This window comes from Pyrgilauda ruficollis, unplaced genomic scaffold, assembly GCF_017590135.1.
Source record: "Pyrgilauda ruficollis isolate IOZ18807 unplaced genomic scaffold, ASM1759013v1 scaffold119, whole genome shotgun sequence".
Classification (NCBI taxonomy): Eukaryota; Metazoa; Chordata; class Aves; order Passeriformes; family Passeridae; genus Pyrgilauda; species Pyrgilauda ruficollis.
In genome coordinates, this window is record NW_024510210.1 from 1,777,996 (window position 1) to 1,846,455 (window position 68,460).

At 41.9% G+C, this 68,460-nt stretch overlaps 1 long non-coding RNA gene across 1 annotated transcript; it reads left to right on the plus strand.

Annotated features, from left to right (window-relative positions):
* The first annotated feature begins 14,690 nt into the window (after positions 1-14,690).
* LOC121363311 lies at positions 14,691-18,116 on the plus strand. Its single transcript, XR_005956682.1, has 3 exons — positions 14,691-16,204; positions 16,310-16,466; positions 17,370-18,116. It is a non-coding gene; the product is annotated as an uncharacterized LOC121363311 (long non-coding RNA).
* The last annotated feature ends 50,344 nt before the right edge of the window (positions 18,117-68,460 follow it).

The following is a 68,460-nucleotide window of genomic DNA, read 5'->3' on the forward strand; positions in this document are numbered from 1 at the left end:
CCTGCTGGATGGGCTTCATGGCTTTTCATGGTTTGGAGGAACAGCAGTGTGTACACACCATCCTTGCAAACGTGTCCTCTGTATTCCACAGGTCTAATGCATCTGGTTTGTTGGGGTTTTTAAATTTATTTTGTTTTAATAGGTTCAAACCAGCAAAGTAAGTTCAGGAGTAGGAGAGGCGAAATACCTGAGGGTAGACCGACATTCTGAGGTGAGATACAGAGATAAATCACATCAAAACCAAAGCCCCTTAGCTTTGAAGGGACACTTGAATGCTGGCAGTGTAAGGTTGCTTTCCAAGTGAAGTAGGTGCATCTCCTGAGTCCATTTTTCAAAGAGTTCTCAGACTCCAGCAAATTGAAAAGCTCCATTTGTCAGCTGGGTAACCAGTTCCAGGAAATACAGTGAGAAGGTTTTTTTTTTGTAAATGTGGGTCACATCACCCTGTCCCCTTACCTGCTCCTCTCTCAGGCCAGAAACATTCGTATTTACAGGAATTGACATAGGCATGTGGAGCACCACAGCATTCAGAGGCTGTTGCCCACAAGTCCACAACAGTTCTGCAGATGGAGGAGAAGAACAACATATTCTAATCTCTGATTAACACAGTTTATTTTAGGCCGTGATTTCAAATTAAATAACTGAATATAGGGTTTGAAGACTCCAGATTCACTAAGATATATTGAATTAAAAATAAAATTTCGGGTCATTGTTGTAGTGAATAAAAGCAATGTGTTTTACAGAGGAAGCAGTAGCATATATCTCTTGATTCAGTGCTCTTCCAAGTAATTACAAAGAGCAGATCTTGCTGTTAAGTCAAGCAACAAAAACATTTCATAATTATGTAGGGCCAGATTGTCTGGTTTACAGTTTCCCAGTGAAGAACTGTTCTTTGGAAAGCCTGGGGTAGCCAGGCAAAGAGAAAAAGGTGTTCTTGGCTCACCCCCTGCATGCTGGGGTGGTGATGCAAGCTAATGAATACATTACACATAGTTTGCAGCTGGTTAGTGCCAAAATGTCTGATAATTGAGGCTGTAGTCTTTCTTGCAGAGACACCAAAACATTTTACTTCTGAGTGAATAGCTGTGCTGTTCAAAGACAGGGCACGATGGTGGCTTATACTCTTTTTCCAAAGGAATAAATGAAGACCCAGAGCTATAACAGACTGTGTCAGAGCAAGAATAAAATCGAACTGCAGTGGTGGGCACTGTCTCCTCACCAGCTGCTCCAACTGCAAAGTAACAGATTCATTTCAGTAACACCTGTGAGGGATTATTAAAATAACTTCTTGTAACATAACAAATTTGCATGTTGGGAGAGCAGAGAGGTCACTGCTTATGCCTACAACTCCAAAGCCAAATAGCAGGAAGCTGTTTCTGTTTTGAGGGGCTTGCATGGAGACATGGATTTTGCAGCCAGGAAGAGCAGGTGATTTTTTTTTTTTTTTTTTCTAGCAACAGTAGACCTTTAGGCGTGCTAATAAAATTAATTTTAGGACATTTCTCTGTACTCCCATGTGAAAACTGAATGTACATAAACTGTGGTGTATGGTCTCTAGAATATCATACATTTTCTAGTTGCTTTCCAGAAATGAAACGTTATAAAATTGTATTTTCTGCATTACATATTATAAGTGTGGAAATAGAAGATTTAAATACTCCATTCACAAATACGGAGTCAGAATATTTTGATCATACTGAAGCTACTTTATTTCTTTTTAAAAATAGATTCATGCCGAGTGCATGCAACACTTAAAAGGGGCATTTTCAGCTGTAAAAGCATTGTTGGAAAATTTCACTCTAGATTTAATAGCTGTCAGTGTTTCTTTAGCCCATGCCATGAAATTCTGTCCAACTGTAGGTGCTCCCGGTTCTTGTCTTGAAATCTGGTGTGTGTGCATTTGGATGAGAGTATGGAGAATTAGAATACAGAGACTTAGAAAAATGTAAGACATTATATTAGAATTAGAATAACAATGGTGTGTTATTTGGTGAGAAACTCAAGAAATTACTTTGTTCACTTTAGCTGTTCTTGATCCCTAATGTCAAGGACTGGTGAATGGATGGAATATCTGCCCATGCAAAAGGCATTTTTAAAAATTTGCTTGGGTTTCCCAATCTTGGAATTTAGAAGAAAGGAAATGGAGTTCAGCAACTTTTAGCATGAGCTGCCTGTGGTTCCTTTGTTTTCATTTCCACCTGAAATGCAAGTTCCCTTAGGTTGGAATGTCCCCCTGCAATTTAAATATTCTGCTCCAGCAGGGGTGAGCTTGCTTTGACGAATTCTCAATTCCTGGACAGTGTTGCCTGTCCTCTCCACTCTGTGTCCAAAGAGCTGGTTTTGGGGAGGGAGAGCAAATGTCCAGCTTCCATCCCTGGCAGTTCCTGACCTGCGTGCCCCAGATCTCCAGTCACTGTGGGTACGTCCCAGGAATGAAAATAAAAGTGGATTTAAGCCTTTCCCTCACAAGATGGCAGCATCACTTCAGGGAATAACATCACCTGCACCAGTCAGGAGGCCCTGGAGGTTTGAATATTTCCATTTTATCCATGATGTGAAAGAAACTCTGATAGCTGTGCTCACTTGTGTTACCTGAACTTGTAGATCAGCATCAGGCACGGGACTGGATGTGTTTCATTCATTTGCTGCCGTGTTTATGGTGAAAATCATGAATTGTGTTGAAACGATGTCATTATTATTGTGACTCTAGTTAATACTGCAGTTGCATTCCTGAGATTTCAGCAGCAACATTTGATTGTTTCAAATGCACTAAGCAGAATTATCTTACAGAAATTTAGTTTCGGATTCACACATATTTCCCTCCATGTCCACTGAGTATTTTTATTAATTCAAGGCTTGATCCTACTTTCCCTGAAGTCAATAGCTGAGTCAGAACATAAAAACAGGAGAAAAGAAAGGTCATTAAAGTTGGGGTTTTAATGGGGTTTTTAATATTTTTTTCCCTCTCTATATAAATAATCAGGAATGATGAAAGAGCTGCTGTTTGAGCCATTAGAAGCATTGACCTTCAGTTAACTCTGGGCAACTCCTTTATTTTATTTCAGGGCAGCGTTGATCAACTTCTAAAAGAATTAGGTCGAGTTTGTTTCTGATTCTAAAAATGGGTTTACCAATCTGGCCTTATCCATTAGTAATAAAAAGCTTGGAAATACAGGAATCCTCACTGTGTTTTTTTGATGAAGTTGAGCTTCCCAAGATTATAGATACTTCTTTGTTTGTTTGTTTGTTTGTTTTTATGTAACCATTTTGATTTTGATTTTACAGCATGAGTTGTGAGCTGTAGAATAGTACTTTCTAATTCATATGGTTGTTTTATAACTTTCTTCAGATATTCCACTAACAAGACCATTTTCATTTTTAAATCAGGAAAGCATTTTTCATGACAGCCTGGAAAAATGCCTCTTTTATAGTAATGCAGGTGTTCTTTTCTGTCCTGGATAGCAACTGTTATTATTTCAAGGAAATATTGGCTGCTGTGCAATAATACTTTTAACAAGAAAATATTTAAATTCTTGTATTTTCATTTTCTTGAAAGCTTTTATGCTGAGCACAAAAGAAAATTCTTGCCTTTTCTTTCAATTTCTCAAAATCCACCATGCTTAAGATACATGGTTTTACTGACAGATTTGCACTTCTAGGATTAAGGCAGGTTTAGACTGCAAGTATAACTTTCTAACAGCTCAAGGTGTTGGACTTACTGTTCAGAGATGTCAAAATTCATGTGTTTAAACTTTACCAAACTGGAACGCATGACCTGAGTCTTTAATTTGTTCTTTAATGTACCTAGGGATTTTTATTGGTGCAGTTCTCCTCATCTTCAGCAATTCACAGTGCGGCCTCCCAAAAACAAACTTACCATCAAGATTGTTTACCTTTTTGGCTTTGAACACATTTTCTAAAATTGCTGAAGGAAGGAAGCTGTGGATATAAATGATATTGGGAAAATGAAGTCAGGCCCGTGGGTGATAATGATTGCTGAATTCTGCTCTCTCCTCCCTACCCATCATGGATTGTAGGGAAACAAAAGAAATGCACCTGATATCTTCATTTATAGAGCCTGGTGTCTCCACTCTAACATACATTCTGGGATGTGTAAGGACTGAGCTGCAGCACACAGGAGCAGTGTGGGAGAGCTCCAGAAAGGCAGCTTCAAACGCTGGAGGTTGTTTTGGCTGCCGCAGGTCAGCACACCCCCATCGTTCCCCCTCTCCTTGCTTAAAAAAGAGACAGAGCACGGGTCTAACCTCCTGGTCACACAAAGCCTGTGATATTCTCCAGGAGCCTCCTCCCTCACTCATCCTGGCAGCAGGACAAGTCTGGCTTTTAAAGAAAATGGAAAAGCATCCTGCTTTAAAGAGGAAGATAATTCTAGCTGCTAACTGTAGCAGAAAATTAAGAGATTGTTTAAGGAAGTGAAATAATTGAGGTTATTGGTGATGAAATGCACTATTGATCACATTCACATCCCACCCGTGCTGGTAGAAGTCAGAAGGTATTTTTTACTAGGCTGCATGAAATTAATTTCTCCTCTTCCTAGTGGATGAGAATTCTGGTTATAAGTGGGCCTCACTGGTTTAATCAGCAGTGATCCTCTTTGTGGGTCGCTATCTTTTAACCTAGAAGTGTTAATGCTCGTGTTTAAGTCAATTTATTTTTCCAGAAAGCATTTAAGAAGGGTTTGGCTTTAACTGTGTTTTCAGGGCTAGCTGGAAACACACTTGAAAGACCCAGGGCACTGAGGTGTTTCCAACCTTGGCACTTGTAAAACAAGTACAAAACTTCCATGATGCAGCTTTTGTCACATGTTAATTCCAGAAGCATTTGTGTCTACCTGACCCACAAACAAATAGATTTCATTTTTAAGGACTTGAAAGTCAGTACTTTCCACACTTGCTAAGTACAAAGCACTAAAAGAAAGTACAGGTAACATTTTTCTCTCTGGTTATTCAGAGGATGTAATACAAAAGCAGGTAAAGAGGACAATACAGATCTCAGATGATTTAAGGAAATGCTGAATTTTTGCTTTATACTTGTTTTTAGTATGGCCTATTTATTTTCATTGCTAGAAGAATACTAATCCAAGTTTATATTATGATCCATGTGTGCAATTTTCATAGGATACCTTGGTAGTTGCTTGACTCTTGAAAGCCATGTTGATTGACTAGAAATTTTCAGAAGAAACAGAAATAGGAGCATTTCCTTTTTCAATACCTCACTTCAGTCATGAAAGAATTTGCAAAGACACTGTTAACTATGACCAGATTACAAAATTTACTTCTCTCTCAAAACCAGTAGAATTTTCTGTTTCAAATTCCCATCCCATTTTACTTCTCCGTGCTTTAAGGATTTATGTTGGAATTACAAGGATAGACAGAGGTGAACATTAAAAATTCCGTTAGTTCATATCCTGATAAAGGTGCACCATTGGAAAATAAATTCTTCAAAAGTCTACGTAATGTTAGAATGTTGGAAAAGCATAAAAATTATTTTGGGTAGCTGAGTACTGCTCAAAATCATTGGATGGGTCTGCATTCGGCTTCTATTTTACTGCAAATAAGAGGTACTGAAATCCCAAACTTTTAATTAAAGTTTCTGACCATTTTATAATGCAAATGTGTCAAAAATCCCCAGATTCACTCTGAGATAACTAGACATATGGCCAAAATGTCATTAATACTTTTGCTCAAAAAGATAATTAGAGGAACATATGCTGTATGGTGAATTACATTGTTTCAACTAATAAAGGAAAGGATTTATTAGAAGTAGTCCTTGGGCCAGATTCCACTTTCTGCTGTGACAGATGTGGAATAAACTTAAAGCTGAAAAATACCAGGAAAGCACAAGCTATTGTTTGCAGAGATTTTATACTGGCATGTTTGAGATGAGTGTCTGTTCTGTTTGCTGTATATGAATTTTTAAGTGGCAATATGTGTGGTAACTACAATACATATTACTTAGTCCCAAGCATTGTCTATTATATTGGCTTGCCTGGAAAGTAGCACAATAAATTAATAAATGTTATGCTTTACACAGTGTTGCTAAGAAGAATTTTGGTAATATACTGCCATTTGTAGATGGGGGAGAGTTAAATAAAGCCCAAAAGCAGTGGTATTAAAGTAAAATGCTCAGCTGTTATTGTAGAAGAATATGTAAGTTAATCCTCTTTATGAGTCCTCAGCTCTTTGGGGTGCTTACTCCAGGAATAACTTGTAACAGATTAAGCAAAACAGAGGTTTTTGGGCTATGCAAGACCTTTTCAGGAAATGTGAGCTGTTACGTGGTACAGCAGCTCCAAGCCTTGCTAACAGACCAACTTCTTTATGGTACAAGCCTTGCTATATCAGAGCTGTAAAAACAGACATCATTTAAGCTTAGAAATTATATATTTGATATAAAATTATATATTAAATATTTATTTAGAATTCATCATACCTGGAAGATGAAACATTGTAGGTGCACGCATTCCACTGAATAGTGGAATAAGAAGTTGAAGAAGATGTAGGAAAGAGAAAATAAAAAACTGATTATGAACTACAGTAAGTTCAGAGATGTTGGAGAAGAAGCTGAAGGGTCTTAGAATAAAAAGGAAGGTAGATTAAAAGTTGTAAAAGAGTTTGCAGATAAAAATGAAGCCAGGAGAAAGGCTGAGTGAAGACAGGAGCTTCTGCAGAAATCCCGAGTAATGGAAAGAGTGGACAGAATATATGGGAATATGGGAAATGCAGGAAGCTTTCAGTCTTTAAAATGGGAATTTACCTGGGAGAAGTGTTAACATCCCCTAATCCATCCAGGTTGTTGAGGACTCCTTACAGTCCTGGGGAAGAGCAGATTATTTGGTTCCATTTGCGGGCAGGCCTCTGTGGGAGCTGTGCAGTGAGGAATGCAGGAAGGCTCTCAGCAGGCTTGGAGCAGCAATAGGAGCTGCACATTTGAATGCAATGGTTTCAGTGCTATGGCTGGGCTGTTACAGAAATCCAGGATTATGAATATACCTGCCAGGGAAAGATACTTGTAATGAATTTTCTCACAGGTAACAAAATGGAGATAAAACACCTGACAGTATCCTAACACTTCATATAAGTAGGTGTCCTGGGGTGAGGTTATGATGCTGGTATCCCCAGTCGTGTGTTCTGTTGGTGCTGGATGTTATGTTCTGTGCCTTCAAGACTGGCTCTGAGAGCAAGGTTTGTTTTGGTTTGTTATCAGCCTGTTCCCCCACGGCTGGGGGACAGAGAGACGGGGCAGTACATAGTGCGGCTTTTGCTTTTTTCTTGGCTTTTTGCTGCTTTGCTTTGCTCCCGCTCTGCTTTTGCTTTTTGCTTCTGTTAGTTTAGCTAAGCGGTCCAGATTTTTCCCTGGACTGTTTTTCCCTTCCCTTTTGGGAACCATCCAAACCTGCTCCGGACTGGGACCTGGGAAACACTGAGAGTTTGCGCCCAGATTTGCCCTAATCCAGGACAGTAGGCTGAAAAAAGAATGTGCATTTCAATGCTCTGGAGGCAGTTGTTTCTTTGTTTCCCTGTGAAAGCCCTGTGCAAGAGTAAAAGCTGAAAAGCAGAACTGTCTCGGAGCGTTTGCAGCCGGAGGAGCAGCCAGAAGAGGAAAGGATGCTTCTGTCCTGCACTGAGTATGGAAAGCTGTGTTATTTCCACTACTACCAACAGCAAGCTTGTGTGGTGAAAATTATTGAAGCCAAAATGAGGCGTGGGCTCTGAGAACTTCTCTGCAAGACACAGAGCTGTGCTACATATGCAGGAAGAGCTTTTGTAATTCCAGTCTCAGAGGGGAAGAGAGATGTGTACAAGTGATGTATATTGATGGCACTGCCAGCAGCAAAACTTAGCAGGCAGCAGGTTTTGTGGAGAATATTTGGGGTAAGATTGGAAGAACAATCTACTGAGAAACAGAAACTTTGACTGTGTTTTAAAAACAAGCACTAACAGCTGCTGCAAGCCTCAAGCCTTTAACTGAGTTTTTCTGAAAACTGAAAACTCCCCAAACCATGCAGTGTCTGAAATGACTTCCAAGTAAGCAGATACCTCTCACTTACAAATTGCCTTCAGGGCTTTGGGCAACGCTGCTGGAGAGCTTTTGGGTGCATGGTACAATGCAGGCTTGTAACAACCTCTGTGACATGCTAATCCCGTGCTAAAAAATGAATGGGTGTGAGACTGCAGCATGTTTAGGATTTCTCTTGAGTGAGTAATGTGCATCGGTGAAAGGCATGGATGGCATTAGCTCAGACACTGCTCAAGGAAATCCCCAATACCTTTTGCAATATAATAACCTGAAATTCTGTCTTAATGCTAACATGCTGAGTTAAGATTTACTAGCAGGGTCCTGACAAAAGGCACTGATATTTATATGGAGCACAGAGTGGTGCTTTTAACCATTCATTGCTCCTGAAAATTATTTCCATGTGTTTCCCATGTTAGTTCCATTCTGAGATGTGCTGCTCAGTGGCAGTGGATTATGTTGTGATTTATTCCTTTGCAGGTGAAATACACCTTCAAACTAACCAGAAATGCTGTGGTCGAACCAAAAACTCGACTTGGCTCTTTTAAATTTGTTCCAAGGTCTTTGAAGACTGTGTTCTGCCATCATAGCAAATCTTCCTTTTTGCAAATCTTGTGGTCTAACTTTAGCTGAGTAAGACAGTATTTATTATGCATTTGAAATGAGCAAGGAAGGGGTTTTGAAGGAAATGCCATGTGTGTTACAGAGTTTATGTTTCTAACTGTGGAGACAGTAGCTTATCAAATATTGTGTATTTCTGGTTTGGTTGAGACCAGCTGCAGATGGGACACCATCAAATATATTGTTTGAACAGGCTATAAAAACAGCCTTGCTAAATCTGAGTAGTGTGATGATTCCAGCGAGCTTGCTGAAATGAGTTATTTTTGGCAGGAAAGAAAGAAGATAGGATTTGGGATGTGCACTGAGAACCTAATTTTCTCTTCATTTAAGGAACAGGAAATGAGAAGCAGCACTACAGCTGAAGGTAAAGCTACAATAAAACAATGAGAATGAAAAACTAAGATAAAACTGACCACTTCAGGGGAAGAAGTCAGGCTGAGAGCTGTCTCTGGCTGGCCTGGTAGAGAAGACATGATGGGAAAGTTTGGGGTTATTTGGGTTGGACTGATGTCTGAAAAAGGCAGCCACTGAGGTTCTTGAGAAGGAAGGGGGGAGTTTTGTTTAACTCTTACATATATTTCCTATATAACACTCTGTGCTTTCTGAGGTGCCTTTTTGGAGTCTTTTTCCAGATAACATTTTTGGTCCTGTCACCTTGTGTTTGGAAGCCATGTGTGAAATCCTGATGGTAATGAAATGCCTCTAGTTAATTTGAAAAACGATGATAATAAAGTTTATAGATTTCCACTATTCTGTGCCATTGAATGTTCTTAAACGAAGCCATTAGTAAGGATGAGAGAGCTGGGATTCTGTGCTCTGCCCAGTGTTTTCATGGCTAGCTCACCACTGCAACTGAATTTGTAAATTGTAAATCAGGACAACTGAAGTTATGAAATTAACTTTGAAGTAGAGCAAAAGGCTGAAGAGCACAGGGTTTGAAAACAGATCTTGATGAATTCAAGGAAGGAGCTATATGATTCCCTAGGAGGTTCTTGAATATTTAAATGGATTAGGAAGAGTTGTTAAACTTTTGGTTTTAATCAATTATCTTAGTTGAGGATTGTCACCAATTACCTGAAGGATTGAATAATAATTTTTTTTCCTGTCTTTCCACTATACATTCTTTTTTGGTTTTTTTCATCATTACATTTGTTGGGTTTGTTTGTTTGTTTCTTTGCTAGGAACTAAAGATGGGAGTCTGAACATGCCATACTGTTATTCCTATGGGAAATCTTAATGGTCCTGTTTATGTTTTCCACCCATGCTTGGCAATGCCACCTGCAGTTGGCAGATTTGGGGGGAGTAAGGAATTGTCTCCTCTCTCCCACCCTCTCATCCTTGTTTACACTGGCAGAGGCTGTTGGGATCTTAATTTTTCCGTGCTCTTCTGTTTTATGGAGTAAAGTTCAGTTCCTGGACTTAGTTCAACTGCTTGCCTGTGGCTGCCTGACTGTGTGAGACCTACAGTGCTGCTAAATGTATTTGTTCTTTATTTCTGTGGGATGTCTGAAGGCGTTTTTATCTTTTGTGTTGAAGATATACATTACAGGCTATGAGTGTATTTCAGCTGCTGCGTGTGTATGTGTGGATAGAATGGGTGTTGTTCTCCAGTTTAACAAATACTACATAGTTTAGCACTCCAGGGTGATCAAGGTAGTCCCCTCCCATCATTTACACCCCTACTCTGCTAGGAAATGTCTCTGCTACAATCACACAAGCAGCAAAATCAACGTTATGCTTTAACCCTGAGTGTATTTAAAGTCTTGCTTTGAAAACTCGATCATTTTAGACTGTTTCTTTGCTATGTAGCACTCTAGGCTGTACACCATCAATCTAGTTCCTAGGACTGCACCAGGAATAGAATCAAACTGTTTCAAGTCCCAGTTCTCACTGAAGGATCTAGAGTTTTCATGGGGGAAAAAGAAAGAGGATCTGTGATCTTAGAACCATTGGCCAAAAGGTGTTGAAAATCTAATAATTCTAACACTTTTATTTTTCAACAGGATCAGAGCCCAGCCTTTCAAATACTTTTCCATGTGACTTAGAAAGCAAATATTAATATGCAAATTTAAAGCTTTGAGCTACTTGAATATTCATTACTTCTGAAATCTGCTTCTATTGAGATGCTTAAACATTAAGGACAGTGAACATTACATAAATGGTAAGAATGGCTCATTAATTAAAGCAGAGATTGTGTGACTGTTGATGAATGGCTTGAAGTCCTATTAATTTGTTAATGGTCTGTGTCAGTACAGAGTTAATTTTTGAGGTGTGAAGTGGTACTTGAATGTTGGATAGGAGATTGCAGAACACTGATAGGGCAATATCAGCCCTGCCAGTGTTGCTACCTTCAAGCATGGTGTAATTTAGGCAGATGGGGGAAAGCAATGGTTTTTTGTGCTCTCCATTCAGCAGTTCTATATCTGTTTCTGTACTTTGCATTCATTATCTTTATAAAAATCATAAATGGTATGGTGTGAGAAACTTCTGAAGTGCAGCTGTGCCTGCTTGGGGAGCATGCTGAGACCATGAATGGGAGACACCAGCAGTGCCATGGAGCTCTGGACAGGACACAAAGCTGGATTTGTTCATGCATGACCTGAAATCCTAATGCTGCTCTGGCTCCCTGCAGCCACCCTGTGAGACCTGGAGCCTGAGGAGAACCTGTGCTGCAGCAGCAGCAGCAGCAGCAAAAATGTCTCCGTTCCAAAACTTAAGTCAGAGCAATTGCTGTTGGAAGGAGTGCCTGGAATGCGAGGATTAGCAAGCTCCTCTCTAAAGAGCTGTCAGATGTAGGGGGGGAGCTAAAAATGCGGCTGATGGCAGAGTGAGGAGGTGACTGCTGCCACTGGCAGGCAGGGAAGTGGCCCAGAGGGGCCATCTTAATGTGAAATAGATGTACACAGGGTACTTCTGAGCAGCAATGCATTTGGAAGAGAAAACTATTAAATCACAAATCCATTAGGTGAGTCAGATCCATTGGTGGGCACCAGCAGGGAATAAAGGAACTAGGGATAGCCAGGACCTGAGGAACTGATGAGCAGCCACAAGGGCAGAGCCCACTGTGCGTGAAGCAGCTGCATAAACTAAAACCTGCACTGTCAGAAGTTTGGGATCAAATTACTGGATGCTGTGGGAGTGCACAGGTGTGGGGTGTGAGAGCACAGACAGCAGAAAATTTCTGCTGTATTCAGTGTGGAATACCTGTTGAAGTGGTGGAAGGGCAAAGCAGCAGCAAAGCCCACCTGAGAGAGATCACAGGGAGACAGAAGTTGCTTCCTTCAGTGCCATCAGAAGACATGGATTATAGGCAGGAAAGAAGCAAATGTTTCTCAGCCAGTTCCCTGGCAAACCAGAGAAGTTGTTTTATTTCACTTGCCAACCAAACCCCCATACCTGAGAATGAATAGATTGTTACTTTAAACATGTTTGAACTGCATCACTGCAATTCATTTTGAATGTGCAGTTTGCAGCAATCTCTGTAGAGATGCAGGAAAGGATTCAATTCTTGAGCCTGTTTATTGCTTTTATCTGAGGTGTTCCATTAGAAAGAAATAGGATAGCGTAGAAATGCGTTTGCAATAAATGACTACATCAGGAGTATAAGGTAAAGCTGGGAGATAACATGAGGATTCAGAGCAGGAAGACTCAGAAAAATGCATAGCAGATGTGTAGTGCATACGTGATGGGACTCAGATGTTTTCCTTGCTTCCTATTTCAAACTAAATGAACTAAAAATCATACTCTGAATCAGGTAAGAACAAAGTGCTAATGCTGTGCAGCTGTCCTTGCCGAATGATGGCCTTTGTCTCACATAATTACACTCACAGCTGTATGAAATAGAGCTGTGAGCTAACAGGATGCTTTAGCCATAAACCCAAAAGCCATACTGAGGCCACTGGAATGTTGGGGGTGTCCTGTGTGAGCCTCCCTGTGCACTTCCTGGTCACTGGAAGGAAGCCAGCTAGAGGCACATCACCTTGTGTGGGAAAATAAGAGCCTAACCTGTAAGGGTCACACTGTAATGTAAAATATGCATGGATTTATCCTGGGGAGTCATTACCAACACACCTTAGTGCTGCTCTTTGCCTCAGTGTGTACATCAGCTCAAGTGGAAAATCAAATGACAGGTTAATGCTATGCCTCTGCAAAACCCCTCTGAGAGGAGCAGACACTGTTGCCCATAAATATAAACCTTTTAAGAGGTTAACATGGGTGAAGGTGAAACAAATATTACTGTGCTTAACAACAAACTGCTCTTCTCCCTGGAAGTCAATTGCAAGGCTTCTGTTGGCATTAATGGGAGCAGGCTTGGCCTGCAGAGGGGCTGCATAAAGAGCTCTTCAGTGTTTTGGTTAGGTACAGAAATAAAAATTAAAAATTTCAAAAAAAAATTAAAAACCCAAACCAACCAACCAACAAACAAACAAAAAACAAAAAAATCACACCACAAAAACAAAACCAACCAACCAAAAATCCACCACCCCCCAAAAAACCCAACAAAAACCCAACAACAAAATACCACAAATTACCTCCACACCGTTTCCAAAGCATGGTAATGACATCTGTATTAGACTCAAAAGGGAGCTGGGGAAGGGGTTGTTGATACTCTGTTTATTCCTGCAGGAGAAATCATTTAGTGGAGAGGGGTGAATTTTGATAGCTGGCCTTGGTGCGCTGTTACCATGGTGAGTTGCAAACAATTCCCCTCTGGATTCTGGTGGATTTGAGCATTTGCTGAAGTTAAAATTGTTACTGAGTGAATTACTGAGTTCAGAATTCCTGGCTTATACTTCGTTGGTAGCAGAATTCTGGGACTAAAGTCTCAGTCTCTGAACGGTTGGCTCCTGATAAAGCAGTTTGAGGTGATGTCTTATGCTTAAATAAGCATCCTCTGGAAGGTGTGAAATGTACCAAATACAGGAAATGGAAATGAGCCTCTGGCATTCCATGAGATTTTTGAGTGGTCCTGACTGTTTGCCAAGGCTCATTCAAAGTAAATTGCCAGGGTTACTTCCTAATAGTTCATGGGCAGTGACCCATATAAGAAAAACTTCTGCAACTTCACTTGCTTTATTTATCGAAAAGAATTTTTGGAAAAGGGCCTGCTAGAAACAGATTATGCACATTGTATTTATATTTGCTGCCTTCTTGCTATCAGATAACTCTTTCAGGTGGGAGTGACTGACCAGATAAGGTTTGGTCCTCTGTTGCTGGAGAGAGGAACCAGGAGGGCTGAGCTGGAGAGCATTAATCCACAAAGATGCAATTAAAGGTAGAAAACAGGAGTTGTCCATACAGGGAAGAGAAAAAAATGGAAGCAATGAACTATAATGTTGATCTGTTCTAGGACTGGAATGAGGCTGACAGATGAAAATCCAATTTGGAAAACAGCTGGACACATTTCAGACTCTGGGTAAGGGCACAAACTTTAATCCCTGGGAGAAATATAACTTCCTTCACGAAGTTAGTCCTGAAGGCAGCTGTCCAGACTGGCTGGACATCCAGTCTGTAAATGCAATGGAACTGCAAATAATGGTGAACTTCACAGAGCTGTTCAGTTTGGGTTTATTGTGGGGGGATCTTCTGCTGTCCTTACAGATGCAAGAACAGTTCGTATGCCCTTCTGCTCCTTACACAGGATATTGTGTCACTTGGACTTGGAGAAGCACTGCATTTATGACAGATCTTTGGAAGGATGTGCTGTGCTCCTGTTGCCCGGTACTGTGGAAAAAATGAGTTCTGACTCAGATGTTTGTGTGGCACAGGTTGGAAATGAATTAATAACATGCTGCAGTAATTGGCTCTTTAGGGCTTGAAAGTGGGAAGAAAAGAGGAGGCTTTGGCTAAGTATGATCTTGATATGGTGAGGAAGCAGATATGTAAGGGAAAGAATAGCTCCTTGATGTATAGAACTTTGTCTGGACACATAGCTCTTTAATTGTGTGTTCTACATGATTGTAGGCGAGGAAGTCCTGAATTCAGCTTTTCATTTCTTTACACAGTGGTGTTGGGCTTTTTCTTACCTTTTTCCTAGGCAAAAGGGCACATTTCTTTCATAGTAAAATATTTAGGATATTACAAATAACTTCTCAGCAATGCATAGTTGTCTGCATGAAAATGGAATTTTGTCAGTAATGAATGTTGACTTGGAATTACAGCCAGTATGGTAATGAAACATAGCCCCATTGGATTTAAGTAATTTGCAAATTGAGGTTATTATCAGTTAATAATGATACCCCTGGCTGATGTGAGAAAAGGGTCGTGCTACTCAATTGAATAGGAAGTAGGGCTTGTAAACAGATGCAAACTAGCATAAATGTTAAGTTATGGATTAATTCCATGCATACACTGCAGTAAATCCCCACTAGCAGACAGCTGTCAAGACTGCCTAGAAAACTTGACTACATTTGTTTTCAATGTGATCATTCTCCTGCTCTTGTTCTACTTCTAGGAAAGCTCTAAGCAATTATTTTTGTGTGAATTCCAACAGTACATCCATTTATCACAGTGCTTGTGTTAGTTATACATATTTTTAATTAACCACAAGTTATTCAGGTGCTAAACAGGTGCATCAGCTTCTAGGTCACTTTTGACTGTCTTAACTAGAACCTTTCAAAAGAGTAGGCATAATAAATCATATTTGAAAGAAGATTCATCCAGGGTATCTCTGGAGTTTTTAGTAAATGTGTGTTTTTACCTGAAGGATCTGCCAGGGAATCAAACTGCATCTCAGACCCCAGTGAACCCAGAGTGTTTCAACCCCTCTGTATAATTCTGATTGTGTGCTGCTCAACTTGAGGCCAATGTTTTGTTGCCACAGGCTTTACTCTGACACAAGATTTGACCAGGGACCTGTGTGACTACAGAGCATCTGGGCTGTTTATTTACCTCCCTTAATTAAAATCAGATCTATTTGTTAGGAAACATTGTGGAAAGCCTAGAGGCCCCAAGAGGGAGCCTCCAATAGAGAAACCCACTGCAACCCTCTGGAAACTTCGATGCTCAGAACGGTGAAAAACTCTGCAGCTGTGGCAAAGCAGAGTGTGAAAGAACAACAAAGTCACCCTGACTGGTCAGTAATTTGCAAGTAGATACAAATAAAACCTGAATTCTCTTATTGTGTCAACTGGAGTCCAGTGAAGCATTTTATTTTCCTGATAGAAATTGATCCTATAGAGTGATTAAATATACCAGTCAAATAGCTTCTCAAATAAGAAATAGTTAACTATTTTTTGTCTCTTTCAGTAGCTGTGAAAAGTTTAGAAAAGTTTTTTGGCTCTGTCTACATTTTCCCCGAAGACCTACATGCTATTAATGGTAAAAGGTTTGGTTGAATGAGAGTGCTACAATCTGTCTGAGGATATGGTATGGGTGACACAAAGGCTTCCTGCTGCTCTACCAGTCTCTGTAACGCAGAAATGCTTACAGGAGTTTGCTACCCTCGACTTTTCACTGCCTCCCTGTTGGTGGACTCACTTAGGCCTCCAAGCAGAGTGTTGAAAATGCTGCTAAATCAGAACACCTCTTCCTGAGTGTCTTTAAGGTGTGACAATGGGCTGTAATCCTTTCATTCGGTAAGGATGAACCCTTGTAGAATTGCCCATGAGTTACTGGGATGTGGTTTAACATTCTCTCTTCTTGTCTGAAGTCAGATACCTGGCACTGACTGGCTGAAAAGAGGACGTGGTGTTTCTTCAGTCACACACCTTTTCCCCTGGCACTGAACACTGTAGCCGGGAAGTGCAGGCAGAAGAGGAATTTGCTTATTGCCAGAGGAAGCTGCAAAGTGGAAAAGGCTGAGCCAGGTGATTCACAGAGGGTTTGGTTTGGTTAGCTTGTTTCCCCTAAAGGGCTGTCATTGTCATCTGAGGGCACAGGGTGTCCCCTGTCCTGGGGGACACCAGTTCTGCTTCAAACTATTTTTTCTCTCTGCATATGAATGTACATATTATTTAAATATTAACTGCATGCTCCATATTATAATAGTCAAGAATGACTGCTGCTAACCATTCATCTTATGCTTCCTTTCATATAGTATGAGAAAAACTTGCTAAAACTCTATTTTAAATTATTAATATGAGATTAGATGGCCAAGCAGTTCCTCCTTTTCTCTCATGCCTGAGCTTCCCAACCTGACAGCAAGACAGGTGGCCTAGAACTACTGTGATGAAGGAAACTTGATCAGGGGCAGGGGGTCAGCTGGAGTAAAATTAGACAAAGAACCAGGGTTCAAGGATATCCTGAAATGAACAGCATAGTTTGCACTACTTGTTGGCAGCTATTTTAAGAGTCGTAAAGCATGGAGTCCACAATGTCCTAATTTTGCAGGGATAGGCTGTAAAGATCATAAATTCTGTGAAAGGGGTCAGACTCTAATTTACAGGTCTGATTCAAAGCTTGCTGAGGTCAATGAAAACCTCTTCTATTAAGTATAGTATGGTTTGGATCATATGTTAAGGAAAAAAAGGTGTATTGAGAGAGTGCTAAGATTAAATGAGGGTAGTAAAAGTTTTCCCAGGATAAATGCACTTTTCATCTATCATTGAAACAGGAAAGAGCTGTTTATAAGACTGATAGATTCTCACAGTTCCATTTAAATTTATTTCAAAATACAAAATTATTTCAAAATACGTGAGCCTAATGAGTGAAGAGGGAGATCATTCCTTCCCTGCTGTTACACAGTAAATGGAAATGCACCTTTGCCTCAGGGATCCAGGTGAAGAGTGGATTTGGGAAGATGTCTCCTGCAAGAATGTCCTTTTCAGTACAGAATGAACCAGAAATACTGTTGGAATTATTTAGCCCATTGAAGACACAATCCTGGAGCTATCCTGTGGCTAAAAGCATTTTCAGCTGATGGAAATGAGAGCTGCTCCACTGGCACTTGGAGCCACATCGCCCCGTTCTGTGAAGAACTTGGTCTGGTTTTCTCTCTGCTGCTGTTTGGTTGTAAAGGTCCCGCTCAGGGCTTGGGCTGTTTGTCACACAGAGCCGCTGGTGACATGGCTGAGAGGAAAGGCACTGTACCAGTCCTTAATGCTGCTCTGCACCAGCTGCCTTGCAGCAGAGGAGTGGGCCCTAAATCAAGCACCAAGATCTTTTTAAAAAGAAGGAAAAAATAGTCAATTTTGAGTTTGTTTTTTTTTTTCAGCAAAATAGAAATTTCAATGCTCCTACAATCTTAGGCCAGGCCAGGCTTTGGTGAGGATAATGGGACATAAGTGCCTTTTGTCTTCTGTTAGGGAGGGTAAATTGTATAGCTGTCAAGTGGTGGCATGTCTGTAAGTGCTGAGTGAAATCTTTGCTGGGAGTGATAAAATCTGTGCCAAAGGAGAGGGAAGGATGCACATGCATCGAGGGAACCTGTTAGAATCCAGTTTAAATCAGTAGAGATGCCATATCTGCTGAGGATATGTGTGGGCCTAATTGCACAGAACAACTGTGTCTTGGTTTGAAAAGCCAGGTGTCTGCTAAGGAAGGCAGGAGCCTCCCCTGAAATGAAAAAATGTAAACCCCCTCCCTCCAAATTGTTATAAATTTGAAATTAAGGGGCTCTCAGGCAAAAATATGGGAGCAGGAACAACAGTTCTTTATTAGGGAAGAAAATAAAAAGATAAAATAAACAATGAAGTAAACTAAAACAACACTGACAGAGTCAGAACACACCTGACACCCTGCTCCTCAGGGTGCTGGTAGCAATCCAATTGGAATGGTGGCTGCAGTCCTCCTGGAGTGTCAGGGGTGGTTCTGCTGGAGCAGGGATCCTGGAGAAAAGGGTGTAGTCTTCCTCTGAAGATCCAGTGAAAGGGGCAGCTGTTCCTCTGGGAAATCCAGTTTAGAAGCTGTGCTGCTGTTCCAGAAACTCCAGATTATATCCAGGCAGGAATGCTTGGCTCCTCCCTCTGGGCTCACATCTCCCAGTGGGATGCTGTAGTTCTTATCAGCCATGCAGGGACATTCCATAGCCTGTTATCAGCAGATGTGTCATCAGCCACGCAGGGACATTCCATAGCCTGTTATCAGCAGGTGTCCCCCCGGAGGGAGGAGTGGTTATGCAAGAGATAAGGAAAACTGCCCACTGAACAGGAGACAGCTGCCACACAGATGGCAAATAGAATTCAATTTGCTTGGCGATCCAGGGCAAACTGTCATTTCATTTTTTATAAAAACACCTGAGTTTGCAGGATGTTTGTGGCCGAAGCGAGCAGCTTCTCACTCCCTCCAAAGGAGCAGCTTCTCCCTCCAAAGCCCGTGTTCTTGAAAAAGCTCTCTGTTCTTTTTTAATGCTCAGATTCAAGCAGCCTGGCTTATTTGGGGCTCTCCCATGGTGTAGTAAGTTCCATCCAGCCTGTCCTGCAGAGGAAGCTAGAACCCCTTGCAGTTTGTCATTGCTGATGTACCTCAGAGTTTGTCATACAAGTGCCAAGATACTCTGAGCTGTGAGGATGTTCCCAGAGCTTTGTTTTTGTGGTTTATATCACTGGAAGCTATGGGAGGAAAATATCTCCATTTTCTGGCTGCCTGTCCATTATTTTTATTACAGAGAAAGGGAGTGTGATCTCAGCTCATGGGAGTGTTGCTGCCCCTGCTAGTGCATGTCGGGGCTGCAGAAGCCACAGAGATGCATGTGCAAATAGATAAGATTTAATAGAGCCTAATGAAGGACATTTTTGTCTGCTCAAATATACCTTAATGGACAATTTAAAGTATTTAAATGCACAAGTGGCAGCAGTAAATTTCATTCATCATTTTAAAGCAGGGATCTTTTTACTCCAGCTTCCTAAGCACAGACACAGTTTTAGGTAAAACTCAGTTTCATCTGGTAGGAATAAAAAGTAAATATCCTATGCCTGGTCTCTGTCAAATGATTGGCTGTTCCTGAGCATGGAGTATTTGGAAATTGTTCCCAGTTGCTGGTTTTGTCACAGTGTCTTTGCTTGTTTGTGATTTGTATAATGAGAAAACAAACTGGAGAGGCGAGGGTAAACAAGTATGGTTTATCTCACACACTTTTACATCTACATTTCACATTTCTGTTACTTGGGTGATGAGATTTAGTCTCCATTTTTCTTTCTTTTGGAGTAGAATACATATCTGCAGAGGTGGAGGTTTTTCAAAAGCAGATCCATTGTAACCACAGGAAATCTATAAAAAAATACTTATAGGAAAAAAAAGATATGGCTGGAGAAAATGTCTGGGATCACTCTGAGATAAATGTTATGAGGTTTTCTATTTTACTGTCTTAGCAGGTTTTGTTAGTGTTACTTTATCTTTAAGTCATATGATTATATCAATTTAGCTTGCTAAAATGGTAATAATAGATGCATAAATTCTAAATTCATCAAACCATTTCTCCCAAGACTCAAAAGTGAGTCAAGAAGGCAATGACCTAAGACTCCCTTTTTTTTTTTTTTGATAGGTTTCTTTTTGTTTTCCTGACATTTTTGTTTGAGATTTCACTAGAAGCAGTTCTCCCAGTTCTTGAAGAGCTCCAAATAACACATTTGTACTTCACAACATACCTGGGTTATAGGGAAATGTGTTTCATGCTTGTCATACTCTTTGTCACTGCGTGCAGAGTCCCTGTCAGAATGGGAAAATACATCCCCACATCTGGATCCTCTGCTGTGAGCACAGGCTGTGCTTGATGGGAAGGAGAGGGTGGAAAGTTTGCCTGGAATTCCCTTTGGTGAGACCCTGCCTGATTGTATTGCTCAGTCATGGCCAGGTTGGAGACACATTTATGACCTCCAGACTGCATCTTGTTTTTTTAAATACTCAGGCAGTTCATATTTTATAGCTTTTCTTTTTCATTAACTTTCTTTCTGGAAACCCTTCCAGCTGTAAAAATGAACCAAATTCGGATTCCAGTCCTATTCTTTAGGTTCCCAGGATACCATCTTTACTAAAATCCAGGAAATACACTCTGGAAAGGTTTGCCCTGATTCTTAGGGGCAAAGATCTCTTATGTAGACTGATTGTCAACTGCTTAGTAAGGACCTCTTTCTTCTACCACCTCCAGAATATTATTTGCTGTTTGCCCTTGGAGATGCTGCACCACTTGACAATTCAATTCAATACAACAATTCAAGTGTTGTACACAGGCTGGTTTCTCCTTCCAATACACACTTGCTAATTGTTCTATTCTTGGTATAGAAACAGGGAGGAAGCCTTTTAGTGTGACCCAACCTGATTTAAATATAAAAATAAAAGTATTTCACTAGTCACTGTCTAGAATTATTTCAGGTTTCTTCGCCCTGCTGACAGTGACCAAAATCTTTGTCAAGACTTGCTTTTCTTTTCCATTCTGATTAAAGCTGTATTTAAAACCCATGTTTAACACACCAGCATGTTCTGTATTTATAGCTATTAACTATGGCATCATTCCAAGTTCTATTTTAAGACAGCTTTTGTTCAGTGTTTGTGTGATGCTCCAATTTCTGTATCCTCCCAGTGCAATGGGAGCTTCTGTTCCTCTGCTATATCGCAAGTTTTATTTTAAGCTCCTTGTTAAAGCTCAGCAGATGTATATTTATCATCTGGGTGATTATCTGACATTGTTGAATAATTGCATCTTTTAATGTTTAGAAGTAAAGCTGCTCATCAGGCTTTTTGGTATTACCCTCCCTCTTGTTGGTCCTTTAAGAAACAATGCCTTGCTTCTCCAAGCAATTGTTTCTAGTACTTTGGTATTTGGGTTCTTTTATTTTTCATCTCAGGTTTCCCAGGAGATAAAGATGGCATATTTTTATCTAAAATATATTCCAGAAACTTGCTGATGAGGTTGTGGTATGTATGTTTGTGCCTTCACACAGGGACTATTTTTGAGCTAGAGGTTTCCAGATCAGCTTACAGAATAGACTCCAGATGGTCTGGAATCCTTCTTTAGTGATCTATAGCTAATCAAACATTCAGCACAAACAATTCTGTTTTTAAAGCTGAGCACAGTCTTTCAGAAAAGCAGCATATTGATCTCTAGCTTTACTTTTCATAATTTCTTTTGTTTCATTACTTAGTGTTTTTCATTGCTGGTCCTCGCACTTATTTTGCTGTGTAGCTCAGGAGCTGTGAGGCACCTTGTGTCTTACATTTCAATCAATAAAGGAAATTAATAAGGCCTTTGTGGGCCATAGCTTTTTTATTTTTTGAATTACTGTGAAGGGAAGAAAATAAGGTTGTGCTCTGGTCTGTATTTGTAGCAGCCCCTACTTGCCAATTGATCTCATGGAACAAGGCAAAGGGAGGTGAAGTGGGTTGGGAGAACAGCTTTCCTTTGTTTTTGTGGGGCTGATTTGAGGTAAAATATAAATGAGCTGCATGCTGGCTTGGACTGAGCAGTGTTATTTTTGTGTCTGAGTGCAAACAGCACAGCACAGTTAGTGCAGAGACTATTCCTGGCCACCTGTAGTCAGAGAGACACATCAAGGAACAAACCCACCTCTAAGGAGAGCAGATTCTGCTCCTTCATGAACAGGATCAAACTGGGGCTCCCATGAGATTTTTCTGTCATGCATTCAAACCAGGATTAAGAGTTATCCATTGTTTATTAAATGGTGGGAATTATTGAATGCTGAGCATTATTCATTCCATTCTGGAAGCATTGTTGCAGGAACGTTTCCTTACCATTCTAGAGCTGAGGGGCCATGACACTGCATATTTTTATAGAGCAAATATAGGCAAATATCAGTTAAAGGTAACAAAAATGTTTTCTGCTTATATACCCAAAGATTATCATTATTGTAAATCCCTGAACAAAGTTTGGCTCAGATTAATACTAGATTTGATTCATTAAAACAGTTTCAGGCTTATTGGACAAAGTTAGGACCATGCTTATTAAATATTTTGCTGATTAAAGCCATCATATGTTATTGTTACATGTATATCTACTCAGTATTCAAGGTGATATAAATTGTATTTTGAAAGATACATACAAATTATCTTTAAAAAGCCTTAATATATGAAAAAATATATCCCTTATGAATGTGAAAATTAAATCATGGGGGGTTTTATGTTTGTTTAATAAAACATTGGTTCTAGAGGCCTGTGGGCCACTCTAGTGACAAATGAAGTTATCTATCAACACAGGCTCTCCTGGGATCTGATGCAAAAAGTCTTAAAGGCAGAGGGAGGCCCCTGGCCCTGGGAGTTCAGAGGTTGTGTGCTCTTCTGGCACTTCTTTCAGGTTTGAATGGGAGAGTGAATTTACTTAACTGGAAGAAAAGAGAAGTCTGAGAGTAACTGGAGGCAAATTCAGACAAATATAGAGATATGTAGTGCTCTGGTTTTAGTATAAAAATAGTATACATATTATGTTTTTAGAATAAGTGAATGCAAGCTGGACTTCATCAGGTTTCTGGACTTTTCAAGTTATGACATTGCAGTTGAGTTACTTTTCAATTAAAAATTTAATGTACTTAACATCTTAACACTCATTGGATGAGATCTGAAAATTTATGACCTTAGCCTACAGCATATTTAAGTCACTAGTCTCTGGAACAAATTCTGCTGTAAATAAAGCAATAAAGTGTTATATTATGAAGGCAGAAAAAATTTTTGCTGTGGCACTGCATTACTGAAACTTAAATAATCCTTTTTTTATTATTATTATTATTGAAATGGGTTTTCTGTCTGCTCAGGAAATGTGTGAAGAACTTCCCACTGGATCACAGATACAGTCAGTAAAGGATCCTCTGGGGTATCAAGTGCTGGAAAAACACTGTGTACAGACAAGCAAGGCAGAGTTCTCAGTTGACCTCTGTGGGTGTCAGGAGCCAGTGCCCAGGATTTACTGCATCAAATACGTGGTAAACACAGAGGAACAGCAGCACAATGTATTGGCTCAGGTGTAGTTGTCCAACTGCTTTGGGTTTAGGAACCAGAAAGGGGATCTGAGGGCAGGCAGAAAGGGGACATTTCTCTTTCTTTCCATAATGTCCACACATGTTAAGAAAAATGCAGTATTTTGTGGGACAGGAAAAAAAAAAAAAAAAAAAAAGTTTTTTGGGGGAAAAAAAAAAAAAAAAAAAAAAAAAAAAAAAAAATTGAAGCATGTCTCCATCTCCAGGACCCAGAAAGGCCAGAGATGAAGTTAGGAGAGCTAGAACAACAGTTTTAAAATGAAATGGGGACAGATAAGATTCTCAGATTGCCTCAGAGAAGTCTGCTTCAATGTGCTGCATTGCATTTCCAGTCCAGACCTAATTTATTGTTCATATTGCTTGCAGAAATCAATCAGCATCCTGTATGTCTATGTTCAGGTAATAAGTAGTTCCTAAATGAAGGCTTGCTTTTTGTGTACATCTGCAGGTACACAAATATACTTTAGGTGTATGGTGAAAGCTGATGTCTCAACTCACAAATGGGATGCCTCCAGGGTTTATTTTTCACTTTTATGTGGAAAGGAGAATTACAAGAGATGTGGACAAGTGAATTAGGTAAATGCCTTCAAAAAGAAAGCAGCAGTAAAGCAAGCTCTTCCATGAGTGCCTAAATTAATTTGGCTTTCCAGAAGCCTGTACTTGCACTGGACTTTAGTATCAGGTGGTCCACTTCTGCATCACGTTCATATTTCTACTATGTCTGTGTGCAAGGAAAAAGCCTTAGTATTAGACATATTAGACATGCAATGTGTAATGCTGATGAGTCTCATGAGGAAAAATGTTATAAGTTTACATCATATTGGTTAACGTGGTGGGTCTCAGGAGTTACTGGTGAGAATTGCAGACTGGGATATTTGTTAGTAAAACTTCCCTGCCTGTGGGTGCTGCACTATTGGTGTGTGGGTTGGGGTATTCCAGTAAACCTTAGTGAGTCTGAAAATCAGCAGCTCAGTGTGGTGTGATGTGTTTGCAATGAATCTTGTCATCTGTAAATCCCAGATCCCTCTCCTAAAGGTCACAACTGCCTGGACTTGCTGGTGCACCTGCTATTACCATTCATTATTTCCATTGGCATTGAAAGAGGATACAAATCATGAAGGGTTTCCAAAATTAGACACAGCATTACAATTTCTCCCAGGTCCTTGAGTCTCTCCTATGAGTCATTTCTTTAGAGTACGTTTCAGTTCACGTTAGTACAAATAGAGCCTGTGCTTGTGTCCCCTTTCTGATGAGATTTACAAACTGAATTAGGCACAAAGGGTGTATTTTCAGTCTAGGCACCTTCATCCCCTCAGGCCTGTTGTTGGGGGAGCAGTGGCTCTGCAGAACTCCCTCTGACAGAGCATCAAATACGTGCTTCTCACCCACAGTGGGGCTGAGCTGTAACTTCATCCCAGTGATTAGAATTATGTCCTCCTCACTTAGCAGAAAAAGGCTTAATCACCAGGAAATTCCACTCTTATGAAGTTGAATTGCCACCGAAAATCCCAACTTCTTCCCTACTTCAGTAGCCTTCAACTTTTAATATTGTTTCTGTAATTCTTCAAAACCTAAAGACAAAGTTGGCCTCCTCATGTAAATCCTGAGGTACTGCCTGGTGTGGCACTTGTGAAAGCACCACTGCTGTCATTCGTGTGTGGCTAGCAACTCAGGGATAACAAATGCATTGTTTCAGTTGATGTGTTCATTTCAATGATTATCAGCTTAAAGCTTGGTGATTATATAAAAAGTAAAAGGAGCATCACCAGTGCTGCTTTCCAGGTTAATATAGCTTGGTTCTACAGAAAGTTTTTAAGAAGTTTTTTCCTTTGCACACCACCCACAGGATTTTGTGGTATTATTCTGATTTGATTGTGGGATTTTTTGGAGCATTTTTGGGGCAAAATAAGATGTACACAATGGTCTCTATAATGTTGCTGATCGGGCGAGGCAAAAGCACTGTCACTGATGCATGGAAACACATTGCTGTTCTGCACTTGTAGTTGATACTTAAAGGATCACAGAGCTGTTTCATGGAATGATTTGGGTTGGAAGGGACTTTAAAGGTCATCTAACACACTGCCCCCTTTCACTAGCTCCACCCAAACTGGCCATGAATACTTCCAGAGATGGGGCATCCACGACTTCTCTAGACAACCTGTGCCAGTGTCTCACCACCCACACAGGGAAGAATTTCTTCCTAGTATCCAATCCACCCCTGCCCTCTTTCAGTTTGAAGCCATCCCTCCTAGTTCTGCCACCACCTGCCCTTTTCAGAAGTCCCTCTCCAGCTCCCCTGTAGCCCCTTGAAGTACCAGAAGGCATTACAAGGTTTCCCTGGAGCATTTTCTTGACCAGGCTGAACACCCCCAGCTCCTGGTGATGGTGTGGATGGGCTGCCAAGTCTCTCAGGGCCAGCAGTGAACATCAGGGAAATACTACTGTAGGGATATAAAAAGTGGCTTGTACATGTAGCACCTGTGACCACATGATCCTGAAGGAAGCATAAAACACCCTTCTGAGGTTTTTAGGGCAGGAGGCTGATCAGGATTTGAAGTATTTACATAACCATTGGAAATAGGACAGTTTTCTCTGGGTGTCTTAAAAGCTGAAGCAGTATCTCTGATGTTCTAGGAAGTGCAACTCTACCCTCTATGCCCAGAACAATGAGGCAGTGAAAGAACAGAGGGCCCCAAAGGCTGTCCTGTAAATGGATGTGGATGTGGGTGTTACAACCAGAGCATAGCTGGGGCTGCTCAGGATCTCTGATGCAAAAGTTCTCCACTGAGTGTTCTTACCCTGCTGTGCCCACTTGTCCAGAAACTTAGCAAAAATACAGCAATTTCACTCTGGTGAAGACTGAGAAGCATATGGCTGCTTTTCCCAACAATATCCCTTCTGCAGTTGTTAGGGGGAAAACCCAACAAATCCCAATGCTGTCTCTTTATGGTAGTTTCATATAACTTTATATTAATAATTCCTGTTCTTCCCTAGGCATTAACACCTATTTGGCTTTTATGAGCCAAATAATTGAACATAAAAATGAGCTCAAGTTGCTGAACTTTGCTTGCCCTGGGCCTGACTTCACTGATTATCATTAGGCTGAATGTTTTCTGCTTCTGAGAATGTTAAATTACTTCTGAGCTTGCCCAAGCGACGCTCACTGGGTTGACCCTGAGACTGCATTGTATGAAAAGAACAGAACAAACAGCTTTAGCTGGTTCTTTTCCAGGTCTTGAGGAACCCCAAACTTTCAATAGTGCAGAGGTGCATTGATGGAGCACCCTGTTACAGATGCCCCAGTCTGAAATGGTAACACATCAATTACCTTACATCTTTTTGTATGGTCTGAAGTGCACACTAAGTCACATTTCTTTTAAGAATGTGTTCCAGCAAATTACCTTGAAAATGTAAAACCTTGACCATGCAAAACCTCAGAGTTCCAGCATTTTTGGGGTGTTCGTTTGCTGATGGTTTTGTGGTGTTTTTTTCTAAATCTGGATTACCTTTCCCTTCCCTGCAGTTTAGAGCATAAATCAATCCCCAGTATTGGTGATAATCCTACAGTGAGGGGGGAGTTTTTGGAGGCAGCTCTAATCTTAAAAGCTAAACAAAGTAGGAAAGAGTTGTAATGAAAAAAATTACCCTTTAGCTGAGACCTTTTTATACTGGGCTTTAGCCTGGAGCACATTTTTATAGGCAAGTTATAAACCTGTTAAACAATGTCTCTTGTGAAGCAGAGCCAATGATCTATGACAGTTGAAAGCAGACTTTATGGTCTAAAACATCCCAGAAATTGTTTGAAATACTTAATGCATCCTTCAAACACAAAAATTCTAGAGCTATGTGAAGTTTTGCTGGCTGTTTGATTCCCTGGGGGATGTGTTTTGGGTGACTGATGACTATTTGTTAAGGTCAGCAAAAATTAATTCAGCTCATAAGAAACACATTTTTGGTGAGAGACTCTGGAATCACCTTTAAAGAAGCATTGCTCTTTAAAACAAAAGAGGAATCTTTTATTGAAAATACGCGCTAGTCACAAACCTTCTTACTATCACATCACAGAAATTTTGGACTTGGAGAGGTCCTTGTCTGCCATGCAGCTCATATTCTTCCTTGTTCATCTGTCAGTTATATTTATTAGTGTTAATATAATTGTGTTTTTTATTTAAAAGCTTCTGATATTTCAATCACTGTTAATTTTTAATCACCATTAATTAAAAAGTAGCTTGAACTAAATTGAATGTGTAAACCAAGGCCTCATTCTACTTTAGCTTAGACAGCTTCTTCCCTTGGGCAGATATCCCACCAAAAATCAGCTCAGATGTGCCGTGCTCAGCTCAAAATCAGGTCAGCTTGAGCAGTGAGGGCAAACCTGTCACATTCACATTTTCTGAAAAATCCCTTCACCCAGGATTTTTCTCCTGGGAAGCTGAGAAGCCTCAAAGAAAAGGAAAACAATAATTATCTCATTTGCTTCTCCTGTGTTTTGCTCCTTTGGAATGTGTTTGGAGATTGTTTACCCACAGGTGATTGTTTCATTGGATTCTGGTGTGAGCTGTTTTCACTCTTTGGCCAATTGGGGCCGAGCTGTGTCAGGACTCTGGAGAGGGTCACGAGTTTCATTATTATCTTTTTAGTCTTCTGTAAGTATCCTTTCTGCATTCTTTAGTATAGTATAGTTTAGTATTCTTTAACATAATATAGTATCATAAAATAACAAATTAGCCTTCTGAGAACATGGAGTCAGATTCATCATTCCTCCCTTCGTCTGGGAGCCCGGCAAATACAACACAAACCCATGTTCTGCCCTAGGAAAGAGCTTTCCTGCTCCATAATGACCTTGACTGGCAAAGACTGGGAAGCCAAAATCTCATTTGTCTTTTAGCTGGGAAAAAAGAAAGGGCAGGGAACCTTTCCTGCCACTTGCCTACCCAAGACAGGAAGGAACATCGAGGACACGATTCTCCACTGAATTTCTTAGATTTGTGACATGAGGACAGGAGGGGATAGGACAGCTCCATACCAAAATCCATCTGGGTGCTGCCAGCCAGTGCCACCGTGGTCCTGCTGAAGGAGAGGAGCATTCCCTTTTGGAGTGTGGCTGGGAGTAGGGAGGGTGCAAGCCTGAGCCAGCCCTTGGGCTATGACCCCTCACTGGGGTGATTTCAGCATGGGGTGATCAGGCCTGAAATTGTACATTTTGGCTAGATGCTGTTGTTCCTGTAAGGGGTTGCTCAGAGGCAGTGAGGGGAAGCAGGAGGAGGAGAGGTGTGGGCAGCACTGGTCAGCTCTCTTCCTTGGAAAATGCTGTCCCAAGAGATGGTGTCAGTGTGTTTGTAACAGACACGGATTCAGGCTGAGGTGGTGACAAGGAAGGGAATGATGCTGTCAGCTACTTTTAATAAAGCTTTTCTTCAGTGTTAGATTAGAGCTATGAAGCCACAAATGAGACTGCTGACTGACAGGGCTTTGCCTCCAAATGCAAGATTATTGAGGTGAGTTTTCAGTGGCATTCCCTACCTCAGGCTACTGGCAGATTAAGCAAGCCGTCTCTATTGCTGTTGACACTGATGCAGTATTGCTTCTTCCTCACATCTTCTCTGTGCCTTGTCAGTAAAAGCTGTGATAATTCCCTTCCCAGTCACCAGACAAGGCATCAGAGGATGCTGAGTCACTTTTCCTGCTCTCAGGGACCAGGGTGTCACTCATGTACTGCTCTGGTGCCATGCAGGGCTGTCACAGGCTGTGCCTGGGTGCACACAGCTGAAACAGCAGAGGATAGCGGGCAAAAATCCATCTTCCCATCTGTACTCTTTACACAATGTATTAGCCAAATGCCCACAAGCCTGTGAATTTTGTTTTTAAAGTGCTCTTCATTCCACTTTGCGATAAATGAAGAGAAGCTTAAGTGGGGAGGATTTTTGAGCATTTTTAAAGAAGTTTCAGTGAGCAGCGGGGGAAAATGAGATCTTGACACAATCAATACCAAGGAACATTCTCTAGAAATTAAACAGAAAGGACTTGTGTGTGAAATTCCCTGCTCAAGCAGTACGAAAGGGACCTTAGGAAGAGGAAACAGCTCAAGATATATCCTTGCCCATGGCTGTTTCTCAAAGACTGAAGAGGATAATTCATGCACTGGCTCACACCTGCCCTAACTCTAGCCCTGACATGAGGAACATATGGCAGTGTAGGAAAAATGGAAGTTTAGGTGTGAGATGGGGCTGTTGCTGGAATGCTCTGTTCCACAGCTGCTTCCCAGGGCCAGGAAAGGGGTGCTGGGATGAAAAGTGTGAGCCTGTGCCAGAGTCTTGGGGGAAACACAGCCTGAGGAGCTCAAAGGGAGTTTCAGAATCTCTTTTCTCCTGCTTGGTGTGGGTGCTGGGACACAAACAATTTCTTACCCAACTGTAACTGCAAACTGAGCTGCTTCAATTGACAGCTGAAAGCTAATTTTGCTCATTTCTAGCGGCACAAAGAGTTTTCAAGACGGGTAACACGGATGGATAAATGTGTTATTTTTGTGCTCTGCTTTAAAGGTTTCCAGCTTCCCCTGTGTTCCAGCCTGCTGCAGTCACCAAAAAAACTTGGGAGAATGAATCTGTCATAAGGTGACATGACAGGCCCCTGGCATCTGTGTCTGAGCATTATTCTCCAAGAAAAAGAGAGTGCTTTAAAGAAGCCTTGTTCGTGGGGGGTAGCAGTCACTCCCTGCCAGCCTCCCTCTTACTTCACAAAGACACCATTAGGGATGGTGGTGAGCCTGCTCGTCCATTTACCAGCATAACAGGAATTACTGCCTCTAATAAATATATTATTATGTGGCCATTAGCTATCGGTTATAAAACTGCTTAATGCCTGCATGATCACTTGTAAATGGATTTGGAAAGCAGCTAAATTGGTTATTTATTTCCCATACTGAACAGCATTATTTATTGGCTTGGCTCAGCAAGTTTGATTTTCGAGCTAAAATGAGATTTTAAGTTTGTGATGACCTAACCAGGGTGTAAGTCAACTCAGGAAAACTCTGTTTTTCTGAACAAGTGTTGAATTTAATGGTAAATATGATTCTACAATTACCTGGGTTTCTCTTTCCTTTCAAGTTCATTAACTAATTACTTTCAAATGTGCTCCTGAGACGAAAGTCTGAGAAACTAGGAAATTTAATACAAGTTAAATTGAGATTCTGATTCCAAGAGGCCCTGTGAGTCAGCAGCTCCCTGCTTGGCAGATCATTTGCTGTACCAATGCTTCAAAATCTGCTGCTACAATACTTTGAAAGACTGAAGCAAGTAAATAAGTTTAATTTCATGGGATGTAATCTTCTTACTGAAGTTGATCCTATTGATCTCCCCTATGTAAAAACTAATTTTTAGCTGTTTTTTTTTCTAACAAAGAAAGGCTGGAGGTGTAGCCTTCTGACTGAATTCTAACAAAGCAAGGCAAGGCAAGAAAAACACTGAGGCAAAGTCAGCAAGTGCCAGGGTGCAGTGTTTGCTCCTCCAGTAATATTTAATGCATGTTAAAGACTTCATCCCATAAGCAGACATTGCACACAGGTAAGTTCCTAGGCCATCAGAAGAATAAAGAAAGAAGCACTTTAACACTTCTGAAATACATTGGATTACTTTTAAATACAGGAGGCTGCTGACTTCCATGGCTGTAACAGGCACTTGGGAAGCTCTTGCATTTGTTTGTTCAGTAGTGAAAAGAAATTCCTGTGAAGCAGATCAGTATTATTTGATCAGTATTATTTGATCAGTATTTCTGGTGAGTACAGAGCTCAGACTTCTAATTAAATATTGTCTAAAAATATCTCCAGATTGTGGTAGGAGGGACAGGGGGGCTGGAGCCACAGTGAAAAGGTGGCAGTGGCCACAGCTGAGCATATTAAAGCCCTCCGAGATGTTCAGGGGAGATGCCAAAGCTAATGAAGGCCAGCATGGAAAAGGCTCTGCGGGACTCAAACAGGCTGTTGGGTGGATGTGCTGCCAGGGGGAAGCCACTTTCTCTTCCCTTCACGTTTTCCTGGGGTTTTTTGACTCCTTGCTCCTGCCTTGCAGCAGGGCTGGGGCAGAGACCTCACTGCAGCGAGCTCCTGGTGCTTCCAACAGGGACAGGGAAGACAACCACTGCTTTTAAAACAAAAGCAGCCAGGAGAACAAAAGACCTCTGTTATGAGGCCAGTCCCATGTGATTGGTGTCTTTTTATTTCCCCTGGGCTGCAGACAAGGTTGCAGAAGATGTGCCTGACTTGTTTGCAAAGGCACAGCTCCCTGGGAAGGATTTGAGGCTCTCCAGAGATTGCTGAACCTCTGAGAGTATTTGGTCTTTTGCTGGCTGCATTTGCCAGTATTTAGTGAAAGATGGAATACAGGTCTGCTGTTCCAGTTGCATAAACTTAGAACAATTAGCTTTTTACACAACAGAATTAATTACAAACACCAAAAAAAATTTATTTTTTAACTGTCTTTGTGTTGAAATCCACCCTCTACCTTCTTGAATGAAAACCTACTATTACTTCCAATAAAAAACCCATATTTGTCTCAGTGTTGAAGCAAACCTGGAGGAAAAAAATGCATCAAAACCATGTTTTCAGGTAATTGAAACTTGAATACTTGTCTAAAACTGAACTCTTCCCACCTCAGCATCTATCTTCAAAATGCTTGAATTATCCAATTTTAAGACCTTTTAAAAACAGAATCTCAGCTACTTAGGCCATGAGGTTTTGTGGTTTTTCTTATAAACTGTTTTTTGCATTACAAACAAATTACTGACCATGAGTGAGAACTGAATTTCTGACAGGGAGACCTTTCCTCCCCTGCAGATGTTTCCAGGCTCAGGGCTGAGCGCAGCTGGCAGCTCTCCTTTCCCAGGATAACATCTCTCCTTTCCCAGGATAACATCTCTCCTTTCCCAGCACAGCCTGCTCGCTCCATCTCACAGCACAGCAGAGTTAAGCAGCAAACGTCCTGTGAAATTTGCAAAAATGGGAAGGAAGGAGAAATTCTAGACAGAAACGGCAGGATATGCCAGAAACAGTATTTTGCAAAGGGGGAAAAAAAGGCAGGTGGTATGACATTGATGTATTTAGATGGAGTGGGAACAGTACTTAAGGAATCTTTCGGGAATTATACACATTGCATACAGCATTTTATGTCTTGTACAAACAATTACAGACATTAGAAATTTGCTTGATTCTATAAATATAAAAGCACTAAGTGATTGCAAAGAATATTGGTTTTGCTTTATGGCTGGAGATTCCTCGCTAGGTTCAGTGTATTGTAGGGCTGTTTTTAGCTCCTTTGTACTGGCTTCTTTCTCTTTTAAATTGAACTAAATGTAATAAAACCCACGTGGGTTCTCCCTGCAGATGAAAGCAAGGGCATCCAACATTAATGCTGTGAGGCTCTGCCACCAGAATTCAAGGGCAGAGTCACTGTAGCTGGAAATCAGAGTGGTCAGATTTTCCGTGGGCTCCTGACAGGAAAATGTTACATATGCTGTATATCACAAGTACTTACATTTTCAATTCTGCATCACAGCTTGTTGCCTATTATTTCCTTGTGGTTCACTGTTCAGGCTTGAGGAACATTTTTCTCAATTTACAGCTCTATTAAGCTGATAAATCAATCACTTGTGCGAGGGGAGGCAGTTTGCTGACATTTGCTTTGCCAACACACTGCCACCCACAACAGCATTCGCAGGTCCTCAAGGATATGGTAAGAGGGAGGAAGCTTTCCCTGTAACTTAATTTTCAAAACATGAAACCTGATTCTGGTGCTCTGAGCAACTTCAATGAGAATATTTTTGAAGAGCTGTCACTTGCTAATCCAATATTTAACTTGTTTGTTTGGGGTTTTTTACATTGTTATATAACAAAATAACTGCAGTATTGTTCAAGATGTAAAAGCCATCTTTTTTTTTTTAAATCACAATCTTAGGCTTTTAAAATTTTAATTACCAAAAGGAAAGAAAATGGAAAACAAATATTTTTTGGAGCTACACGGAGTATTTTTACCAATGTTTAAATTGTCTGACAGCCATACTCTGGGATTTTTTTGTCTTTCCTTGAGTGCACACTTACCTCTGGAACAAAAGCGTCAAGGCAATTCTGTTCAGAATTGTCTTGAGACTTCTGTGTATGGTGCATAAGTTGCTCTGTTATGTGGCCATTGGTTTAAGCAGTGATAGACCTTTTTTTTTACTAAAAAAGTAAAAAAAGACAGTAGTGAGGTTACCTGAATGCTGCAGGTGGAATTCACTGCACCATGCAACAGAGTTCCAGCCTTTAGTTATGAGCTGCAGAACAGTGCCAGGGTCTGAGAAAGGGGATGGGAAAGCAAAGTTCTTGTTGGAGCTTGGTTTCAAACAGGGGACAGCACAGATACAGCAGGACAAAAACTCCTTTTTGTTGTCTTCAACTGAACAAACACAGCCAGATTCCTCCTATTAACACAAGTGATTTTGCACAGTCAGGTAGAAAGAATCATATACACTGTGCTGTTTTCAGACTAGCAGTCTTCTCCTGAGGCAACAGAAAAACGTTTGGGGTTAAATTTTATTATTCTGAGCTAGTGGTTTTGTCAAAAACAGCTTATTAATACATATTGCCTCTTTGTTAAGATGATGAATTTATACAAGCTTTATTGAAGTTATTCTTCTTTTGTATGGGTGTAATTGATGGGAGAACTGGCTGAGTGTCTTGGAAAGAGGGAACGTGAAAAAATAAAATGAAGAAGCATGTACTCTGTCAGCAGTGTTCCTCATATAAATAAGTTTATGCTAATTTTATGTTTCATCATTTATCACAATGCCAGGATGAATCCTTTCATGCCTACATAGGATTTAAAAAAAAATTCGTAAGAACTTTTGTTTAACTTTTGCAGTAGCACTGAAGGGATCAAGTCAACACAACGTGCATAACTATTTTCCTGGTTTTGCAATGAGAGCCTTAGTTGTTGGTCTTTCATTTACATTTGCCACATAATTCTCTTCCCTAATATTTTCTTGTGTCATTCTCCTGGTGTTCATTCTTAGACAAATCTGCATCTTCAGGTGAGTGCTGTTTCCAGCAGTGCAGCTGGGATGTTGCAGAGAGCAAGCAGGAGCATCTCCTGGTGTCCAGGCACGTTGGGCTGTGCCAACTGCAGTTTCCTTGTCTAGGCAGCCATTCAAGACACTGGTATGGTGCCTGTTTGCTCTTTGTATGATGAAAGCAGATTCTGATAAAAATTTAGGTGTTTCCTGATGCATTCTGTGTGTGCACACTGATGAATGAGAAAGATGGAAGAGAAGAAAAACAGCTCGAGGAGAAAAAGTAAAGTCTGGGTGGAATAACATGGTGTTTTGTACTGCTATACCTGTTAACAAGACTTGCTTGGCTTTCAGATCCAGCTCAATCATGTCCCTGTTTAGAGAAACTCTTTTGGGAATAGCAGTAAAATTCCCAGCACTTTTGAAAAGCAGGAACATAAATAAAATTTTGTCTAACTTAGAGTAGCCAATTCTGAACAATAAAACAATCTGTACTGCCACAGTATTCTGAAGTATTTGTTCTCTGGACTTCTCTCTCTCTTGAAGAGATATGGATTTGATGGATGGACTGTTGTGGGGATGAGGAATTTGTTGGATGAATGCATCCAGAGGGAGATGGATGACAAGAAGTGTCCATCAGGGGTCTGTACTGGCACCAGTGTGTTTGACGTCTTCATCAAGGACTCAGCCAGTGGGATCCAGGGCAGGTCTGGAGGCCTGGGAGACCTCAGCACCAAGCTGAGTGGGGCAGTTGGAATGCCTGAGGGACAGGATGCCTTCCACAGGCACCTGGACTCTCAGGTTTCTGTGGCTGAGATAACCCTGAGGTGTTAGAAAGTCTCTTTTTTCCCAGCCCCACGACAGAAGAAGTCGAGATTCGTCGGTTCTGCTTTTCAAGGTTGTTTATTTTTTCTTATCTATTACATTCTTTCTCTGACCTGCTGAGATCTGTCCTGCAGGTCGGATTGTGGCACAGCCACTGCCCTTGGGGTGGTGTTAGCATTTTATACTAAAAACTACGTGTACTTTATTTACAATAATTTTCCAATACCTATCACCTATGTTAGACAGTCTGTTTCTACTCTAAACCAATCAAGAAGTGCCACCATCCCAGGAGAATACGGGGGACAAGAAGAAGGAGAAGAAGGACAGGACATGCCCAGATTCCTCCATCTTGCCTCCTGAACCCCCATTCTAAAACTCCAAAATTCTGCTTTTTCACCCTGTGACAATTTAACTATCATTCTACTCAAACTCTTGTGGCTTGTAAATCTTCACACAAAGTAGGTAATTTTTTTCCATGGACTAAAATCGAAGGCACAGGTGTTTTTGACTCCGTGCCAAGGTCTCTGAGCCCCTTGCCAGGGACTCGAATCACCCAGGACAGCCAGAGGAACGTCCTGGGTTCCGACACTGGACAAGTTCCTCATCACGGGAAAGATGTGGACCGCTGGAGTGGGTCCAAACAGGGCCACAAAAATGATCAGAGGCTGGAGCACCTCTTCTGTGAGGAAAGGCTGAGAGGCTGGGGTTGTTCAGCCTGGAGAAGAGAAGGCTCTTGGGAGACCTCATTGCACCTTTCAGTACTTACAGAGGGCCTATCAGGACAATGGGGACAGACTTTTAATTAGGGTCTGTAGTGACAGGACATGGGAAATTTTGTACAAGGAGGGTAGTGAGACACTGACATGGGTGGCACAGAGAGGTGGGGCATGCCCCATCCCTAGAAACACTCAAGGCCAGGTTGGAAGGGACTCTGAGCAACCTGACCTAATTGAAGATGTTCCTGCTCACTGCAGGGGTGTAGACTAGATGAAGGTCCCCTTTAAAGGTCCCTTCTAACACAGAGTATTCTGTGATTCAATGGTTATTAATTCTGAATGTGTCTCATTTCACCACATCAAAATGCATCTTTAGAGAGAGTTGTTTTTAGACCCTCTTCTGTTCTGCCTCTCCACTCGGTTGCTCTCTGTCCTAAGCTGACTCTCTGTACACTGTGAAGTGAATTATATAATTGTTCCTTTTTCACTATATATCAAACATAAGAAGCCCTATTCTACTATATTTTAAAAATCTGCCAGGGTCTCATGTGCCTTTGCAACCACATCTACCAGTGAAACTGTCAGACGACCATGGTGTGTGAAGAGCTGCATCTTTTGCCATCTATTCTACTATGAAAACAAAATCTTTTACTTTCTTAGTGTTACTGGATATACCATTTCCACAGGTGAGACCTTAACACTGTCCAATCACAAGACCTCCATTTATATATTATTTGCTTTCATTAAATATTTAGGCCCACCTCTTTGTCGTAATTTCTCTGGACTGAAAGAATTTAGCCTTGTCAGCTTCATTTCTGTTGCTTTCTTTGTGCTGGCCTCAGCTTATGTGCTATATGTACTGTGCAGATTAAAGAAAAATTTGAAAAATCAGTTGAGATATTTGGTGTTTAATTGGCTTGAGCTCACCTCCCAGCTGTGGGAATGCTGGAGCCTACACAGAGAAGGTGATGGGACTGAGGCAAAGGGCGAGTGGTGGGATCTTGCTGCTGGAAATTGTGACACCGTGGATAAAAAATGATAGTGTTTGGCTGGGCAAAGAAAGATGTTGGGAAGACAGACGTGAAAAAGCCCAGGGTAGTGAATATCAAGGCCACTAACAGTTTCAGGGCAGAGAGCATGCACACCATGCTTGGATTTTGAGGGATATGCAAGAGACCTAAATCTGGGTAGATTGACTTAATTTTGAGAGACGGAGAGTTGCTAATTGAGGATAAAATGGATATTGCAGAATGACTGAAAACTGCAGTGAAACCTTCAGCTCATTAAAGTCTAAGATATTAATTTCATTCTTTGAATCAATATGTGCACATCCAAGGAATTCCTCCCCTTCTGAAGTACGGGTGTGGTGCTGAAGTCAGGCCTGCTGTGTGCAAGCCATACAGAACTGAGAAATGACAGACTCACCACGCTCCTTTTTTATTACATGTGTGGTGCTGGAAGGGAAGGGGCTCAGGCTATGACTGTTTTAATGTTCTGGATCAGTGTTTCCCTGCTGCACAACAAGCATTTCCAGACTGATCACTCTTCCTGTGCTCCAGGTTTCACACCCACCACTGCTCAGTGCACCCAGCACTGCTGGCAGTCACCAGCCTGGAAAAGGCCACTTTCCACAGACATTGTCCCATCTCGGGTTCCCTACTGTTGGGATGACCCCAAGAGTCCCTTTTTCCCAGCCCAATGGCCGAAGAAAGAGTCAGGATTCTTCAGCTCTGGTTCACAAGGTTGTTTATTATCTATTATATAAAATATTTTCTCTCAGACCCACAGAGGTCTGCTCTGCAGGTCTGTCAGGGGCACACTCCCCGCCCCCGGGCTGGTATTGTCTTTTTATACTAAAAACTACATGTACTTTATTTACAATTATTTTCCAATACCTATCACCTATGTCAGACTGTCTACTTCTACTGTAGGCCGATCTAAATGTGCCACCATCACCAAGAAGATGGAGGCTAGGAAGAAGAAAGGAGGACAGGGAACGCCCAAATTCCTCCATCTTGGGACTCCAAACCCCCGTCCCAAAAATCCCAAAATTCTACTTTTCACCCTGTGACAACTACTGTTATGCTACTTAAACTTTTGTGCCTTGTAATTTTTCATACAAGGTTGGTAATTTGCTCCATGGGTTAAGATTGAAATCCCAAGTGTCTTTGGCTTCCTGCCAGGACTCCGAGCCCCTGCCAGGGGCACGTGTCCTCCAGGGCACCCAGAGGGCTGTCCTGGGTTCTGACAGTCCCATTGCAGCTCACACATGAATCAAAGCACTCCTAATCCCTTAAACACCTGAGGTACCTCCGCGCAAAACTTTTTGGAATTGTCCTTGGCCTGTGAATGCAAACTGTGGCATTAAGACAGAGGCTTGCTTTCAAAGTTATAAATATCTTAGTTCTTATTGTTGTCATGGAATCTGTGGAATAGTCCTGTGAGGAGTAATGTGCTTGTCATACCAGGCAGTGCAACCTATGTTTTGTTTACCCTTTCCCCATTCTGATTCTCAGCTTATAGCACTGCCAGCTGCAGGTGCGATGGAGGCTTTTTGACATTTCTCTGACATGAAGCTGAGACCATTACCTCTGACCCCTCTTTCAGAGCACTTTCTGCAGCTCTGCTTTACTTGTCTCCATTGATTGTATCTGGCTGCTATGGAAATCCTTTTTGTATTGCAACATATACTTGAAGCCACAAATGGTACAGATGTGGATCATGAATTTATTCATTCCTTGTGTTCATTCAGCCCATGGCAGTTACCATGTGACTGAGCAGCTCTGGGAAGTGCCTGGACATTTTAGAATGCTGTACTTTCTGTTAAATAGGTGATTTTTGCCAGATACCCTTCACATCATAAATATGCCACTGTACATGGTTTGGTGAACTGTTGCGATGAACTCTCTGTGTGTAGAGACACAAGGCTTGACTCCGTTTTTCTCAGAAGGCTGATTTATTATGTTATATATTATACTAAAATACTACATTAAAACTATACTAAAAAAAACAGAGAGAAAAGAAAGATCAGAAGGCTAAAAAGAACAAGAATAGAATAGAATAGAATGCATAACAAAAGCCTGTGACTGCTCACAGCCTTGGCACAGGTGGCTGTGATTGGCCAACAATGGAAACAATCCACACAGACCAATGGAAGATGCACCTGTTGCATTCCACAGCAGCAGATAGTTGTTGTTTACATTTCTTTCCTTAGGCTCCCAGCTCCTCAGGAGGGGAAAAATCCTAGGAAAGGATTTTTAATAAAATATCATAACTACAGTGAACAACTGCACAGAACAAAGTGAAGGGAGGCAAAATGACTTGCCTGTTCTAGCCATAGGAGGGGCCATTCCTTCAAGAGGTGCAGATATAGGATTTTTGTTTTAAAGTCAAATTGCTGCTGACTATATGCCATTACTGTTTGTGGCCTGCCCTTGTATAGATGCTATGCCTGAACAGGTTTCCCTCTGCTCAGCCTGCCTGTGAGTTCAGAATTCAGGGTCCAAATGAGAATGGGAATGTACAGCAGGTTAAAATGTATCTGCTCTGCTCTTAACAAACCATTTCTGGGATAGGATGCTCTTCTTTTTCTTCCACTTCAGGCCATTTCTTTGAGTCCTGTCACTGGTGAAGAGATCAGTGCCTGCCACTCCTCTTCCACGTGAGGATATTGAAGAGCACCATGAGGTCTCCCCTCAGTCTTCTCCTGGCTGAACAAGCCCAGAGACCTCCGCTTTTCCTCCCAAGGCTTCCCCTCCAGACCCTTCTCCATCCTTGTGGCCTCCTTTGGACATTCTCTAATACATTAATGTCTTTTCTATACTGTGGCACCCCAAAAGTGCCCCCAGGAGTCGAGGTGAGGCTGCCCCAGTGCAGAGCAGAGCTGAACTCGCCCCTGTACACACAGGCTGTGTGTGTTTGGCACTCTGCAGGGTGAGGCTGGAGTGCCAGGGAATATGGTTTTTCCTGGTATTTATCTGACCTTTGCAAACAGGCACTGGTGGTTTAATACCCTATTATTGACCAGCTTCTGGATGCTGCCCCATATCCTCTTCTCCCTCTCTGAATCATTATCTGTAACAGCTTGGCACGAATGAGGCTTCATGAAACTCATTATAATCCCTTTTCCCTATTGGAATTTCTCCTGGGCTTGATGGAAATAAATAAATAGGACTACATGGGAGAAGCTTGCACTACAGTGTTGATGCTGTTATTGTCTGGATAAATATAATACTTGAGCTGCCTGCTAATAGTCTAGCAGCTGCCTGTTAATAACCTTTCATAAAATAAAAACCTTTTAGAAATTCTGTGCTCTGGTAGCAGTCTAATCTGTAATAGAAGGGGGAGTTCTTAAGAAGATGATGATCAGTTGCTGTTCATGAACAGAAAATAACATAATATTCAGTTAGAAATTGTTTAGTTTAGATACTGGCATAAGAGATTTACATGCATTAGAAAATGGGAATATTTCAGAAGAGGGGAAACAGGAAGGAAGGGTTGAAACCTTGGCTGGAAAAGAGCCAGGCTGATGACCCTGAGAACATAAAAAACTGCTATGAAGTGTGAGGAAGCTGACAAATGCAGAGGACCACAGCTGCCAGAGGGCTGTGATCCCCAAAATGCCCCTGGATAATGTTCAGTGCATGTCTAAAAAGATGCAAAGAAAGCACCACAAGTGCAGTGAGTAGGGAAGGCAAATCAGGCCCCTTCCTATGGCAGCTGACAGTGTCCAGTGCAGGGGACAACAAACCTTGCCAGTGCTGGAAGCATGAAATGGGAGAAGCAGGATGCTTGGCTTCATGTGATGGGAGAGAGAGGCATCTCAGAGACCTTGCAGAAAGAGAATAACTGGTGGATAGGATGTTCCAAAAAAAAAAAAAAAAAAAAAAAAAGCAGTCTGAGGTTCCTCTGGTTGGAAGTATCCCACTGTAACAACAAAAATGTAATGACTGGATAATTACCCCCACTCTCACAATACAGACAGAGGATAGAGTTTAGAGCACCTGCGAAGTCAGAGCAGCTATTAATATGGGGATGTATCAGCTACCAGCAGAATAAATGCCTCATCACCTATGACAGGACATAGAAATACAATTTTTGGAGCTGCTTTCCTGAATAACTGATTTTCTGCAATCCCAGAAAATCTCTGCCCTGATTTTGGTCCTGAGTGGTGCACAGGACCAGCTTGAGAAGCACATGGGAGAGCTGATCTTATAGCAATTGCAGGAGGATCAGGCTTAACCCTGCAGCAGGAGAGACTAAACAAACAAATCCAGAGCACAAGTGTTCAATCTAAAGAAAGGGAACTGCATACTAATATGGCAAGTGGTTAAAATGAAGTAAAAAGGATTAAGGAGGGAGCAGGCTAAAGAGCAAGGTAGCCAAGACATTTCTGAGAAATCCTGTATTAGCATTCAAGATAAACTGTGCTGAAATTTGAAAAAAAATCAGAATGGTCTAGCAAAAGCCCTACAGGACTAAATAGAAAATGAAGGTGGTTTTCACTTAGGAAGGACTGGCATTTGTAATGGGAGTTTTGTCCTTCAGAATAGAGCAGGAAACTCCATATGGCAGATCAAATGTAACCAGGACATTAGGAGGCTTAAGAGAGAGTTTGAGGAGCACCTTGCAGAGGATGGGGAAGAAAAATAATTTTAAAAGGTAAATATTATTTCAGTATGACAAAAGCAGGAATATTGCAGAAGTCTGTCCTGTCCATAGAAATGGCTCTAGAAAGGATGCTGGAAACGATGGACCATGAGCCTGAGTGCCATCCTTCAAGAGATGACAAACCTGGCAAAGAAGACTATGATCACTGAACATGTAGATAAAGCATTGGAGAAAAAGGTCTCCATCAGAAGTGGAGAAACATGGGCAACCAGAGAAATCTGAGTTTGCCAGCCACTCTTTCAGTTACCTGAACTGGCCTGAGGTGGGACTGCTACACCAGGGACTCACAGCTGCTGTGGTGAGACAGGGCTGGGTGGCCACTGACAGACAGCAAAGGGATTTTAGTGAATGTCCCCTACACAGAGGCAGCAAAGCAGCTGGAAGGGTGGCTGGGGACAGAACTGGGGCTATCAAGTGCACGTGGCAGGAGCAGAGAGTGTGTGTAACACAGGAAGGAAACGATTCCTCTGTGGGGCTGTCAGGATTGTCCTTCCTACACACAGCTGTCCACCTGGCTTCCCAGGGCATTAAAGTGCAGCCTGCTTCTTTCCCATCTAACTCCAAATCTTTGTTACTGCACACATACAGGAAGCACAGAGGATGGGCAAAAGGGATGGGAACATGAAGCAGAGATTGAACGTGACTTCACATATATGGACAAGAAGAGCTCTGTGTTCTTGGATCTTGGGTATTTCCTGCTTTGGACTTAGGAATAATGATTTCCAAAACTGAGAAAGAAGCTCTTTAAGAGAGAACATTTTAACTTTTGTAACTGTAGAGGCTGCTGTAGTAACTAAATATACAATGAGGTCATAAGGTCTAAACAGAGCTCAGAGCCTCAGTAAAGATGATAAATTTAAAGGAAGCATAATTGTGCAGTGTTTGAACAAACAACCCAAATATTACACTGCATTAGGGTATCATCAAAGCTAGCATCTCTGGTATTCCAAAATGTGCTGTTCCAAGAGCAGTTATTCCTCAGGAGGGCTGAACAGAGAATTCATTTGTGACTGTGACCACAAGCCTTCCAGGAAGCCTGGATGTTTTTCAATTGTCTGCATTATTATTCTTATCTAAACAGATCCATTGATCATTAATGATCTAGAAATGCTTAAGGCGTGACAGGTGACTGAGGAAAATCCAATAAGCTCTCCACCCCTGCAGAATACCAAGAAGTGAGAATACTCCTGTTGTGTCCTTCTGGCATGCTGTGAAACACTCCATGAATTAGTAAACAGGATTGTCTGGATGCTCCAGGCTGACCCTCAGTTCTGAGTGTACACAGAGATCTACTGAGCACAGCCTTTAGTGCAAACAGAACGCACTTCCAAACAGTATCTTATAAATTAAAAATAGATTTTTGAACACAATGGAGTGTGCAGCACCTACAAACATGCTGATTGTTATTTAGGGCCTTATGAATATATTTAACATGGACACAACACACCCATCACAACTTTTATTATTATTATTATTATTATTATTATTATTATTATTATCCCATCAAGCATTTTAAACAAACGGGTATGTACACTTTTGTTAAATAAAGACATTGCCAATGAAGACAGAGCTGAATGTCAGAGTTATTTTCCATGTCTTACTGAGATAAAAATCCTGGGGTGTGACCCCTACTATGTGGCAAAGATGAGAAAAACCTGATTTGATTTTTTCATCACATGTCACCAAAGATGGTAATTTTCTATTGGCTTTCAGAAATTTAAGCATGTTTGTTTATTTAGAGGTAAGAAGTTCCTGGCTTAAGAATGTGAATGAGAGAGCATGAATAAAAGGATTTCTTAGATTTCTTAGTAAAAGTCTGGTATTATACCATAGGTTGTAATACCAAGAGGGATTGCTGGTCAAGGGTATCTAGTGCCAGTAATTCAGACAAAGAGCCTTAGCTACTGTCTAGTGTCTATCCAGTATTTTAAAATGTATTTTAGAGCAATAGTCTGGTTCCAGAGCTCTTCTGGCAAGTGTCACGTCTGTGGCATCACTTCCACCAGAAACGTTTGCGCACTATGTAATTTTAATTAAAGCACAGTAATGTTGATATCTTCCTTAAATAACGCTCTTTCTTTTCTGGAAGATTCTTCTCTGTAGGTATCAACAGTGTCAAGTCAGTCATAGAGCTTTAGGGAAAAAATGTTCTGTAGCTTTCATACTCCTAATAAGAGGCAGACACGAGGCAGAGCCCATCAGCTGTGCCCGTGTTGTGGCAGCCCAGCAGACATTTCTCAGCCTCTCTGGCACTGCAGGCAGCACAGATGTCAGCTCTGATTAGCTTTCCTGGGAGCCAAGGGGTTTAGCACGGGCATGGTGCTCATCTAACCTGCTTTTGTTACCCTCTGCAGCATCCTCTGCTGCGGGCAGCAGGATCTGTGTTTGCCAGGGAGGAACTGAACAGCCACGTTAACCCTTCTCCACTGCCCGGCACAGACGTGCCCTGTGCTGTGAAATCAGCTGAGTGTGGGAGGACAGGGAGCAAGATTCACACCCACTGAAGGCCAATATTGCTCCTTTAAAGCAGTAATGGAACAGCGTGTGCTGAGTACAGGGCTGGCTTTTGCCCAGTGAATGAGTAAGAACAAAATCAAATAGTGGCAAGCGGGTCAATAAGAGAGCAATCTGAAGAAAGCATTGCTCAGGTAGAAGAAGTAGTACCTGTGCATGCAGCAAAGCTGTGGATCATAATGAATTTGTGCAGTTTTAATCCTGGTATCTCCTAATTCATTAATTCTTGTCTGTACTTTTCACACCCTTGTAAATTGCTCTTACTAGTAATACATAAATATATTTAAGAAATCTTAGCCTAATGGTACTGTATTCTTCATAATGTTTTAGCTTTTAAAAAATGTTTGAATAGTAATTTGCATGGTTTTTCTTATACTCAGGTGAATATATGTTTTTATAGTATATGAAATAACAGATCAAATAAAGCTTCCAAGATAATTTTGGCATACAGCTGTGTTTGGCTTGGGTTACTTATTGATTTATTCAACATAAAAAGTGTTTTTCAGGATTAAAATAAAACTTGCCAGATACCTTTTAGACATCAGATTAGAAAGAAGACCAAATCCTGTTGACTACAGACAAGTTGACTGTATTTTATCAAGCTAACATAATGTTAAGTATAGTATAGAATAAAGGAATTTAAGAAATTGCCAGGAGTTTAAAAATGAAAAAAAAAAAAAAAAACTAGAGAAAGGAAACTGGTCAGATGGCACAAGGAGCAAAAAATAAGGCTTGGTGCCAAGGTGAATGTGACAGAATTCTGGACTGGACAGAGGAAACAGGTTGTGCACTGTAACGTGGGTCAGTGAACAATGATGAGAGAGTGGAGGAGAACGGGGAGGAAAGAAGATCCTGATCTAACAGCATCAGGAAGCAGCACAAGAACTGAGCATCCCTACCAGCTCCTGTAGCTGTTCAATGAAGATGGTTCAATTAAGTGCACCCCATATTTTTGATAATTTTCACTCACTAAGGGTTCTGGTGCCTTACTCATTCCAGGGGCTCCAGGTAAGCCAGGTCAGTGATCACTCTGCTATGAGAACTCCTTTCCATGCTGCAAGAACCAGGTGGTGACTGGGCCAAAAGTGGTCGTACCCTCCATGGTGGTTCTGGCTGGTGAATATTCCTTTCTTCAGCTGGCCAAGTTGGTGGGTGGCTGTGCTAATTATCTGGCATGCCACACAAGCCTAAAGAGGTCTTTTGTTTTATTTTGGGCAATAATGAAACATTCCCTTTGATTAATGCGTATTACAAGTTAATTAACGTTCATCCATTGTTGTATTTTAACAAAAGTGTGTGACACATCAAGATTTCTGCTTCTTGGAAAAAAACCAACCATCTCCTTTCTTTACTATTTCCTGATAAATTAATAATGAGCCTTTTGCTGCCTCTTTGATGTTGCTGGGATCACAGCGTGTGGCTTTCACTGGGACCACTATATTTCAGGTCAGCTCATACTGTTTTGTCTGATTCTGATATAATACAAATGTTTTCCCTTCTAGTCCTCCCATAAGTTGTTATTTTCCTAGGCCATCATCTTTTTTGGGCTTGCATTAGGATAGAAGTGCTGCATTTTAAAAAATCCACACCTTTCTGCAAGTGGCTCATTATAATGTTACAATGCACTATTAATTCAGTGCTTAGCAGATTAAGATGAATCACACACTGGGTATTATGAGGAAGCTTCAGGATTTGAGGATGTAAAGTGAGGCTGGCACCTCCTTAGGAGGAGTTATGAGGCTAGAGGGAGTTTGACTACTAGAGATCTTCAAGGAATCTGCCTGGGGCCAAACACGTGAGGCTTTCATTAATGACCTCTCTGAAATAATGAAGAGTTTGCTAATGAAACCCCCTGTTGGAATACAGCCGGGGAACATTGTTACTGTGCAAGAGAATTGCAGTATGATAAAGAGGAGCTGAATAACCTTGAGGACAGCAAGAGATAAAACAGAAGAAATTCAGCAGCTGAGAGAACAGGTTCATGCACTCAGAGGCTTTTCGTGAGAGCTTTCTCCTGTGAGACTGTAGCTGCCACCTAACCCAGTCCCAGTCAGGACCCACTGAAGCTTCAGCCATTGTTCATGTGAAAACTCTTGTAGCTTAAACATCATGGCACTCCTACCAAGTCAAAGCTGATGCCAAGTTATATATTTTCCTGTCTTTCCCAGTGGCACAGCCCTCCAGAAGCACAAGGGAGGTGGGCAGCACCAAACAGACTCTGAGGAGCACAGGCTTGTTTCACTCTTAATTCACTTGTCCATCCAGCCTGAAGGAAGAACCTGAGTCTCCCAGGAGAGTGTGTTAGCAAGTAGGATCAAGAATATTCAGTTTCAAGTTTTCTGCATTCTCCAGTTGAAATATTTACTATCCCGCTCATCTCCTGTAGGCTGCTTCTGCCATTTGCATTGCATTGTGGTGAATCTTGACCAAATAAAAAGGTCCTGCCAGGTCAGTTGACAAATGTTGATATTAGAACCAGAGCAGGGGTGGCAATGTCTTGCAGGCAGAGTGGCACTGCCCCGTGGGCCAGCACTGGCCTCAAGGATGGGATGAAATTGCCCCAAAGATCCCAGCTCATCATTAATATATAAGTGCTGTACTGTTTATGCTCCTGCTGAATTTGGACCACAGCCTTTGCACACCAACTTTAATTTAGAAGGAAAGACTGATGAAAATGCCTTTAAGGTGTCCATGTAACAGCATCAGTGGTAACCCATAATCACTGCCAACAATAAATATTCTATTGATCCACAAGGATGGGACCCTGGGAACAAAATGCTTCCCAAAAACTGAGCACTCACTCTTCTGATGCTCTCTTAAATGTCTTCCAGCAGTGGTCCTGCAGTGGCATCTCTCATTATTTGTCACAGCTGAAAGGCTGCTTCTGCTTCTCATTAAATGTTTTGTGCTGCACAACAGGTCTCAGGTTTACTGTTGCTTGAATTTCCCTCACGGATTTTTTTTTTCCTTTTCAAAGACTTTCAAAGTAGTCCTTCTTTACTGATCTTTTATAATCACTAAAACATTGGAAAAGCATACACACTGTGACAGAAAACAATAACGTTCAGGCAATTCCCAGCTGAGGGTGATATGGCACCATATATCCATCACATAGATTTAGGCATCAGAGAGAAAATTAAGCAGCTTGTGGAAGCTGTGGCACTGTGCCTGGGTGTTGGAAAGAAGCACAACACTTCCCATCATTAAATGAGGATTTAATGTTCAGGGTGCTCAAATGTTTCTCATTTTTTCTAAAGCAAACCTTCATTAGCACGTTTGTTTAAGCAGTACAAACTGTCCTGTCCTGGTGGCCATGAGGCTTTGGCTGCAGCTGCCAGTCCCTTCTAATGGGCACTTGGATATCATCTGCATGTGTCTACTTTGTTTTGCACTGAGAAAATATGAGCTTTAAAGGGTCAGATTGCTGACTGGTGAAAAGTGAAAACAGGTTCATAAAACCAGTGTTAGTAGGTGCAAAACTGTGTCACTGTTTTTGTTCTTTAATATTTTAGTTTTTCTAATTTTTTTCCCACAGAGCTTTATTTCTGCTTGCAGGACATTTTTATGCAAGGGTAGTAAGATTCCAGAAACCAGTGTTTGTAATGTAAATTGTGACCTGACTTCAATATTAGCCTTGATCACTGTCAGCTGAAACAGCTGTGCCTTAAGAAATACTGACTATGATAAATCCACCTCTACAGTGAAACAAAAAAGAGAAACACACATACAAATAATTATTTATAGAGTCTGGTATGGGACTAGAACAGCAGGAAACTTGAGGAGGAAAGCCTGAAAACTCTGGTGTGCCAGCTCCTGGAAGTCAGAAGCAGTGCTGCCATGTTGCTGAGCCCACACAGGCAGGCTCTGTGGTCTCTACAGGACCATTTGTGGGGTGCTCACAGCTCTGCCTTCAGCAACTGCCCATGAGAAAAAAAATCACCTTATTAAACAACTTGGTATTTGGTTTGCTTTCCCTTGCAGCTCATTAAATTGCAAGCTGTGCCTGACTGGGGACATCCAGCTAAGTGCCAGCACCTGCGTCAGGGAGTGCCGGCAGCTGGGCCAAGGGCTGAGCCCACCTGGCCAGAACCTTCTAGAAGAACAGCTGGGCTCAGCTGCTTCTTGGCTTTGCTCCAAAAGGAAGTGTGGCCTTGGGAAAGATGGCTCCTGGAAGTGTTGCTTTGGGGAATGTTTTTGACCCAGAATGATGGAGCTACACAGATTTCCCAGGAGAGATGGCAGGGCCACCACTGGGGAAGTTGCTGGTAGGTGACAAGGATGAATTATGGGGTGGTGAGATCAGTCCCTAGAGGGGAGTTGTTTTGCTTTTAAATTCTGTTCCTGGTTCATTGGTAGCCAGGATTTTTCCATGTGTGAGGTGCAGCAGGGTGAGGCTCTGTGTTCTTGGCAAACCGGCCTGAGCTCCTGCCTCTGGCTCCTGCCTTTCATTCCCCAAGTTCTTCTTCCCCTGAAGCTGTGAGCAAGCTGCTTTGGGAGGGATTGATAACACAAGTGCTTCATTTCCTCTGAGCCATGAAGTGCCCTGGCTTGCCTCTTCAAAGCAAGGCTTTCCTGTGTTACTTGTCCTTCCACAAGGGCGTGGGAATAGCAGCGTGTCCAGGGTGGCTTTTGGAGTACCTTGGATTTGTCTGGTGGTAGTATAGGGGGAAAAGCATTTCTCAGAGGACAAAAGAACATCTGTTCTGTTTGCTTTTAATTCTTGAACGGGCTTAGGTGAGAAGAAAGGCATGGAAGGGGAGGTTCTTCCCCTCACTCCCAAAACTGGTTTGTTTCTCCCAGGAAAGCGAAGAAACTGGGTGCACAGTGTGAATCAGTAAGCAGGATCAGCGTAAGCAGGAAGCCTACGGGGAATTTGGCTTCATTCAGTCTGCCAAGGACACTAAACCCAAGGATTTTAGTCCTTTTCCTTTTCTTTAATGTAGCTATGACCTAAGAGGGAAAATAATGCGCCTCTAGTCTCTGTGAGGGAATTTGCTCCCCAATGTAAGGACCCACAGCAGAGTGGCAACAAGGTTATGGAGTTACTGCATCTGAAGTACAACCAACTTCAGGGCTGAATGACACCCTGGGAAGGAGGGTGTAAGGAGCTCTTTCAAGCCTGGCAGGAGCAACTGGTCTAAAGTGAGAATACCTTAAAAATAAAAGTTCCCATTTATGACTGCCAGAGGAACACCTAGAAAAGCCCTCTGACGTGAGGAGAATATAGAAAACTGCAGATGGCTAATAATGTCCAGTCAATTTTTGACAATAATCTGAGTTCCTGTGTCTGAACCAAGTTTCCTGGATCTCTAGAGAATCCTATTTCAACTCTGAAGCCTTATTTTAAGAATTAGAATTTCAAAACAAGCTGTTGGAATTTCAGTGGTGCTGCAATTTGCCATCTGCTATTTTTCTAATTCTAGCTTATGCTCAGATAAATTTGGCTCATTTTCACAAAAGTATGTTCTAGGACTTGCATGTTCTGGCACTGCATGATCCTCTTGAGTTTATTCATGGATTGCGTGGGTTTGGGGATGGGGTCTCACAAATGAAGAGGTTTCTGACATCTGTTCTTAACCTTCCCTTTCCCAAATCTAAGAAATGGTTCTAAACAACACAGGTTTTATTACTCTGAAATGGAAGAATTCTGAGAGGAGGATCAGTCATTGTAGTCTCTGCTTGATTTGGTGCAGTTTTTGGTGATTTGACTTCCAGAAAGAGTGCTTTGCTATCACCAACACTTGCACTGCTCTAAATAAAAGATATGCTCAGGGTTTGCTTTCTCTCTTGTTTTAGATGTTGTTGCTGTTATGAAAGCATTAACTCCATAACTGATGGGCAGGTTTCCAGAATGTGTGAGGGCTTAGCAAGGTTAACATTCCAGAGGAATAACAATATAGAGCATGTTTTTATTCTGGTTAACCTAGCAGTTGTCAAGGGCTGGGCCTTCTCTGCATTCCAGGCTACTGTAATAATTTCCTGTATTTCTGGGACATTTGCACATCCCATCTTTTAAGTTTGTTTTCCAGTTACCATACCCAATTATACATAGGCTTACATTCTAATAGTTTCACACAAAAAATGTGGATGTTTGGATCAGAATTCTTCCTTGGTGTGTTATATCCACTCCTTTGGCATCAAGTTCCAGGTGACTCCTGTCCCTCTCTTTTGGATCCCCCTGCTCTTAGTGTAACTTTATTCTATCATAGTGTCACCTGCACTTTACCAGCGAGAGCTTTATGAAATGCTGCATGAAGGACATGATTTTATTCTTTTATGGGCAGAACACCTAATCCTGTTTTCAGTCACACAGCTAATGTACTTTGGGCTGCCTGGGAAGTGAATCACAGCCAACAGAGAGCCAGGAAGGAGCTCTATTTCTACTGCTGTACTGTTAAACACTAGGTGTTTAACGCTATTATATGGGAATGCTAGTAATAGTTAAAAAGCGATTTAAGAGTAAACTTTGTTGTACAACAAAGCAAAACAAACATGCTTTCTTCCTCCCTTCACAAACCAAAGCTGGCTATCTGGAGACTTCTGAAACGAGATGATATTAGCAAGTTTCTTGGAGAAAAATTAAATGTGGGGTAACTAATAGAATTTGTTGAAACTTGGGAAATTATATTGCCTGTTTCCAAGCACAGTAAGCTGTAATATTCCATAAGAGAGCCCTAAAATCACTTGACTGTAACAGGCTTGTGTGATAGATGAACATGATGAGTGCACTTCTTGTCTTGCTGCAAAACCATAGCTGACTCTGTACCTGTAAGACTTTTTCACACCCAAAAAGGTCAACCATTAGCTTTATTTGTAAGGCAGCACCTGACATCACCTGTGATTTATACCCACCCATGGATGGGGTGAGCTTGTTTTCTTCATAGTCGTACATGAGGAAGCATTACAGAGCAGTCCTGTCTGCAGAGTTCCACAGAAGATGAGTTTTTCACTGCTGTGGCTTTTGTTGCTGCTCAGCACAACACAGTCTCACCCTCTCCTGTGCCTTGGCTCCCATGCATGGTCTGCTCAGAGCTGAACTGTCTGCTAGGAGCCCTCCTGAGCTCACTGCTTGTTGGGTTAGGCAGGTGCTAGCTCTAGAAAAAGAGCTGCATGCACGGCCTGAAGTAGGCAGTTCCTGCATTCAGCCACATGTGTCTGCCCTAGACCCTGTCCTCTGAACAAGGGATAATCAGACAATCTAAAATGGAACAGAGGTGGTCAGTCAGACATGTCTTCTGACTGTGCTTTAATAGAGCCAGAGGCATCAAATGGTGGAAGGTTGGGAGAAAGAAACAGAACTAAGGAGGAAAACCACTCTGCATGTTCCTCAGCTCATTTGTCAAGGTTTGGGACATGTCTGCCTTCCAGGTTGCTTTAACAATTCCCTGTATTTCTGGGAGATTCAGTCAGGGCTGTAGGACACTGGAACACAGCCTTTGATTTGGGAACTCGGCTGACCCTGAAATCTCTGTAGGCTGCAAGAATATTGTGGAGAAAGAAAACCTTTGTGGTGTGCTCCACACATGCTCTCTCTGGGTTATTTGCTGTTGGCTGCTGCAGAGGACAGCTACTAAGTCAAACCAAGACTTGCTCAGACCCAGTGTGTTAAACACTTCGTGGGCTCAGGGAAGGAGTCAGACTGCTGGGCTTTAATCCTCTGGAGTGCCCAGTGTGCTTTATCCTGGGATAGTTAACCTCTGTACTTCAGGCATCCCAAATAAAGCAGGTGGCTGTAGGTGCTACAAAGGAAGCAGACCTTGGCAACACGAAGGAAATGGATTCAGTATGTGCCTTTCACCCCCCACAATACTATATTCTTCATTTTTTTTGAGGTTCATATGTAACACAGTGCCTGTGCTTTACATATGGATGTGCATGAGGCATGGATGTGCATATACAGGCATGCATGTGACCTCTGTGGGGTCATGGAAAACAAAATTTTGAAGTTCATGTCTCAGTAATTCTCAGTACCCAGACAGAATGGTGCAAAACCTAAAAAATTAAGAAAGAAATGAGGCTAGCAGCTGCAAAATGCTGCTCAATTGTGTTCTTTGTCAGGGTGATTTCTTTAGATGTTGACCTGTCAGCAGCTATTTTGAAAGAAACCAGGATTTTGGTTAGCAAATGCAAGACCTAATGCTTGCAGTCAGCAGAAGGTTTTCAGTGTCAGTCTACTGAGGAGCAAAGCTTTCAGTGCTATTTATATTCCTTTTTAACTATGAATTTTCAAGTACTTTGCATCATTTAAGTCTGAATATTGACAGATGTTGAATGTTTTCAGCTAGCAGTGAAGTCACAAGGATTTGAGGTCAAATCCCACATAATGAGTTGAGTTCATAAGGCCAGCCCTATCCCAATTATTTCAGGAGATTTTGAAAACACAGTCATGTGAGGAGATTGAAACACAGTCATGTTAGTTTAGTCCTCATCTTCTCCCATATTTATTAAAAGACTACTACCTAAGCAGAGAAAATCTCCACAGGTGTTAGGCCAGGGAGAATGGTTATTAAAGAGTGGTTATTGTAGTGTTGTCTTGGACACCAGCATGGTCTGGATCAGCATAGTTGTGTTGTGATTAATGGCCTTATCAAAACGCAGAAAAATTACAGACCTTACACAAAGGAATGTAATATCCGCTACCAGCACAGAACTTAATAACGAGGCAAAGCATGAAACCGTTTGATGTCATTAATAAAATCTGTCATGGGATGCAGGAAAGTATTTGCAATTGCATCAGTCCTTGAGAAAAAGGCAGACAAGACAGCTGTAGTGGTGAAAAAGATAATACATTAAAGAAAAATTAACATATCTTTGGGGATCTTTTTAGCAGGAGGTTAGGGGAAGCTTTTCTTCATTAAAGGAAACTGCAGTTGTCTGAAAGCATGGAGAACACCATGGATAGAAATCTTCACTTTTAGACCAAGCATTCTTAAAGTGGACTGCCTTATAGATGCCTGGATGCTTTATATAACCAGTGCTGTTTCTTCAAGTGGAAGTTTCAGCTGCAATTGTGTTTTACCCTTGTGTCAGCTAATGAGTCCTTCTGGAGAATGCACCCACTGTTTCTGTCATTTCAGCTAATGACAGCAATGAAAATGCAGTGAGTGTTAAGGTTCTTAGTTATAGCTAAGTCATAGTGTAAAACTCCTTAAATCTTTAGAACCTGGAGTTGTTGTATTCTTTGCTTGCCTAAATCCTTGCCTGGCTATGCCCTTCCTTGAGCACTGAAATCTGCAAGCCTTGTAGCCTGTTCATTCCATGCTGGCTTCATCCCCTTAAAAGATGGGGATGTTTTTATCATTGTACACACCTGTGAAAGAGAAGACAATAGGCTTCAAGTCACCAGATTAGGTAATGAGGCACAAGATGCAAACACTACATCTAGGAATCACCTAAGAGTCTCCCTGGAAGGTGGCTAATTTTGTATCCCTCTTCTTTACAACTCAGAGGAGCAGGTGAGGGAGCTGGACTTATTTAATCTGGAGAAAAGGAGGCTCAGGGGAGACCTTATCACCCTCTACAGGAAGATGGAGCCAAATGGGTTAGTCTTTCCTCCCAGGTAACAAGTGATGGGATGAGAGAAAATGACCTCAAGTTGTGCCAGGGAAAGTTCAGGTTGGATATTAGAGAAAATTTCTTCAACAAAAGGGCTGTCAGGTATTGCAACAGGCTGGCCAAGGAATTGGTGGAATCACCAGCCCTGGAAGTTCTCAAAAAATGTGTGGATGTGTACCTGGTGAATATGGCAGTGCTGAATTAGCAGTTGGACCCAATCATCTCTGAGGTCTTCTTCAACCTTAACTGTTCTGTGATGCTACACAGTCAGTTGCCAAATAAATTGTGCCCAAACTTGAGGAGGAGGAATCCTGTGTTGCCACTGGCATTTGAAATCTGACACGAAACAGAGAGGCAGAGTTGAGAGAAGAAGGAAGGTCTGCAATATGCAAAATATCTACAGATTTTTAACCACCCAACACTGGTACAAAATACCAAGCATGAACAAAATTCCAGGATTCCCTGTGAGAGATTCCTGCTCTTGCCCAAGTTCTCAGTGAACTGCTCCCCATCTCTTAGTTCTGCTGATAGTGATGGTCACCAGGCATTGCAGAAAGTCTCAGTCTCAGTTCTGGGTATTGATGAGATCATCTTGATTGTGCTCAAGGAGGAGCAAAGGCCAGATTCCAGGTTTTATTTCTGTCAGCAAACTGGAGATATTCTGTCCTTCGTAACACTCTAAACTGGCACTTAAACACCTAGCTCTTATTAATGAGGAGGTATTTTCATTGCTGTGGCTGAATGACTTAAAATAATTAAGAGCTCACTGGGCACACGGCCAAAGCTCTGAGCTAGAAAAATCAAATAATTTATGGATTTTTCTCCTTATTCAGCCTACTTGAACCAGCTACTGATACAAGGCCTGGAGGTCACAGTTTGTCATAAAGCTTAAAGGAGATTATTTTAAATGAATCTCATTGAATTGGCTTAGATTCACATAAAACTGAGGTATATTCATTTACCCAAGCTATGCTCATCTTTTTACAGGGATTTCTCCGCTCACCTTTCTTTTTTCTGCTTTCAAATTTTTGTCAGTCTGAACCATCCAGTTGCAGAGGACTTGCAAAAGGACCACTCAATGAGCTGTATTTTGAACAGGAAACCTCCAAACTTGGTAGCAGTCAAGGATGCTCTCTCAAGGTGTCATCTGTTGCTTGCTTCTTGAAGCGTTTCTTCAGCTGCAACCTGGTCACTGCTTCCAGGATGCTTGCCAGAAAAAAAAACCTGACAGGTGCCTCTAAACATCCTGAAGAATGCACATGGACTACTTCTGACAGCATTTATTTCTCTGCATGCCTGAAGGAGGAACATCTCTCTGATGGTAGCTGTGTTCCTCCAGGCAGTGAAGTCTTGCACCTGTGTTGCCCTGGCTTCAGAAGATGTCTGCAGCCAGGAGCTGGTTCTAGCTGGGGTGGTGAGTGATACCAAGGTTGCTTCAACTCTATTACCATTAGCAGAAGGAGGTGCAGAGGATGGGAGCTGTATGCTGACCTGAAATGCATGGATGTTCTCACTTGATTCACTTGCTCTGCCATAAGTGTGGGTTGAGTGCTTTTTTTAGCATGGCACTGTTCTTGGGTGCTGTTAAACACAGCGCATATGCCTGTCAGCAGAATTCTAGTTTGCTCCCTTTCAATCTTCCTGATTATTTTTCAGGAGGTTATTTTAAAAAATCTGAAAGGAAAACACACCTGCTAGGTGAAGACAGATTACTCAAGTGTCAGGAGAAAACCTCCTCCATATGCACTGTAATAAAAGCAAAGACTCTTAAAATAGACTTCCGTGGCTAGCATAATAATTGGAACACAATTTACTGAGGAGACAGCATCAGTGTAACTAAGGAAACTTTCCTGTCTGATGGTGGAGGATGAGGAAATGGTATATCAAAGTGCTTCAATCATTGCTTTGAAACTACAATCTATATCAGTCAGATTGGGAAGACATTATGTGTTCTTTCGCACCATCTGCCCAACAATCAGTTGAACTTACTCTGAAAGTGATGGAAAAGCAGCCCTCAGTAACTTGAGAATATGACATTTATCACATTTAATACGTGCTGAAGAAGACGTCTGTTAATAAAAGGGTGTGCTAAAATAATAATGGAGAATTTCTTTGGGTTTCTGTTTTCGTTTTTGTATAAAAGTGGCAATGAAATGCTACCAACTTGCTTGTCAGTGTGTAATTGTCTTTTAATGGTTGGCTGCTAAGTAGTAATTTTTTTCCATTTACTGGTTTCAAAGGCAAAATCTTCTGATAAGACTTTCCCAGCGTGGAGGAGGGGAAACTGTTTCACTTTCTTTAATTGTAGATGTATCTTAGATGCATCCAATGCTTAGGTAAACCTCTCCTAGTCCATCACCTCCACCCTATCCTATGAACAGGTGGCTTTTGTTTAAGTTCACCACAGTGAACTTAATTATGTATTGCCTGATGATGAGTGAAGGTGCATGCATAGACCTCAGTCACAACTGTATCATAATGCCAAAACCTGAATAATTCAGGGTGTGAGGAAGGGTGAGGCAGCAGCCCATGGTGATTTTGCATTTGTCAGCTATGGCTGTCTTGCCAAGAGTTGAACTTGCCTGAAACCTTCTTTGTGAAGCAGTAGCACAACACAGAAATGGTTCTTGTGGATGGAATCCTTTGGGAAAGCAGGGGCTTGTCCTGTCTCTCGCCTTTCTAAAGACTGGTGTGGTGACATCCTCTGTATGACAAAAGGCAGATGTGTACATTGCTCTGGACTCTGAATGCCAGTCAGGAATTAAGAAAGGCATTGACATCAAATATGTGTTGATGTCATCCTGTGCTTTACTGAGTGGTTGGTTGGTTGGTAGGTTTTTAGTGGTTTTTTTTTCTTTTTTTTTTTTGCCCATTTTATTTCAGAGGATAAATTTCAGATATTTTCTATAAGCTAGGCTTTCTTTGGCAGGTTCGGAAATGAAACTGAATCTTGATGGCTAGTATCAGATCCCCTTAGATACATAAAGAGAAAATTATGTTCTAGAGGGAGGGGAAGTTGGGCTGTTCTTTCCCATTATTGCAAGGCAGGTGTCTCAAAGACTTTTTGTATTAAAAATTGCAGAAGATAAATAATTATTTTTTCTAAAATCTTAATAAGGTAGCAACATTAACCAGTCAAACCCTGAAATTATTCTAATGAGACCATGGACAAATGTTCCACGTGGTGATCAGTGCATTTATAAATCACTCACTACAACTAGCAGAGTGCAAGTCACGGAATCTTGTGCTTCAACACAATAATGTTGACTGGAGCCACTGAAGTGGTCCTCTGCACAATGGAAATTTTCTGTTAGAGAAAATATCTTTGCAATTTTGCTTGTGTTACAGGTCATCTCCATATCACAGTGACTTCACAATATTGAAAAAAAGACAGTATTTTTTTTCTTGTCCTGTGAATCTGACATCCTTAACTTTTTTCTTTGCCTGTGATGCCTGTCAAAAATAGACTGCAAAGGGAAGGGGTGGGGGAAGTCTTAAATATTGAGAGAAATCTAACATGACTGAAATCTTATCTGAGTGACACGCTGTCTTGGTTTACAAGACAGGTGTTCTGCCAGGGAAGGCAGAAAAGCCTCCCTTGGAATGGAGAATGTAAACCCCCTCCCTGCAAATTATTAGAGTTCTGAAATGAAGGGGCTCTCAGGCAAAGGTAAGGGACCAGCAATAGCAGTTCTTTACTGGTGTGTATCTGAAGGCAAGGAAAGAGCAGCCCCGGCACCGGCAGCAGGCAGGGCCCGAGCCCAGGCCCAGCCGCGCTCGGCCGGGCGCTTTCCCCTCGCTGCAGTTCCGGGCACAGCCAGCAGGGGCGCTGCTGCTGCCGGCGGGCAGGGCTGCAGTGCTCCCCCGCGCCGCCAGGGCGCGCTGTGGCGCGGGGAGCGGGCGGCCATGGCGGCTGGGCCGAGACGGGGAGGGACGGAGGAGAGGCATCGCTTCACAAACCCTGGGGCAGCTCATCCCCGTGCCCCAGCAGGACTCTCAGAAGCAGCAGGCTGGAATGGCAGGGATGAGCAGAAATCCTGGGGTGCTGGATGAGATGTATCAAAACCCCACAGCAGTAGCTGGAACCTGCGGGATGCCCTGGCAGGGCAGGGGGTGCGGGGCCCAGCAGCAGGAGAAAGGGTCCCCGCTGGGTTATGGTGGTGGCAGCGAATTCCCTTCCCCAAGCCGCAGGTCCGACCATCCTCCTGTGAAGCCCAGCAGCACGAGAGCGGCTGCCGCCACCCCTTTCTCTTTTTACCTGCCCCCATTCTCGCAGTATCTCTGCCCCCCCCAGAGAAACTCTCAAAAAACCAAAGGAGTGCCCCCTCCCAGCCTGTTCAAACATCCAGCCATCAGTGCTTCTTACCAAATCAATGGGAATAAGTTCTACAGGTAATAAGAAAAGAACAGAAAAAATCCAACCCCAACACATGTTCATCTTCCTATTTCTTTTATATAAGGAGGGCAAAGTTATTCTTTTGTAGGTTCTCTTGAAGAAAACTGAGTTAAGTTGTGCTGGTTTGTCAGCCAGGGTCAGTCCTTCAGTCCTTAGTGTGTGAAACTGGTTCAAGGAATGTAAAGCTGGATATTCTGAATCCTTTGGCCCTGTTCTGCAGCGTGGATGCTCAAACCACAAGTATTCTCTGGGGCAGACAAAAGTAAAAATGGCTGCATTGTTGTCTGGATGTGTAGAATACTAAATGCAATAAAAGATAGGAGAAGCTGCTTTTCATTTTGCAACTTAAATGTTAAACCTCTAAAGTTCTGTAAGTTCTCATTTTTGTACTTGAGGGGGAGTAATAGCCGTGGAAGGTGTACATTCATGTCACAAAACAAAGATGGAAATCGTGACTTAACTTTTTACGTACTGTGTATGATGTGAAAGGCTTGCTACTAAAGGGCATTTCCCTGAAATAGGTTCTTGGTGTTTCTGAGCAACCTCAGGTTTAACAATATTGCAGTTCTCTAACTATCTAACAATCGTAGTAGTCTGCAATAAGAAAACTTTCCAGTTCCAGCTGTAACTAGAAGAGAAAAGTAGCAGTGTTTGCCACCAGTGCTCATGGACTTCATGTTTACATGTGGTTAGTGGAAACTGCCCTCTGGGAAAGATAAGTCTTCACCTTTTTGCACTATCTCATAACCACTGGAGGATGAACATGTCCTGAATAAAACTTTTCCAGCTTAGTAATTGCAGAACTCATTTCTTCATACTTGATCTGTCAGCTAACTATGTCTGAATTTTCTTTTTCTGTAACTGATGTAATAAAATTTACTGCCCATTAAGTTTCTTTATGAATGAGCTCTGCTTCCCTCAAAGAAAAATGTGTAAATATACACCCCCTAATTTACAGTTTTGCCAACTATTTCATGTTCCAAAGCAGCCAGCTTTGACCAGTTAATGAAACTGTTGGTCTCTGATGCAGATTCATTCAAAGAAAGCAGTCTAGTGAAATGCAAAGGCAAAACCCAGCAGCAGTGATGCATGAATTACTAGTGTTAAGCCTCCTTTAGCCTCCATCTGTGTTCTCTTTCAGCTCTGCTAGATATTTATTTATCAGGAAGGAGGAAAAAAAAAAATCAGCTTTTGGCAATGGCATCTAGCAGGACTTCACTCAGGTTCTAGATTTCTCCTGCCAGTGACAGAGGTTTTGATGTGATATTTGTGGTAAACTCAGTGGTTCTCCCACCTTATGCATTAAAATAGATAATTGTAGTTGCAGAGTTTGAGAGGTTTTCCCTGGTTTTATTATTTGTCTTCACTTGGCATAGTATTTTATTACAGTTAGGTTTAACCTGATTTAGCTGCCTAACGAACTCATTAAAAGTTGTAAAACATTGCAGGAATTCTTAATGGTGATGGTGGGGTAAATGGACAATGAAAATGAGAGAGAGGAGGACTTTGAGGGGAAATCCTCCTCTTCTTGAAGGACAACTAAAAACCAAATCTCTAAGCACAATTTTTTTTTTTTTTTTTTTTTTGCCAATTCTAAACTTTAGATTTTTGGTGTCAGAACTTTCTTTTCTATAAAAAATTTCCTAGCATTTAATACTACTCCTGTAGCATGTATTAATCTGAGCTATCACTCCTATGGTAAGTGGAATAAGTCAAAGATTTATTTATGTAGGAAATAGTCAAATTCGTGGTCTCTGATATACGTGAGGTTATAAAGCCTTCTATGGCAGGTGACAGAAACCTTCACTGTTAACATTAGAACTAAAAAAGTATCAAATAAATTGTGACACCAGCTCCCCCTCCCTTCCCCAGCCACGAACCCCTCTTGGTACCACAGGGTTTCTGCACAGGTGGAGGCTGAGGCTGGACCACGGGCAGGTCACTCAGCCCTGTTCTTTGAGAGTGCTCTCAGATTGTGTCAGAATGCTTGGTGGTGCAGCTGGTGTGAACTGCTCCCTGTGATCTTGGCTGTCCGGGATGTTTCAGCTCCTGCTCTTCCCAGCCTTCCATGAAAGCTTGCAGAGGGGGAAGGAATCCATTGCCTAAATTCCATTCAGGTTAACAGCTGTGTCAGCCTCATGAACTGTTCAGTCTTACCCTCTCTGCCTGGGGTTTCGTATTTTTTTGAAAACTATGTGCCTAAGTGGCATTGATTTTTTTTTTTTTTTATTTTCTCCCTGCACCATCAAGCTTCAGTGTTTCCTAAATTCTGGTCTAAAACCTGGCGAAGCTTTGCCCTTTTGTTTTTTCAATTTCTTCTTACCTTATGGAGGAACATCTACTGTCTTAGGTGACCCCATGTGTGGATTGGAGTCTGTATTGCTATAAAGGAATCCATAATTCAGCTCCTTATCCAAGAAACAAAGCATGGAAATACAAGATGTGTTCAATTTGGTAATGTTCTCTAACAGGGCAAGAACTCTTTAACTGATCTGTAGGAAAGTTTCTCTCCTTTTAGTTCTTTAAGATGGACATAAATTATGTGATGTCTTATGTCTTGATTTAAGGTATTTATTAAATCTGGCTTAAAGGTTGAAAGTAAATGTTTCAGTTCTTTTCTAAAAGCTTGGGCTTTGAGCTACAGGAAAGTGTGGGCGTTTTTTGCCTTTCTGTGTTGCTTAGTTTTGTTTTTAAAAGCATGACAGATTTATTACGGTTTCAAAAAGTCTTGTTAATATCCTACAGGGTAGTGAACAGACTCTCGGATTATTTTTTTCTAAATTAGTCCACAAATTCTTTCTTTTTTACTGGAAGTAGGTACATTTTTTGACTGGTTTCTTTTTATTTCACTCTAAGAATGTCAAGAATTTAGAATTAACTCAGCATTAGGAGTACCACATCATTAGAATGAACTCTAAGTTACAACGGTAATCAAATAATATATTGATTTTTTTCTTTAAATAAAAGTGCTTTTTTTCCACAAAAAGCGCCTTTCTGCGCAACAGCTTGGAGAGAAGGGGAAACATACTTAGTTTTTAGGCAAAAGCTTTAAACTCAGGTTAGAGACTAATGCTTTTCATCTTTGTTGAAAGGAAACAAATTAATATTTTTCAATGAGTTATTAATTTTGTGTTGATGTTGTCCAAAGGTAGTGGTTTTTATGGAAATAATGTGATTATTTTTAGTCATATTTGTATCTCTACATTTAAAAAAACCCCAACATTATTTGTATAAATTGGTATCTTCTTTATGGTAGACATGAATTAGCTTGCAATATTTTCTGCTCCCTATTGTACAATCATTCTCTAGCCTTTGACCAACAATTGATGTATTGTCTCTCTGTGACAGTGATGGAGATAAAATTTAAATCTGTGAACTAATGGAAGTTATTTTCTGCACATACCCTCACTGCAGCAAAGAAAAACTCTTCTTGCTGCTGGATTGGCGTGTGTTGCCTCATTTAAACAAAACAAAATAATGCAGCACTGCTGGATTGCAGAGATATTCCTGGGCTCTTTTACCAGACACAGTGAAGTGGAAAACACACTTTAATGAAGGAAGCTGGTGGTACTTTATTTTTACTCCTCCTTTTGTGTTTGTCACAGCCATTAAGTTAGTTTGCTTTAAGAAAATAACAAAAATAACAAACACCTCCCCCCCAAATCAAGAGAAGTTATTTCCTACAACTCTCAATAACAAAGAAAGAAAAAAAAAAGTCTAGGAGGACTGGCTCACTTTTTAGAACAAAATTCTTAGGGGCTTGGCATTTATTTCCATGAAGGTTTAGGGACATTGAATTTTTCTGTTCAGACCTTGTAAAAAGAACCTTGAAATGGAACTTTCATGATGGTACCTGATATCAGTTAGACTCTAAGTTGCTAGGACAGTAAGAGAATCATTGCCTATTTCAGGAGTTCTTCTCTTTGCCACAAACTGGCCATAAAACATGTACCCAAACAGATGTCCCTTTTCAAACCACCAAACTCCCCTTATTGCTGTATGCCATTTAATTATCAGAATGTGTCAGAGTGCACTTACAAGCATGAAACCTTCTACTGATAGAAATGGTTAATGATGAGCTTGTTCAGAGTTTGCATAGCAGAAACAGGAGGTCCTGTTTAATGAATATCCCAATGGAAATAACTCCCAAATTATGCCTGCCTGTTTTTCCTATAATCAAAAACTGCAACTGGAATTAATTAGTACTGCTCTTAACAGCTAGCAGTGTGTTCTGCAGCCTGGCATTGCTGAGTTCTGCAGATATTTCACAGAAATATTATTTGACTGATGAGTCATCTGCAGAACACAGCATTGTAATGAAATTATGCTTGGCATGTGATAGATAAATCTAAGTTAAAACTGCTAGAAATTACTTGAGCTGCAGGAAGAATTACACCGAAACATGTTTGGGGTTTTTTCCCCCCAAGTCTTTTACAGCAAGAAGCAAAATAAATAAATATCGCCAGGAAATAAACATCAGATTAGATGCGTCTCTGTAGTCCTACCTGTGGTCCTTCCTTCCCCTTAGAGCAAAAACCAAAGCACAGAATTGTATGTTGTGCCACAGGTGAACACTTAATACTAAATGCATAATTTTTATTGTACCTTGTTTTTTCCCTTTCCTTACAGGTTGTTTTCCTATCTTTTCCCAAAAACCTCCACCTTCAGTCTACCCTTTCCTCTTTCAATTTCACTGCAAAAGGTTACAATGTTGTTTTTATGGGTTGCTTACTACTATACAAATCAGTATGCGAATCTTGGTTCTGTGCCATTTTTTTCCTGAGAGACTTGAGCTGAGAAGTCCAGATGCAGGAGGAGGACCTGCAGGAAATTGACATAAATTCTCAGAGTTAAAAACTTTGTTTCTGAAACATTTGCAGCAGAACCTTCTGATGCCCTGGTGAAAGATACAGAAGCTTGTTGAGGCAGGCCCTGCAGGGGAAAGTGTGAGGTTGCTGTAAATAACATGAGCCTTGGGCAGAATTTCTGTTGCTAAAATAATTGTATTATTTACAATCTACAGAGAAACAGTGTCTGCTGTGATTTCCACACTTTACAGTCTATATTGCACATTTTTATAAACAATTAGGTAGAAACAACATCCGAGTAATATTTAGTGAAATTTGTGTTTAGCACATGCTGTTCATAGATGTCAGACTGCAGTTGCCTGAAGATGTATGTCAGCTACACTGTTCTGTTGATGGCTGAAGATTTCATCTCTTCTAGTCCAAATGTTTTTGGCAAGAGGCCAGTGGAATGTAATCCTACAGAGGAAATTATCTAACAAATCCAAGGCTATAAAACTGGGTAGGTGAAAATGAGCAACTGAGATGTTCTGAGGAAGAGGCATGGTGCAGTTTAAACAGATTGTGCCTTACTCTTAAGCCCATGTGGTCTTGTAACTTTTCTGAACTGTGTAGGTTCAGTGGGATAAATTAGGACTTTTGAGTATCTTTTATTCATGAAATTTCCACAGTAATGCCATCCTGCAGTTAACTTTATCATTTAAACATATGGTGTTTAGTATTTCAATAACAGCAAGAATTCCGAAAGTTTTCTTGAGCTCACACATTCTGTTCTAGACTCCAGGACACAGTCATGTTTTTAAGGAAGTTTTCGGTGGGGCAGAAGAGATTGTTCCAGCAATTATAAAGCAAATAGCATAAAGAACATGAAGATAAAATGGAATATCTACATAGGGCAATTCAGCTGCATGTTTTTTTTAGATGATCTGGAAATTTTGCTGCCTGGTGGCTATTATTCTGTGAGTGAACATGCTCTGTGTTGAACTTAGGCAAAGAGAAATAAATACCCTTTCCTGTCTTCAACTGTATATATGTAGGTGATTTTATTAAAAAAAAAAAAAAAAAAAGAAAAAAAAAATTAAATTGTGCACACCACTTAAGACCAGAAAAAGAAGAAACAATTTGGTATTTTTCTGGCATCCGGTATTGAAATTGGCAATGAACAAACGGATAGCAGTAATGACCATGAAAGTCCTGTTTATTCTTGACTAGAAAAGACAATACAAGGAAGGGTGAAACCCCTTCAGCACATTAAAATAGTTCTCCCTTGCAGTCCTCTTGTCAAAAAAAGCCTTGCCATTTTTATAATCTTGTCATGTGATCATGAGAGTGAAAGCTGTGGATTAGTGAATTACTGGGTACCTGTTAAAAATGCATTTATAGCTTTTCTTTGGCCTAAAGAAGCTGTGGATTGTGTGAGTGTGTGTTGTGATGACAAAAAATCAAGCTGTAAATTAAGCTGTAAATAATGTTGCAGCTGGAGCCTAGACCTGGCTCTATGTGAAGACAGTTCCTAGACTGGAAATTTTCCAAATTATGTAACAGCATCTTGTTTCTAACTCCTTAGTACATGATTTGTTCTTCTCAAGACCAAAAAGCTAGAGCACATGACAAAAAAAGAAAATTGAAGGACGATGGGAGTTGCACAGGAGACGAATATCTGCCTTTGACGACCATGTACACCACAAGGAATGCAATTCTTTAGAAAGGAATAGAGACAGGATGGGATTTCATGGGAAATGTTAAAAATATATTCTTTTATTTTATTCTTTTCCAAAAAAGATTTTATATGAAAATAAATTTTACATATTGTTTGAATCATAGGCTTTCAGATATTCTCCGCATCATTTCTAAAACCTGGAGTTCCACTGGAATCACGACAAGCCCAGAAATTTGTGAATTCCAAGTGGAGCGATCTCCACTTGCTGGTACCATACTGGTTGTTGAAGAAAGTCTTGGCTCTCATCCAAGGCTTCCTCTGAGGATGGGTGGCCTATTCCAAAACCTCATCGCTTTTTTTGGAGAAAAAGCTCTTCCTGATGTCCAACCAGAACATCCCCTGGCACACCTTAAACCCCTTTGCTTTGCATCTGCTCTCCCTTGTCCTTGCCCACCATGAAGAAGTCTGGCACTGACGTGCCGGCAGCAGAGGAGGCAGTGCCAATGAGTGGAGCTCAACCTTTAGCACATTCAGAGGGGCTGCTCTCCTCATTCTTTCTATCCGTGTATTAAAGAATAAAGCAGTAGCTCAGGAAAGACCTGCTGGTTCATGTCACAGAGAGTTGGTACAAGGGGAAGGGTCAAGAAATAGAGCGGGGAAAAGTCGGAGGCTGGAAAGTAGAAGTTGAATTTTTCTGGAAGCGCTTTCCAGGAAGCACAGCCTGCCCTTTGAAGATGCACTCCCAGCAGCACACGCAAGGCACTTCTGGGCCGGGGCCGCTGTGGCAGCAGGACAATCTGCAGGCCCCCTCCAGTCCTAGAGCCCTCAAAGCTGAGGAGAATGGCACTGAAACCAGACAGAACTTGTCTCTGAACGTTACCAAAAAGAAGGGACTGCCCAGAAAAGGAACTCTATTGCTGCTGCTCTTTAAGTCAGCACTTGCACGCCTTTCAGCAGCTCTGTGATGGAAGGGGTGTGCATGGTTTATCCTGCTGAAGAGCGGAGAGCATGAGTCTCCCAGGGAAGAAATTGCAAGGAGTGTGAGAGTTGCATTGCAGAAGAGTATGTGCATGTTACTCCCATGTACACCATAAGGCCCAAGGCTTTTTAATGAGGAAAGGGTCTGGTTGTTGTAAATAGGCAAAATTAAATTTAAAAGGAAAATGATGCCTTTGAAAAGAAGCAGTGCCTGTTTATTACAACTAAGAACAACAGAAGGGCCCAAGGTATCGAATCCCCGACGCGTCGTTCGGTCTGGTAACTGTAACACAGCACTGTGTAACAAAGCATTTCTCCACACACAAGGCACCATCAAAAGACCCCGGGTGCTCTGCGCCCAGGCTTTTTAAAGCTACTTGGGGTTACTCGACTGGTGCGCTCTGGATCCTCTTGCCAATTGGCTCTTTCTTGGTCACTGACAGGTCCATAAAATGGTGCAGTTCTGACCAGTGATTTTGGAATGCAGCAATCTCCTTGGGTGGCTTTGTCTCCAAACGTAGCTCACGTTGCTGTCTTCCCCTTATGGTGTAACGGTTCTAGAAGATTCTTACTATTGCACTTTATTACTACCCACGCCTTCTCTATATAGTATCTCTATTAATATTTAAATAACCGTATATTTAACTCATTAACTTATTGCATTCACTATATAACAACTTATCATATTGATTAACAATCTACTATAATTCATTGCAATAGTCAATGCAAAACACCACTGCTTAGGAATGTGAGTTCATTTCTAGCATGCTTGCAACTGCATGAGAGATTTAGAAGAATTTAACCATTTGCTGGTACCATACTGGCTGTTGAAGAAAGTCTTGGCTCTCATCCAAGGCTTCCTCTGAGGCCTTTCCTTTCTATTCCTCTGATAACGTCTATAAGAATCTCTCCCTATTTTCTAAACCAAAGGAAAGTCTTTTGGAAGTAGCCCTATGTTGATGAATGAGTGCTGGTGTGGAGCTCCCGTGCAATCCCATCCATCGCTGCGTCCCGTCTTGTGTGGAACAGCAAAAGACCACGGCCATGTACGGAAAGCCTGAGCTTTATTGAACTTGGAGGCTCTTAAAACTACAACTAACTGCGGACCCTTTGCCTAACTACGACTAACTACTAGGTTGTCTAAAACCCATTCTAAAACCCATTGTCTAAAACCCAGCAACTTTCTTAAACTTGACAAACTACAACTTCTAAATAAAACCTTTCCTAACAACTATAGCTAAAACTGAGGGGCTTTAGCAGAGCTGTGGTCGGGAACGTCCCAGTGCCTGCCGTGGGCACTGGTCATGCATTCCCTCCCACGTGCCGCTAGCCCAGAGCGGGGCTGGGGCCTGAGAGAGAAGTTTGAGGGGAGAAGTAGACTCTCCTCCTCTTCCAAAGGCCACATCTCCTTTGCCTCCTCTCTCCTGGCAGGGCCTTGTGTGCAGAGCGCTGCTGCAGACACAGCTCCATCAGGGCACGGTTGTCCCTGAGCAGCCGCAGCAGCTGCTGGCAGCAGCAGCGGTCCCGGCAGCAATTGCCTGCAGAGGCTGAGGGACTGCGGCGCTTCTCCTGCAAGACACAGAACAAGGAGGGCAGGGCGTGAGCCCCGTGGCTCTGGCTGCGGCCTCTGCGGGAGAGACGCGCGCCTGGCCGGGCCGGGCCGGGCAGAGGCTGCCGGAACAAGAGGTGCGCCCTCGGCTCCCCGGGGCTCAGTGTGGGCCCCATTGCTGCCCCGGGGCTGAGCCCCTGTGCCTCGGGGCCTGGGCCAAAGGGCCGGGCAGGGGGCCCAGGAGCCCCGGGGCCTGCCCGGCTTTGCTGCCCCGTGCCGGCTCCCCGGCCTCTCCCGACACCACCTTGGCCCAAGGCTTTGGGGGCTCCTGGCCCCACGTGCCCGAGCCCGTCGCTCACCTGTCCCCTGCGTCTCCTGAGCCTCCTGCCAAGCCAGCGTGCCAGGAACACGGCGCTCAGCAGCGTGTTCAGGACTGAGCAGGCGCAGCAGAGCAGCTGCAGGCCATGCCAGGGGCTGGGCTCTGGGCCTGTCAGCTGCTGCTCCAGCTCCTCGGGAAGGACAGCGTCCCCCTCGAGACGGCTGGAAGGGTCGAGTCTTCCAGCCAGGAGCAGGAGCACGGAGAGCTGCAGGAGCATGGAGAAGCCTGGCCTGGCCATGCTGCTGCTGTGGCACCAGCTGCCGCCTCTGCACACGCTCGGCACGTCGCAGCCACACCAGTTCAGCCCGCGCTCTGGCCTCGGCCTCGGGCCCGCGCAGAGTTGCCGGCCGCCGCGCTGGCCCCAAAGGCTGTGATGTCACAAAAGCACCCCATCCCTTGGCTTGCAAGAGCCTTCTGAGGTCACAGAGCCCAGCCTGGGGCCCATGCCCAGCATGGCGCCTGGAGCAGAGCACTGAGTGCCACGCCCAGGCTTTCCTTGAGCACCTCCCCCTGACATGGGTGGCCTATTCCAAAACCTCATCGCTTTTTTTGGAGAAAAAGCTCTTCCTGATGTCCAACCAGAACATCCCCTGGCACACCTTAAACCCCTTTGCTTTGCATCTGCTCTCCCTTGTCCTTGCCCACCATGAAGAAGTCTGGCACTGACGTGCCGGCAGCAGAGGAGGCAGTGCCAATGAGTGGAGCTCAACCTTTAGCACATTCAGAGGGGCTCCTCTCCTCATTCTTTCTATCCGTGCATTAAAGAATAAAGCAGTAGCTCAGGAAAGACCTGCTGGTTCATGTCACAGAGAGTTGGTACAAGGGGAAGGGTCAAGAAATAGAGCGGGGAAAAG